The 72089-nt window shown below is 35.6% G+C and overlaps 1 protein-coding gene across 1 annotated transcript; it reads right to left on the bottom strand.

Moving 5' to 3' along the window:
• Nucleotides 1-18396: 18396 nt before the first annotated feature.
• PARP11 (poly(ADP-ribose) polymerase family member 11) lies at nucleotides 18397-49369 on the bottom strand. The gene is given in 12 exon segments (XM_027856475.1): nucleotides 18397-21225; nucleotides 25034-25185; nucleotides 29741-29871; nucleotides 29963-30035; nucleotides 34704-34779; nucleotides 37429-37549; nucleotides 38154-38285; nucleotides 48851-48903; nucleotides 48906-49005; nucleotides 49007-49071; nucleotides 49074-49353; nucleotides 49355-49369. Coding segments are annotated over 12 exon segments (1515 nt in total). The 3' UTR covers nucleotides 18397-20908.
• Between the last annotated feature and the right edge of the window lie 22720 nt (nucleotides 49370-72089).

The following is a 72089-nucleotide window of genomic DNA, read 5'->3' as shown; positions in this document are numbered from 1 at the left end:
GTATCAGCACTATATTTGTATCATAAAAAGAATTTGGTAAGACTCCTTCTTTTCCTATTTTCCCAAATAGTCTATATAGCATTGGAATTAATTGTTCTTTAAATGTTTGATAGAATTTGCTTGTAAATCCATTTGGCCCTGGAGATTTTTTCCTAAGGAGTTCATCAATGGCTTGTTCAATTTCTTTTTCTGAGATGGGGTTATTTAAGTAATTTACTTCCTCTTCTGTTAATCTGGGCAATTTATATTTTTGTAAATATTTATCCATTTCACTCAGATTGTCAAATTTATTGGCATACAGTTAGGCAAAATGGTTCCTAATTATTGTTTTAATTTCCTCTTCCTTGGTGGTGGGTTCACCCTTTTCATTTTTGATACTGGTAATTTGGTTTTCTTCTTCCTTTTTTAAAATTATATTAACCAAAGGTTTATTTATTTTATTGGGGTTTTTTTTTTCATAAAACCAGCTCTTACTTTTATTTATTCAATAGTTTTCTTAATTTCAATTTTATTAATTTCTTCTTTGGTTTTCAGTATTTCTAATTTGGTGTTTAATTGAGGATTTTTAATTTGTTCTTTTTCTAGTTTTTTTTTAGTTGTATGCCCAATTCATTGATCTTCTCTTCTTCTATTTTATTCATGTAAGTATTTAGAGATATAAAACTTCCCCTAAGAACTGCTTTTGCTGCATCCCATAAGTTTTGGTATGTTGTCTCATTATTATAATTCTCTTGAATGAAGTTATTGTTTCTATGATTTATTATTTGACCCAATCATTTTTTAGGATTAGATTATTTAGCTTCCAATTATTTTTTAGTCTATCTTTTCATGGCCTTTTATTACAAATAATTTTTATTGCATCATGATCTGAAAAGGATGCATTTAATATTTCTGCCTTTCTGCATTGGATTGTGAGGTTTTTATGCTCTAGTACATGGTCAATTTTTATGTATGTGCCATGTACTGCTGAGAAAAAAGTATAATCCTTTTTATCCCCATTCAATTTTCTCCAGAGGTCTATCATACCTAACTTTTCTAATATTCTATTCGCCTCCTTAACTTCTTTCTTGTTTATTTTGTGGTTAGATTTATCTAGTTCAGAGAGGAGGAGGTTGAGGTCCCCAACTAGCATAGTTTTGCTGTCTATTTTTTCCTGTAACTCCCTGAACTTCTCCTCTAAGAATGTGGATGCTATACCACTTGACGCATATATGTTTAGTAATGATATTACTTCATTGTCTATAGTGCCTTTTAGCAAGATGTAGTTTCTGGTTTCCTTCCTTATCTTTTTTGATAAGATCTATTTTTGCTATTTTATATTTTATCCATATATTTATATATTTTATCTATTTTATAGTATTCAGTCAGCACATATTTAAGGAGAAGCTGAGGCAGTACTAATCCCACCCCCTCGTGATTGCATGATCCAGTCAAAATACCTTTGCCTTTATATGGAAGATGCTTATTCCTGTCTATAAATCAGTGCTTGGTTTGAATCTTAAATTGGCCCAGAGGCTTTCTTGGTGTATGAATAAACTCTTTTTTAACTTTCAAAAAAAATCATGCCTTGAAGACAAAGGACTGGCTAATGGTAGTAGTAGGAGAAAAGGGGGTTGCTAATGCGGTTGGGCAGAATGAGAGAGTGAATGGAATGCTTAATATGAAGTCAGTATGACCTGGGTTCAAATTCCTCCTAAGACAATAGCTATATGACCCTGGGTCAATCACTGAAACTCTCAGCCACAGCTTTTCAATCTATAAAATGAGAAATTGACTTCTAAGTTTTCTTCCAACTCTAAATAAAGCATGATCTCTGACCTAAAGTTTTCTCTGGAGAACAAATTAAGTGTGTGTGTGTGTGTGTGTGTGTGTGTGTGTATACATACATATATATGGAAGAATATATATGTAGAGAAAAAAGAAATTTGCATGATAATTTTGTTGTATATTTGAAAGAAATAGCAAGTTGTGCATATTAGATTTGCAGTTTCATGTGCAATTATCTTTTCTTTATTGTACTATGTTATGGAAATGCTTGTTTTATTCCATAAATTAAAGATAATTTTTAAAAAATTGATAGTAATGTGTGTGTGTGTGTGTGTGTGTGTGTGTGTGTGTGTATGTGGAAGGAAAATAAGAGCAGGAGTGATGATGAATGGGAGCTAGAATAGGTGGTAAGAAATCCTCAGGTTATCCTATTACTACTCCCACCCCACCCCTTATATTATTTCCTGGGGAGTCACTTCATCTATGGGAAAGAAAGAGAATAGACTCACTTTTACCTTGAAGGGACTTGGGAAGTTTCATGAAAAAATCTAACCACAAGTTAAAGAATTCTTAGAATAATGGCTATTGAGGGCATTGTCTAATCATGGCAATTGAGAGCTTTTGTCAGTTTCATAGTTCCTTTGTTTGGGAGAGCTTACAGAGGATTTGTTCTAACAAAATCAAGTAAGAGTGGAAGAATGGAAGAATCAATGGGAAGCTCCACAAAGAAATTACCCTTTGTCCTTATTTCAAGTATAAAATGGTGAGTTCTGCATGTTTGGTCCCATAAAGATAAATTACCTCCATAGTCAGTCTCCTAAAGGAGGACAGCAAGGAATGAAGTGAAATTTATGAAATAGATGGATTGAGTAGACTCCCTACCATTAACTCCCATTATAACCAAAGAGATGTGGGTGCAATTAGATCTTGTCTTTAGGGGAGAATCCTACCTGATGATGTCAGGATTTAGCTATGGTCCTTTCCCACCACATCACCATAAAAGTCTAAGCAGATCAACTGGTGAAGTTTGGTGCAGGCCCAGCAGTTATTGAGGCAAATAGGGCTATCCACACTTACAGGCGTTCCTGGGATTATGGGAGAAGATATGTTGCTTATCAGTGTATTAGATAAACAGAGTGAGATGATGCTCTTTCCCATAAGGTTCTTTGGGTCTGACCTTTAAAATATGGGATGAACAAGATGTTTAATGATCAGTCTATGTGATGAAGTTGGAATGCAGGAGAACGGGTTCAGGTGTGAAAGAATTCACTTAGACATTCTCTTAGCCAGCAGGAGCTTTATTGACACTAAAGCAACGAACCTGTACTGTATCAACAGGGCTAAGTAAGGCAACAGGTATTTGGGGGAGCTGAGCTTATATAGCAAAATTCTGGCAGAAAGCCATACAGATGTTCTGGATGAGGATGTAATTTTATGGTGGTTCAAGATAAGGACAAATTTTATGGTATAGGAAAAGAAGGACAGGAGGAATTTTATGGTACAGGATAGGAAGGACTGGATAAGGAGGAATTTTATGGTGTTTCAAGATAAGGAGGAAAGGACTTTAGGATGCTCTCACGTTTCAGGATGAGCCCCTCTCAGGAGGGGCCTCACGAAGTACTGGAAAAGCAACCCTTAATATTCTCCTTAACCCATAGGGTACCATATGCTATAACTACATCATATGGAGGTGTTAATAAATTGTATAAGGACATCTAGGACTAGGGCAGTAAGGGCCCTTACATTAAGGCCAGAATTTAGGACATCACTGGAGGTCTCCATCATATCTGGTATTGTCCCAATAACCATCTGGTTATTCCTCCACCCTTCCTGGTCATGTGAGGCTTCCCAAGTCTTTGTATAAAGATTTAAGGGACAGTTGGAATTAATCCTCCCCCCCCCCCCCCCATAAGGGCTGTTTTCCCCAAGGTTTGAGCTATTGTAACTTGGAGGAGGAAGGGAAGGGCCTAAGTCATTGTGGGAATATCAACTCTATAAGGAAGTGCTACATACTGACAGCCACATTACTGTTAATACCAGGGGACACTAAATAACTCCAAAGGAATATTCTAATTTTTACTGGGAGTATTGGAAAGAAAACCACCAGGGGAAAGAGCACCCTTACTTAGGTGAAGGAAAGTGGGGTAGAAGACCCTTTTTTGAGCCTTATTTGTGGTGGCTAATCAGAGGAAGTATATTACGGACATGGATATTATGAGTTCTTGGGAGTCACCATATTTCACTGCATAATTATCTCAGATTTTCTGCAAAAAAGTGGAGTGTGACCATTATTTGAAGCTTTTAAAAAATTTTATGCTGGTATTACTTGTCTTTTAGTTTCTGCCAGTCTTGCACCAACTTTTCACTCACTGAAAATTCTTTCCACAGCTCTGTTTCCATGCTGTTCAACAAATACGATTACTTTCACCTTGAAACTCACAGAATAGTGTTTATATTTACTCACGATTAAAAAGAAATGTATCATACATTAATGTATCTCTGGCAGATGAATTGTACAGTTTAGCTAGTGCAGGGAGATGTAAGTCTTACCGTGTCACATGATTTACTCATGGCAGCTCCCCTTACACCTCCGGCTCTTCATTGGGTTGAGTGACAATACCATTAATACTGCAGCACTCTAAAAAAACCATGCAAGTCAGCTTTGAGAAATACATCGACAATGCTCATGCGTTGAAAATTCTAGGCTCACAATGCATGAGAGATAAATATATATATGCCACTGGTGAACGTTGATGCTCTGCTTACCTTTTAAGCAACGTGATGAACAGAATTATACCATGCGACAACTACACAATGAAAGGTTATAAACCAATTTTTTGACTGAAAAAACAGGGTGTGATGATTATGTGGTGACAATGATTATGTGGTGAAATACAGTACCCTGCAAGGATGCTTATAGCAGTTCTATTCGGGTTGTTGTTGCTGTTATTCAGTCATTTTCTAGTTGTATCAAACTCTTTGTGACCTTGTTTAGGTTTGTTGTTGTTGTTGTTTTGTTTGTTTGTTTTTGTTTTTGTCAAAGACACTGGAGAGGTTTGCCATTTTTCCACCTAGTTTTGCAGATGAGGAACTGAGGCAAACAGGTTTAAGTGACTTGCCCAGGGTTCCATAGCTAGTAAGTGTCTGAGACCAGATTTGAACTCAGGGAGATGAGTCTTCCTGATTTTAGGCCTGCCACTCTATCTATTGTGCCACCTAGCTGCTCATTCATGTTGCTGGGAGTAGGGCTAAATGGAAGCCCATGGAATTGCCTTAAACATCTGGTATAGTTAATAAAACAATATCCAGTTCCAGAAACTGTGAAGGAACCCTAGTAATGGAGATGAATGAGCCTGGAGTACTTCACTATATAAATTCCTCAGATTGCACCTAGTAATTTGCAGTAGATCATTAGGAACTAAACAAAATTGTTGCACCAATTGCTGTATTTGTTTTTTACTTTTTCAGAATAGTGGATCAGGCAATTCAGGATCTGAGCAAATGACATGTGAATATTAATTGTCGATCTGCATTCAGACTCCATAGTTCTTTCTGCAGATGTGGATAGCATTATTCATCATGAGTCTTTTAGAATTGTCTTGGATCAATGTATTACTGAGAAGAGCTAAGTCTATCATAGTTGATCATCTCACAATGTTGCTGTTACTGTGTACAATGTTCTCCTGGTTCTGCTCACTTCACTTAGCATCAGTTCACTTAAGTCTTTCCAGGTTTTTCTGAAATCTGCCTGCTCATTATTTCCTATAGTGCAATAGTATTCCATTACATTCACATCCCACAACTTATTCAGCTATTCCTTAATTGATGGACATCCCCTGAATGTCCAGTTCTTTGCTACCACAAAAAGAGCTGCTATAAATATTTTTGTACATGTGGACCCTTTTCCCTTTTTTATGATCTCTTTTGGATACAGATCTAGTAGTGGTATTGCCGGATCAAAGGGGATGTAGTTTGTTTGCTTTTGGGCACAGTTCCAAATTGCTCTCCAGAATGATTGGATCAGTTCACAACTCTATCAACAAAGCATCAGTGTCCCAATTTTCCCACATCTCCAATGTTTATCATTTTCCTTTTCTGTCATATTACCAACTTGATAGGTGTGAGATGGTACCTCAGAGTTCTTTTAATTTGCATTTTTCTAATCAGTAGTGATTTAGAGCATTTTTTTTCACATGACTATAGATAGTTTTAATTTATTCCTCTGAAAACTGCCTGTTCATAACCTTTGACTATTTCTCAATTGGGTAATGACTTATATTCTTATAGATTTGACTCAGTTCTTTATATATTTGAGAAATGAAGCCTTTATCAGAAACACTGGCTGTAAAAATTATTTCGCAGCTTTCTGCTTTCCTTCTGATCTTGGTTGCAATAGCTTTGTTGCAAAAACTTTTTAATTTAATGTAATCAAAATTATCCAATTTGCATTTCATAATGTTCTTTATCTCTTGTTTAATCATAAATTCTTCCCTTCTTCATAGATCTGAGAGGTAAACTATTCCTTGCTCTTCTAAGTTTGTTTATGGTATCACCCTTTATGTCTAAATCAAGTACCCATTTTGACCTTATCTTGGTATATGATGTGAGATGTAGGTCTATGCCTAGTTTCTGTCATACTGTGTTCCAGTTTTCCTAGCAGATTTTGTCAAATAGTGAGTTCTTATCCCAGAAGCTAAAGTCTTTGGTTTTATCAAATAGTAAATTACTATAGTCATTGACCACTGTGTCTTGTGTACCTAACCTATTCAACTGATCCACCACTATTTTTTAGCCAATACCAAATAGTTTTGATGATAACCACTTTATAATATAGTTTTAGACTTGGTATGGCTAGGCTACATTCCTTGCATTTTTTTTTTTACTAATTCCCTTGATACTCTTGAACTTTTGTTCTTCTAGATGAATTTTGTTATTATTTTTTCTAGCTCTATAAAATATTTTTGGTAGTTTGGTATGGCACTGAATAAGTAAATTAATTTAGAATTGTCATTTTTATTATATTAGCTCAGCCTACCCATGAGCAATTTATATTTTTCCAATTGTTTAGATCTGACTTGATTTTTGTGAAAATGGTTTTATAATTGTGTTCATATAGTTCCTGGGTTTGTTTTAGCAGGTAGACTCCCAAATATTTTATATTGCCTACAGTTATTTTAAATGGAAATTTCTCTTCCTATCTCTTGCTGTTTGCTTTTTTTTTTTTTTTTTGCTAATATGTAGAAATGCTAATGATTTGTCTAGGTTTATTTTATATTCTGCAATTTTGCTAAAGTTGTTAATTGTTTCAAGTAGCTTTTTAGTTCTCTAGGATTCTCTAAGTATACAAGCATATTATTGGCAAAGAGTTATAGTTTTGTTTCTTCATTGCCTGTTCTAATTCCTTCAATTCCTTTTTCTTCTCTTATTGCTAAAGCTAACTATTCTAGTACAATATTGTAGTTGTGATAATGGACATCCTTGTTTCACCCCTATTCTTATTGGGAAGGCTTCTAGCTTATCCCCATTACATACAATGCTTGCTGATTGTTTTAGATAGATACTGCTTATCATTTTAAAAGAAAATTCCATTTATTCCTATGCTTTCTAGTGTTTTTAATAGGCATGGGTGGGGCAGGTAGGTGGCACAGTGGATAGAGTGCTGGCCCTGGATTCAGGAGGACCTGAGTTCAAATACAACCTCAGACCCATAACACTTACTAGCTGTCTGACCCTGGGCAAGTCACTTAACCCCACTGTCTAGCTAAAAAAAAAAAATAGGAATGGGTGCTGTATGTTGTCAACAACCTTTTCTGCATCTATTGAGATAATCATATTATTTCTGTTAGTTTTGTTATTGAAATGGTTAAATGTGCTAATAGTTCTCCTAATATTGAACCAGTCCTGCATTCCTGGTATAAATTCCCCCGGTCATGGTGTATTATCCTGGTGATAAATTGCTATAATCTCTTTGCTAATATTTTATTTAAAATTTTTGTGTCAATATTTATTAGGGAAATTGGTCCATAAATTTCTTTCTCTGTTCTGACTCTGCCCAGTTTAGGTATCAGTATCATATTTGTGTCATAAAAGCAATTTGGTAGGACTCTTTCTTTGCCTATTTTTCCAAATAGTTTATCTAGTAGTGGAATTAATTGTTCTTTAGATGTTTGGTAGAATTCACTAGCAAATCCATCTGGTCCTGGAAATTTTTTCTTAGAGAGTATATTAATGGCTTGTTCAATTTCTTTTTCTAAAATGGGGTTATTTAAGTATTTTATTTCCTCTTCTGTTAATCTGGGTAATTAATATTTTTGTAAATTTGCAAATTTCATTTAGATTGTCAGATTTATTATCATACATTTGGGCAAAATAGCACCTAATTATTGCTTTAATTTCCTCTTGATTACTTGGGAATTCACCTTTTTCATTTTTGATCCTGGTAATTTGTTTTTCTTCTTTCTTTTTTTTAAGTCAAATTAATCAAAGTTTTATCTATTTTATTGGATTTTTCCCCCATAAAATCAGCTCTTAGTTTTATTTACTAGTTCAATAGTTTTCTTTTTTTTCTTTTTTGGTGAGGCAATTGGGGTTAAGTGACTTGCCCAGAATCACATAGCTAGTGAGTGTTATGTGTCTGAGGCCAAATTTGAACACAGATCCTCCTGACTACAGGGCCAGTAGTCTATCCACTGCACCACCTAGCTGCACTAATAGTTTTCTTACTTTCAATTTTTTAAATTACTCCTTTGATTTTCAGAATTTCTAATTTGTTATTTCATTGCAGATTTTTTAATTTGTTCTTTTTTTAGCTTTTTTAGTTAAGTGTCCAATTCATTGATCTCCTCTTTCTCTATTTTATTCAGGTAAGAATATAGAGATATAAAATGTCCTTTAATTACTGTTTTGGCTGCATTCTAGAAGTTGTGGTATATTGTCTCATTATTGTCATTCTCTTTAATGAAATTATTGTTCCTATGATTTGTTGTTTGATCCACTAGTTCTTTAGGATTAGATTATTTAGTTTCCAATTTATTTTTAGTCTATCTTTCCATGGGCCTTTATTACACATAATTTTTACTACATCGTGATCTGAAAAGGACACATTTAATATTTCTGCCTTTCTGAAATTGTTTGTGAGGTTTTTAAGCATGGTCAATTTTTGTGTACATGCCATGTACCACTGAGAAAACCCTAACTCTAACCCTAACTTTTCTATCCTCATTCAATTTTCTCCAGAGATTTATCATATCTAAATTTAATAAAATTCTATTCACCTCCTTAACTTCTTTTTTGTTATTTTTGTGGTTAGATTTGTCTAGTTCTGGGAGGGGAAGGTTGAGGTTTCCCGCTAGTATAGTTTTATTGTCTGTTTCTTCCTGAAACTCACTTAACTTCTCCAAGAATTTGGATGCTATAACCACTTGATGCATATATGTTTAGTGCTGATATTACTTCATTATCTATGGTACCTTTTAGCAAGATGTAGTTTCCTTTCTTGTCTCTTTTAATTAGATCTATTTTTGCTTTTGCTTTGTCTGAGATCAGAATTGCTACCCCTGCTTTTTGTTACTTCAGTTGAAGCACAATATATTCTGCTCCAGCCTTTCACCTTTACTCTGTGTGTATCTCTGAGCTTCAAATGTGTTTTTTGTAAACAACATATTGTAGAATTCTCATTTTTTGTTCCACTCTGCTAACTGCTTCCTTTTTATGGGAGAGTTCATTCCATTCACATTCACAGCTATTATTACTAACTTTGTATTTCCCTCCATCCTATTTTCCCCCTGTTTATACTTTTCTCTCTCCTTTCACTCTATCCCTCCTCACCAGTGTTTTGCTTCTGACTACAACCTCCCTCAATCTGCCCTCCCTTTTATCAACACCCTCTTTTCTTCCCCCTTTTCCCTTCCACTTCTGCCATCCATTCTATCAGCCCCCCCCCTTCCTTTTTCTTTCTTCCATAGGGTAAGATAGATTTCTGTATCCAACTGAATGTGTATGTTATTCTTTTCTTGAGCCAAATACAACGAGAATAAGGTTCAAGCAATGTTCACCCCCTCTTCTTTCCCTCTACTGTAATAGGTCTTTTGTACCTCTTCATGTGATATAATTTACCCTATTCTGTCTCCCCCTTTCTTCTTTCCTACTACAATCTTTTTTCATCCCTTAATTTTTTTATATCATTACATCAAAGTCAATTTATGCCCACACCCTCTGTATATGTATACCCCTTTTAACTGCCCTAATAGAGATACATTTCTCAAGAGTTACAAGCATCATCTTCCCATGTTGGGATGTAAACAGTTTAATCTTATTGAATAACATATTTTTTTCTTTCCTGTTTACCTTTTCATGCTTTTCTTGAGTTTTCTGTTTGAAGATTGAATTTTCTGTTCAGCTGTGGTCTTTTCATCAGGAAAGTTTGAAAGTCCCATATTTCATTGAACATCTATATTTTCCCTGAAACATTATGTTCAATTTTGCTGGGTAGTTGAGTCATGGTTGTAATCCAAGCTCCTTTGCCTTCCAGAATATCATATTCCAAACCCTCTGATCCTTTAATGTAGAAGCTGCTAAGTGCTGTGTAATCCTGACTATGGCTCCTTGATATTTGAATTGTTTCTTTCTGGTTGTTTGTAGTATTTTCTCCTTAACCTCACAATTCTGGAATTTGGCTATAATATTCCTTGGAGTTTTCATTTTGGGATCTCCTTCAGGACATGATTGGTAGATTCTTTCAATGACTATTTTACCTTCTAGTTCTAGGATATCAGGGCAGTTTTCCTTGATAATTTCTTGAAAGACACTATCCAGGCTTTTTTTTATCATGGTCTTCAGGTGGTACAATAATTCTTAAATTATCTCTCCTGGATCCATTTTCCAGGTCAGTTGTTTTTCCAATGAGGTATTTTACATTTTCTTCTATTTTTTCATTCTTTTGATTTTGTTTGACTGATTCTTGATGTCTCATAGAGTCATTAGCTTCCACTTGCCCAACTCTAATTTTTAACACATTATTTTCTTCAGTTAGCTTTTATACCTCATTTCCCATTTGGCCAATTCTACTTTTAAAGGAGTTATTTTCTTCAGTGGATTTTTTTTCCATTTGGCCAATTGTATTTTTTAAGGAATTGTTTTCCTTAAAAGCTATCGACTCTTGCATACCTCTCATTTTCCCCCAATTTTTCTTCTACTTCTCTTATTTGATTTTTAAAAGCCTTTTTGAGTTCTGTTTGGCCTTGAGACCAATTCATATTCCCTTTTGAGGTTTCCCAAGTAGGCATTTTGACATTGTTGTCCTCTTCTGAGTTTGTGTTTGGATCTTCCCTGTCACCAGTAGTTTCCTATGGTCAGTGCTCTTTTTGATTTTTTTTTGCTCATTTTAAAAAATTGAGCTCTGCTTCTCAGACATAGGGGACACTGTCCTAAGCTTCTTGCACTGGGTGTCAGAGGCCTGGTCACTGACTTTCTGCTCTGATGCCTGAAGTGTTGGCAGCTTGCCCACTGCAGTGGCTTTGTCCAGCCTGGTTGCTCCTGTTGTGCCCTGGGTTTGGGAGCCAGCAATTTGCCTTCTGCACTGGGGCTGGAGGCTTCAAAGCTGGCCTGCTGTGCCACTAGCCTTCTGAGCTAGTGAATCCCATAATATGAAATGCTTGGAGTAAATAGTCCTTGTGAAAATATAATACTAAATAATTGGAACCATAAATTGAGGTTCCACATGATAACTATTTGGAAAATAGATCCAGGTGTAAATTCAAACTGGTAAAGTTTTATACATATTTCTTGATATTATTGATGCTAAATTAAGTACACTTGGTAACACAAACATAGAAAAATAAAATCTCTTTTAATTTGGATATTGTTATGTTATTCTATTAGTATAAGTAGTATTTCATTTTATTTGGATTATGATAATGAAAAAAATTCTTCTGTTATTTTTATCTGATGAGATGTTTGGCATTGTTATAATTTGTTTCAACTCTTCTGATGACATGTTATGAATACTACGATGCTTAAACCTAAGAGTTACAGAAGTGAAAATACCTAGCACACCTAATTAAAATGAGGAAAGTTACAGATCAGTTTTATGTAAGTTCCACTTAAATTTGTTCAGAATGATTTTGAGTGTAAAGTAATTTAGAGATTTATACAACTGAATTCAGATACCTTGACTAGAAATGGATTTTGTTTTGTTTGACATCTGCAATATTATGATATTATACAAAACTATTGTTAGGATCACTTCTTTCTAATCTAGATACTGCTACATTATGAGCTTAACTGTTAAACAAAAAAAAAAAAAGGAAAAGAAAAGATTTGCAAACTATTTACATCCTGAAGTATTTGCTCATAGTAAAGAGAAAGTTTCATCTAAAATTATTTTGTTATCATTTATGGAAAAATATAAGATTATTGGTTAAGTTATTAGGGTTTATTTTGACAAGGTTAATCTGTTTGGATATATTTTTGGCATTGCTTCACTTAAAAAACTAATTCTCCTCCCCCACTGCAAACACTTTTTGATGGGATTAGGAATTTATTTCTGGTAATTAGGAATTTACAGTAGAAGACTATTGTAAATTGCAAAGTTATATCTTGAATGGTATATACTGTAGTTACATTTTACACCAACCCTAGTCTTAACATTAAAGGTTGTAGAGGAGAAAGGTATCTGGCAGTTTAAAGGTTTCCAACTAATTTACTTCATGAAAGTCTAATAACTACCTTTTTTATATCAGGATAAAGTTTAAACTGTTTTTTGAGAAAGAGAAATTGGCCTGATACCGAGCCATATTCTGATTAGTGAGACTGCTGTTTGAGGTGAAACCTTTTTGAGACCCTGAATATTCTTTTTGAGTTTTGTTCTTAGGTTTGTTAAGTCTTTGGACCAACATTAAATGAAGCTTCAAGAAAAATGCCAGCAGCTCCATTGGAGTGATATCTGAAATCTAAGGCCAGTGGATCTTTCTGTTGGTAAAGTGACTTTAAAAGGGCTAAGGTTGGACTCTCTTAATTCATTTTCCCATACAAGACATCTGCCCACAGTATACTTAACTGCTTACAGTCATTCTGAGCCTTTGGCATAGGCCTTTAGGAACAGAACTGATGTATGAAATTAATATCCCTGTTTCTTCCTCTCATAACAAATCCCTCCAAGGCAAGATAAGTTGTGATTTTTTTCTATGATGAATCTCACTGTTACCAATGTGAGATTATAGTAAATATTCATTATCAAGGATATGTCATCCCTAAAAACTAAATCCACCCAAAGCTATGATTATAGGAACTTGCTATTTAAGATATAATGGGACTGTAACTGATACTGTTCTGAGTATGATTCCAGGTATGATCATCAAGGGATGTTATTAGGCCAATGATGCCAGCAACCCTATGGGGATGACATCCATGAATTACAGGTGGAGTTCTCATGGGGAAGGCTAGGAGAATGGCTCTTGGCATGGGCTGAGATAGGATTCTCCTGACTCAATTTCCCCAGTATGAAAATGTCCCATCATTTAAGCCTGACTCAATGCAATTGGCTAGCTATATGCTATGCTATATAACCTGGAACTGACATCAAGATAAGAGAACATTTTCCCCTTACTGTATAGCTATGTCCCTCTTCTTCTTTTAGAACAAATTTCTATAATCATGTCAGATTCAGTATGAACACAGTATTAGATCTTTATCTTATAAGCTAATACTGGAGCACATCTGAGCTACTAAAGTAAGATGCAGTATAAGATTTGACCTTTTTAGGCTAGAATTTTAGTCCTTTCTATATTCTAATTAACTAAGTAGATGAGTATTTAGCCTTGTCATCTATCTGTTACTAGTTATATATTTATGTATAAGATAAGGTCTTTAAATGTTTCAAAACATGTAAGAATGATTGGGTATTGATGCAACAGTTTATGGGACCAAGCTGTATTCTATTAAATCTTAAGACTAGATCAGGAACATCTTCAGTTTTGTTTGAAGGAAATTATGGAATATCTCATATTACCTAAATGGGAAAAGTTAATTTTATTTGGGTTTACTATTTAATTTAGAATTGCCACCTGAATATTGAGTATATGTTGAAATGCAAACGTGTTTTATTATAAACAACTTACTTGAAATTCAATATTTTGAAACTGATTGCTCAATGCATTTATACATCCTATCCCAGAACCTTTTATTACAATTTAAGCTAATCTGGCAAGTTTTAAATGAATTCATTTTTGTGTTAGAGGTCATCTTCTTATAAAAATGTCCTGTTATTAGCTCTTTAGCAAAATCTCATCCTCCTGAGAAAAGAATGCGTAGATTTTGTTCTGGATGAAAATTTAATAATGACAAGATTTTTATTTTTGGTGAAGATTTTATAATTTTTAAATCTAATAATGATGAGATCGGATAATTATGTATATCAAATATAAGAATTGGGTTCAGAATTTTCTGATTTTTCAGTTCGTATTTGAATTTTCTAAATATATCAACATGCCAATTTGCTAACCCACATCACAAGGCATATACAGGTGATAAACTGAAGTTCCTTCCTTTTCTGGAACTTGAATCTGAGGTGAAGAATGAAATAGATGAACACCAGAAGTTAAATGATAGTAGAATCTATGCCAATTTAAAAGACACCTTATAGCCTTAGTCTACATAATTATGTTGGCAAATATCAGATTCATGACTAAGATATGCATTCTACAAATCAGATCCTCATAGATTATTTTTATTTTTTTTTTATTTTTGCTTTGCAACTTCTTCTGACTGAAGCCAGAGAATGGAAATTGAGTAGCTGACACATCATAGATCCTTTTTAGATTCTCCTTTTGGCCTGTTGTTGGCAATGTCCAAATATCTGGTTAGAAAAGGATAGGAACAGCAAAGAATATAGGAAAACAGTTTCTAATCTGATATTCCTATTAGGTTTGAGCTCTCACTACCTGACTTGGTTATTAACACAGCAAACTTGAATTGTATTAAGATCTATTTTGTAAGAGATTTTAACAGAAAAAAAGATCTGCAGATCACCTGAACCAAAGAAGCCACTAGAAGCTACTCTAAGACCATCCCCATACCGGACAACTGCATTAGGAGATGGGTCCCCTTTTTGCTTCCAATGAAATGGACTCTTTGTTTTTTACTTCTTTCTTGTGCTCCTCTGTTCTGGGTAATGCCTGCTTGCTTGCTGAGGACTGCCCCTGACAAGCTCCTGCCAATGCATCAATCAATATCTTTCCCCTTCCCACACTACTAAATGTCATACTGGTTGGTGATCCATTGAGAAGACTCTACATTCTCAGAATCAGAAGGGGGAATGACAAAATTGTTCCGAAAAATATTAATACCAACTGAAATATGGAATTCCACAACCTCTGACATCCTGGCAATGTCAAAATTCCAATAATGTCCTTACATTGCCACCTTTAAGAAAATGAGATTAGGTTGAGTTGAGTCAGACATAAGTCACATCTTGAGATCTTGCCTTATGGAGGAACCTGGCTCAAGCTGGATCTAGGCCTCTGATGTCCTTACCCCCTTCCATTGGAATTCATGGCCCGAAGGGCAAAATGGCCAGAGTAAAGTAGTTTTCCTTGCTCAGATTGCCAGGGGTGGCTAAGATCTCATGACCAGACCTTGCTACCTCATGCTGCCTCCTCCCCCTTCCCTCCTAAGAGTATGAAAGATTTTTCCATGGGCCTCTAGTTTGGGAAATCCACTGGAAATCCCCCAGGGTGGCAAGTTTGCTACCCTGTTATTTCAATTAAAGATGCTTTATTCCTCAACTCATGGCTTTGATTTATTTCAGGACTAGATACATGCAACCTCTGTGGTTTCTTCCAGTCTTAGATCTATGATATGACCTAGAGTGAAGGAAACAGGGGTCAGAGAGAGGGAGGTAAAATAAGAAAAGACAAGAATGAGCTAAGTAGTGCAGCAGGAACTTGCCAGGATGCTGACATAATGAGACAGCTTTGTCTGCTGGTGTGCATTCTGAAATGTAATGTGCTTTAAGAGACAGAAAAAAAAAGGGTTGTGACATGGAGGTGGGAAAGTATAGGGATTTTTGAAAATGAATAGAAAGGAAGAGAGACAAAAAGAACCATCTGGAATGAAGCCAGCAGACTATGGATCTTTTGCTAAGATTTTAGACAGATTCAATTTTAAGAGGTGAATACAGTAGAACCAAGAAAGAAGGAAGGATGTCTATGTGCTGAGATCAGAAAGATTAGGAAGGAAGGAAAGAAAGAAGGAAGGAAGGAAAGAAAGAAGGAAGGAAGGAAAGAAGGAAGGGAGGGAGGGAGGGAGGGAGGAAGGAAGAGACTGCTTTGAGCTGAGTTTCTCTAAGAAGTTAATGTGACAACAGATGTGATGTGTATTCCAGGGTGTGGAGGCAAGTAGGTCTCCAAAAATCCATATGTGTGTATGTATGTATGGATGGATGGATGTGTGTGTGTGTAAAACAGTCATGTCCATGCTTGTGGGGTTGAGAGGAGGAGATGTTAGTGGAGATATCCCATGCTTTGTGGCCCCTTTCCCTATCTCCACTTCCCACCCCTGCTGACATACCATTTTTTTGGTTGATACATTATTTTTGGCTCTCAAAACAACTGGCCTATCAACTAATGGGATTTTGTATTGAGTGCCCTGGTATTAAACCAGAGGCATCTTAGATCATGAGGAAGATCTGAGGTCTACTTCATTACAGGGAGCTATGAACACTTTAATAAAGTGCTATTGGCTTAGAGCTCTGCCTCAATGGTTTTCCTTGCAGACTGGACAATTTGGACCCCACATATATAGTTTCCCTGCTTATCTCATAATTACATCAATTTTTGTGTTTGTTTTATTTGAGATCACGATTGCTATCCTTCCCTTTTTTATTTCATTTGAAGCATAATAGATTCTACTCCACTCCTTATTTTAATTATCTGTCTATCTCTCCATTTCAAGTGTGTTTCTTGTAAATGACATCTAGTTGGATTCTGGTTTCTATTATGTTTTGCAATCTGTTTCTGTGTTATGGACAAATATATACCATTCACATTCACAGTTATGATTACCAACTATACATTTCTCTCCATTCTATTTTCTTCCATTTATCATTCCCTCTCACTTTTTATTTTGTCCCTCCTCCAAAGTCTGTTTTGCTTCTGACCACTGCCTTCCTTTATCCACCCACCCTTTTTTTTTTAACATCCTCCTTTTCTTTTATTTCCTTCTCCTTATATTTCCGTTTGGTAAGAGATTTCTCTACTCAATTGAATGTGTGTATTTATTTTCCCCTCTTTGGACCAATTCTGATGAGAGTGAGAATCAACCATTCCCCCCCCCCCCATTGTAAAAGCTCTTCCTTGCATACTTCTTGTATGTAAGATAATTTTCTTCTTTCTTCCTCTTCCTTCTCCCTTCTCCTAAGACATCCTTCTTTCTTGCCCATCCATTAAAAAAAATCATCCCAACATAATCAACTCATTCCTGTGCCCTTTGTCTATGGCAAATCCTTCTAACTGCCCTAACAATGATAAAATTAGATGTTCCATGTATCATCTTCTCATATGTAAAGGTAAAGTTTAACTTTATTGAGTCCCTTGCAATTTCTCTTTCATGTTTACCTTTTCACACTTCTCTTGAGTCTTGTATTTGAAATTCAAATTTTTTATTTAGTTGTCTCTTCATCAGGAATGCTAGAAAGTCCTCTATTTCATTTAATATCTTTTTTTTTTCTTGAAGGATTATACTCAGTTTTGCTGGGTAGGTTATTCTTGGTTGTAATCCTAGCTCCTTTGCCTTCCAGAATATCATATTCCAAACCCTCTGCTCTTTTAATGTGGAAGTTGCTAAATCTTGTGTGACCCTGCATGTGGCTCCATGATATTTGAATGATTTCTTTCTGGCTGCTGCTAAGTACTATTTGGTAAGCATCCTTAGTTCAACCAACTGGGCAGATTTGAAAAGACTCCATATCTAGTTAAGCTCAGGGGGAATATTATCCCTTAACAGCTAGTTAAATGTGTAAAAGGGCTTAGACATGATTTCAATGATTTTTTTTTAAAAGTCCTACACGCCTGGATACGCCACATCTCTTTGTGCCTCATTTTTCTCAGCTATGAAAGACAGATCCTCCACTACTATCTACTTTTGATTCCTCATCGTGATATAGAGGTGATAACTATCAAACAGTCCTGCAAAGATCTAATAAGTACCATATACATAGTAGCTGTGTCAGAGAGTTCTTTGAATGTTCCTACTATCTGATGCTACGTTATAACCTCCTGCAAGAGGTAGACTATGTAAACATGAAAGCACATCTGCAAGGTTGCTTCTCTGAGACGGTCAAAGGTGGCTGTAACTAACAGGTTTGGATCTGTTTGGGGATTTTCAATAAAGAGAAAGGTTCTCTGCACAAGTTGTTTGAGATTATTGCTCAGAAGGGGTCAAAGTAAAGATAAGGTACCTCCTTCATCTTTAAGGGTGAACGTGAGAGCTAAAAGCTGAAAATTCCTTTGAAGCATATTTGAACTCAATGGATGAGACTACATATTGCATGGTGAGGAAAGGGACAACATATTCATAGTCACACATTCAGCACACATACAAAACTCAAGAATAACTAAAGAATGCTTCAACAAATGTGTGTAAAACCACTTTATTTAGTCTAGCAAAAACATCTCCAAATTCCTTACTAGCAACATCTACATTCTGAACATGAAATGTGCTCATCTTTTTAGAATATGCTCATTTCATCACCAAAAGCTTCATCAAATGATGTTTTCCTACACACTCTTTTGCTTTCTATCTCATCACATTCCAAGAAGGAAAAATTACAAAAAACAAGAATTCACACCATTTAACTAAGTACATTTAAAATATTCTGTTAACTTAGGACAATCTTTTCTTCACTAAAAGGACAGTAAATGGATGAGTCCAGGCATCATATTATTTATCAATTGTGGGTAACAATTCCCAATTCAAGTTTTTGAAAAAAAACCAAAAAAACAAAAAAGGAAACCAAGAACTAACATTTGTAAAAATCTCTGATTCTGTACTCAGGTTTAACTGGGTCTGTTCACAACTACAAACATGAAAACTATCATGTGCTATGATCTTGCAGGCTTATCCTGTCCGGATAGCATGCTTTGAGGAATGTAGTTTGTTTGTAGTGATGATTGAGTATTTATTGGGAAGTATCTGTCATGTGAAAACAGAATGTATCAATCAAAAAATTAATAGCAGTGCATTCTCAGCAAATTTAGGCAAGATACAACATATCTTTTCTTACCTTCTTTTAAAAAGGTTACTATATGTAAGTCAACTGGTTAAGCTCAGAGTTACTATGCACTGCTTTGTTGGGACCCCACTTTGGACTCACAGATAGCCTGGATTTAAACACAATTTTGGAAAAGGAGACCTCAACCTTCCACCTTATTTACTCCATTTTGATGGTCATGGAATCAATGAGAAAAGCATTCATCCTGAGGTTGAAAGATATACCTTGCTGGAGAGAGGAAAATGAGAAAAATTTTCAGGGTGCAAATAACTGCTCATTTTGCAAAACAATCTTACCCTGAATTCCTAATGTCAGTAATATTGTTTCTCCCTTCATTCAACTAGCCACCACTTTGTCAAAGCAGAATGACTGCCCAATGATCTCTGGATTCATTCATAGTTTGTTCCCTCAACATTTCCCCCTATCACAATTACCTTTACAATTCTTGGCTCACTTCATCTAAACAGGCTGATTGGTCTAAAAGTTTGAGGCCAGAAGGCTTTGCTGCACTGAGCAAGTGCTTCAAAGTAGGTACTACATACATTATTTCTTTTGGGTGATGCTTACACATGCAGTCAGATATTAGAAAAACTTAGGAAAAATATGATTCCTGAAGATCAGTCAACACTAATCTTGTTCTTCACACATTTCATTTCTAGTTACCTTACCAGCCCACACTATGACAGTCCATAGGATATTAGACCAGATCTTACTGGGAAGTTAGTTTTAACCTCAGGCTGAAAATGTCTAATGATGCTAATGTAGAAACAACAACCCCTCAAAGCATTCATATGAGCTGAGAAAAGTTTTCAAGGAAAAGTTTGGCACCAGCTCTTCCTTATAATGAAATATCAAAATAGATGGAATGTAGAAAAGGCCTCCATAAAGTGGATTTGTGAATTGTACCTAAGTTTTCAAAAGATTGTCCACTGCTACTTACAAGTACATAGCAAACCTTCAAAGTGCTACAAACTTTGTATTAATACAACAAGAAGACACACAGAATCCAAATGTAACTAAGTTACGTAAATCACAAGGGAATAGTAGGAAAGAGATATAAATCTCAGAAGTTCACAGAAGACACTCCAAGAAACAAACAGGGAAAAGGGGATTCAGAGCAATAAATTAAAAAGTCACACTTTTCAGAACAGGATATACACCTTGTGCAGCAGGATTTGGTGCAGACAGCTCCAAAGGAGCTGTTAATGGACTATAGGCTCAATGGCCTACAGCTTTTGTCAATTCAGCTGGAGGAGAGAACACTGAATGATGTAAGCAAGTCTGGGCCTTGCAGCATGCTTTTTCAAGGAAATCTGAAACAGTAGTGCACTGCACCTTGGCAGTCCTATCAGCTCCTGTGATAGCACTGTGGCTATTTCTCATCTGTTTAATCTACAGTTTGCAACTTCACTCTCTAGAAAGCACACAAAGCAGCACAACATGAGAGTTACATTAAAAAGGGTAAATTCTTACAAAAGTTTGGAAATCACAGCACAGTACATATATGCCAAGATCTGTATTTCTCCCAAAGACTTAATATAGGAATTCTTTAGCCTTTAAATTGAAAAATCACATTCTGTTAACAGACAAGTAAACTTTCAAAACTTTTGAATGCTTAAGTGAGGCTGTTATTTCAGCTCTGAAAAAGCTTCTTTGCTACCTTATTTCTTAAAAGGCAACAGAATCATTTATTTCCTAATTAGTCCTTTGAAAGAAATACATAAGGCCCAGTGCGTCTTTAAGGTAAAAGCCACGCTTCACATCTGTTTCAAAAGCTGATCAGATTACTAAACATTTAGGGACTGTATAACAGATATATCAATTTCTTTCACAAAGAGGCAACAACCATCCATAATCACCACTTAGACAAACAGCTCAGTGGAACTCTATTAAATACTCAGGATAGATCTGATTGGCATCAAAAACGACAAAGATCTTTGGATTCCAGGTATTATCAACACAGCTGTCATATAAATTCACAAAGCTCCCATCTTTGGAAGGAGGACGCATGTATTTGGAGTCTCCATTTATGTAATCTCCAATGAGCACTCGCGCAAGGAACATGGACTTGTATGTTCTGAACAAGTGTCGCTGCTGCAAGTTGACGCCATGAATCTGGAAAGTAGATCCATGCTTCATGTCATCTTTGCAGAAGCGACTGGAGTACGCGGCATCTCTGGCAAAGTAGGTTCCTTGAGGGAAAAGGACAAAAAAGTCATCATTATTCCAGAGACTGACTGAAGTAAGAAAAAATATTCTGATTTTCAAGGGAGTAAATATACAGTAAAACAGACTGAGGTTAGATATTGAATCTCATTATTTGCAGATCTTTCTAAAAAGGACATGTGGCCATGTGCCAGGGATGAAAATACTAACTCGTATTTATCCAAGCACCTTAAAGTTTGCAAAGCTTTACACCAGCATTACCTCATGGATCCCCACAGCAGCCACATTAGGTAGGTTGTACAATTGTTATTACCATTTCACAAATGAGGCAACTAAGGCTTGAGGGGTGGGTCTTAACATTGGCTTAGTTAAAGTCATTTAACTTCCCAGAGTCTTTTGTTCTCATCTGTAAAATGAGGCAGATGGATTACATACCTTGAAAATCTCTTTAGCACTCAATCTAAGATCTTATGAACTCAACAGTATGTCTATCAATAACAAGATTTTGTACTTGGCCAAAAAAAAAAATCTTAGTATTTACACAGCCCATTAAGGCTTGCAAAATGCTTTATAAATACTATCTCCTTTATATCCTCACAACCACTCTGGGATGTAGATGCTATTATTATCCTCATTTTATACATGAGGAAACAGAGGCAAACAGAGGTAAAATGACTTGCCCAGGGTCAAATCAGCTACCTCATTTGAACTCAGGGCTTCCTGACTCCAGGACCAGTGTTCTGTCTATTACACCACCTACCTGCTAAAATAATTTCAAAAGCCAATACTGCTGAAGAAATAATAACTCACATTTATAGGGCAATTATGGCACTTCCCTGCCTTCTCCACTTGATGACTGGTCCATTATATCTATCTTCTCCCCCATGGAATCTTGGTTTTCACCCATGGTTCTTATTTTGCTGGGCTCAGGTCTTTGCGGCCATCTCCATGCTAGCCTCTCCTCCCTTCCCAGCCTCTTTAGTTCCTCTGAATGGACTGTCTTCCTGCATTAGAATGTAAGCTCCTTAAGGGCAGGGACTAGTTTGCTTATGCTTGGCAGTATTTGGCACATAGGAAACAGTACATTCTCTTCCTTCCTTCCTTTCTTTTCTTTCTTTCTTTCTTACTTCCTTTTTTCTTTTTTTTTCTTTATCTCTCACTTTAAGGTTTTGCAGTGTTTTCCTCACAATAATTGAGAATTAGTGCAAGAATTAGTATCCCCATTTTATAATGATGAAACTGAGCCTCTGAAAGGTTAAATAACTTAATCATAATCACACTATTAAGTGTCTAAGATGGAATTCAAACTCTCATCTAATGACTCTAAGTCCAGTGCTCCATCTGCTATGCCTCTCAAATTCAAAAAGAGAAAAAATTTCCCTGGTTTGATGCTAAAATACAAAGACTAAAGCAGCAGGATCCTGTAATAGAGTGGGTATAAAAACAATATTGCTAAGCTAATATCTACTTCAAACATATTTTGGGATTTTTGAAGCCCTACAGCATTGGTATTATCTTTTGACCCTTATTGTTCAGTGAATGGAATGAAGTCTCTGAACTGTTTTTCTCCTTTCTTCCCCAGGCTTCACACATTTATGCATTCTAAAAATCTTCCTGATTTTAACTGGAATGCCTTGCAACTAATTATCTTCACATAATCTCAGAGATGGAAATTACCTAAGAGGCCATACCACATATGAACGAGAATCATAGAAACAAAAAAAAATTAAGAGCTGAAAAGGAGCTTTTGAGATTATCTAATTCAATATTTTCATTTTATAAATAAGGAAACTGAGAACACAAGAGGTACTGTAGTGACTTATCCAAGTTCATGTAGGCAATCCTCATCTATAACTACATTGACAAGTGGTTATCCATCCACTGTTTAAAGAGGAAGAATTTATTCCCAATTCTACTTCTGGACATACTTAATTATTAGGATGTTTTTCCTTACATTCCTTATATTCTTTACATTTCCTTACATTCAATTTAGATCAATATGCCTACCACATACAAGGCACTGTCCTAGACACTGGGGATAAAAAAACAGAAACAACAAAAGGTCTTTTGCCCCCAAGAACCTTACATTCCACTGAAGTAACACATAAAGAGACACAAAGAAAAAGATAACCGAGAAGAGAGAAAGCACTACAAATGAGGGGCCTCAAAAAAGGCTTCTCATAGGAGGTGGCACTTGAGCTGATCCATAAAGAAAGCTTGCTGCTGTTGTTCAGTCATGCTCAATTCTTTATGACCCCATTTGGGGTTTTCTTGGCATTCTTCTGGGGTGGTTTGCCATTTCCTTCTCCAGCTCATTTTACATGAGGAAACTGAAGCAAACAGAGTTAAATGACTTGCCCAGGGTAACACAGCTAGTAAGTGTTGTCCAGTCATGGAGAACAACCTTTGCAAAAGCATGGAAGCAATAGGTGGAATACAAGTTCTAGAATAGCAGGTAGGCTAGTTGGACTAGAACCCAGGAGTAGGAAAGTCTAAAATAAGCCTGAACAGGTAGCCTGACTGTGCAGGACTTTAAAGACAAGTCAGATGACATTTGGTCCTAGAAGCATTCTGGAGAAGGAGAGTGACGTGGTCAGTATACCTCCTTCAACATTTCATCCTGGCTCTATCCTCTCTGTTCTCTCTTCTTCATGATAACCCTTTAAATACATGAAGACAACAACATTCACCTTTCTTCTTTCCTTAAATCTTATTCAAACTAAATATTCTCCAGTGTTTCAACTAAGTGTCCAGCTCTCTAATCCTCTTTTCACTCTGGTCATGCTCTTCTGGGAACATACCAACTTGTTCAAAAATGTAATGCCCAGAACTGAAAACCGTACTCCAAATGTGGTCTGAACATGGAAGAAGACAGTGAAAGACAAAATCCTTTGCTCTGGACAGAATGGCTTTCAATGTAGCCTACAAATTGCATGAGATTTTTTGGGATACTTTTGTCTGTTATGTCATGCTGTTGACTCATACTGAGCATGCAGACCACTAAAACTCAGTCTTTTTCACACACACACACACACACACACACACAAAGATGTATCACATACTTAGAATTAAGAAATAAAAGACCATAAATGCTATTGTAAAGTTCTTAGTTTTCTCTCCTCATCTCTTGCTGATTTACTTACATACCTGGGAGAAGTTAGACTTTCAAAACCAAATGAAAGAGAGAAAATGATTCTTTCCTGACATTTATCCTTGTTCTTCACCACCATGCAAATAACTTGCTTTGTTCCATACTCTCTTTCTATAACATTTACATTTATGCTTATGCAGAATGCAAATTCTTTGTTTGCCTCTACAATTGTGTAGTTTTGTTATATACTTCACATGAAATGTTGCCTGTTTTAGCAGATAAGCTAAGAAACAGGGACTGTGTCTATTTGCACTGTGCTGAGTATGATACAAGATCATGTAATACTTGATCAATAAATACTTTTTGATGACTATTTTTAACAAGACAACCGGGATCAGAATCACTTCTACATCAGTTAAAGGAGTACAAGTTTTACTTCTAATTCATACATGGAGCAAGTAAAATCTCTGTATACCTCAGTGATGTTTCTAAGGATATACCACAGGCTTCTGGGCAGAACCAGGGGCTCAAGACAATTACTTTGAGCTCAATGATAACCAAAACCTTAAATAAAAATAGCAACAGTTGATATTTATATACTATTTTAAGGTATGAGAAGCGCTTATGTACATTATTTTGTTTGATCTTAAAACAAAACACTTGTTTACAATGTAAAATAGAAAAAGACTGTCTCCCTTGTGGGATTCAAAATGTAACTGAAATCTTGAGAATTAGATAATTACCTTTTCCGAAAACAGCAGCATGGATGCCATTTATCCTCCAATCAAAGTTATGGATGCAGATTGCCTCCACAAATTCACTGCTGGTGCCATGGAACAACATTTGCTCGTTGATCTTAGGCACACCCCTCTTCTTCTTCAGCTGAGCCTTTTTCCTAAAAATATGAAACAAACAAAAAAGAGCCCACCAAATAGAAGCATAATATAGATAATATTTCAGCAATTTTTCTTAACAAGTAAAATTTAGGAGAAAAATGTGAAAGAAATGAAATTGAAGACCCTGTTTTTAATATAACTCATAAACGGACAGATAGCATTTAAGTAAATGGATATGCTCCTCTTAAACACATAAGAAATCACATAAAAATTGCACACCCTTGCATGCTCCTAAGATTGAATATTTCATACAAAAAAAACTGGTTACTGCTCAATCATAGCAAAGGCAACTGTTTGCCTTTATGTTTCTGTTTGCTACATCCATCATCTATGACAGGAATATATATAAATACGATAACTTTAAATGAAATTATACTTTAAATGTCAATCCTCATTAGGTCAGAGTTAAGTTTAGCTGTGCTTTTTTTTTATAAAAAAGAGCTATATATTATGATTCTATGAACTAAGAATCACAGAATTTTGTGGGAAGACTTCTAGAGCAGAGGTGTCAAACATGCAGCCTACAACATTCCTGAGTACAGCCTGAATCAGATGAAAACATAATTGGGAAATATTTGACAGAGTAAACAAAAATACAAGAGATATAGATATTACATTATTTAAAACTAAGTCAATATGTGGCCCACAGGGATGCTTATATATGGATTATATAGCACCTACTAGATGCCAGGCACTATGCTAAGAGCTTTTACATATATTAATCTCATTTGATTCTCACAACAACCCTAGGAGATAGGTGCTATTATTATCCCCATTTTACAGTTAAGGAAACTAAGGCAGAAAGAGACGAAATGATTTGCCCATGGTTATATAGCTAGCAAGTGTCTGAGGCCAAATTTAGAATCAAGACTTCCTGAGGTCCAATGCTCTGTCCATTGCACAATCATTTGACTTTATTGTCCAGTAGTTTCCAGAATCTACCTTTTCCCTTTCTTTGAGAGTTAGGGAGAGAATCTCCTATCTTCTGGCATTTCTTAGTTTGAGGAATAACTTTAAGCAGTTGCAATGCCATGGAATAGATTCCTAGATAGTCAAAGACAGGCTCCTCTTACTCCTATCTCTAAGCTGTCCACTTACCTGACTCTCATTTATAAGATTATTATTTCTCTATATTAGATTATGAAGTGCTTAAGGGCTCTTTCATCTTTGTCTTCCCAGTATCTGGCATAGTGCTCTGACAGCAAGGTGAATTGGAAAGATTGCTGGATTTGTCAGCAGAGGACCTGACTCTGAATCTCCACTCTGCCACTCACTACGCTGGACAAGTTACTTAATTCTCTGGACCTCAGTTTCCTCTACTATCAAATAGGGAAAGAGACCTAAATGACTTGAAGATTCCCTTCTAGCTCTACATGTATGATCCTAGTTTCACGGGGACACATGCACCAAATGTCAATGATGCAATTTCCAATGTGGAAGAGGTGCTTACAGGAGATCTGGGATACCTCATAATGGAAGTGCCTTGGAGAGACTTTGGATCACACATAGACTTTTTGTAACCGGTTCCAGTGTGGACTAGGAGTCTCTTGACTATCTGTGACTGTAGAGCTAAAATGGGGAGTGGGACTGGGAGGATTCAAAAAGTCTTAGTCTTGGCCCTTTTCATTTTGTTTGATCTCTTTTCTTCATTTGACTTCTTCCTGCTAACTGGGAGCCTTGGAGAGAACAAATTCAATCTAGTGGTGAAGTCCACGTTCAAAATACAAGGGGTTGAAAAGTAAGTAGGATGTGAGAAATTATATAGCTTTTTTCTAGCTCTTTGTCTATGAAGAGAGCTATGAGATGATAGCTTGATAGGATGGCAAGGTCAAGTGAAGGTTTTGGGGGCATTGCTTTTTTTTTAAACAATGGGGAAAGACCTGGGTATACGTGTTGACAGTAGGATGAGCCACTTAGCAGATAAGCCCCTTGAGGGTGCTGTTACTTTTCATATTTGTACACCCAGTACGTAACATGATGCCTTGTACATAGCAGATGCTTAGTAAATGTGTGCTGAATTGCTGAATCATCTTCAAAAGTCTCCTTCTGATGCCTACTTGTATAAAAGTGACCCTGAGCATATCAGAGGATATGCCAGTGAAATATAAGCTATGGCAGGTTCTACCAAATTGAAGATTGTGATTAAGGGCTCTGAGGTGAAAACACATTTGCTATCTGAAAATCTGCCTATGTATGGAAAAGCTTTTTATCATATGGTTGATGATAGGATTTTTTTGTTTGTTTGTTTTTGGTTTTGTTTTGGGTTTTTTGTTTGTTTGTTTGTTTTTAGCCATAGTGACTATAAAAATATAAAATGGTTCTGTAAGAGTAGGCATTTAGTAAGTGTTTGTTAAATTTGAATTAAGGATTTATTAGCTCATCTTACACAAGTCTTTGACTTATCCACAGAAGATACAAAAAGGGGAAAGAAAGGGGAAGAGGCTTTGAAATCTATTGTATAGGTAAGAGAATCACATAATCAAAAGTTGAATAAATCTCTAAAACTCAAAGTTGCTGGTATGGTAAGCTATTGTCACAGGAAAAAATGAAAACACATATGGAAAACTAACTGAAAAATGGCTTATTTCACATAAACTGTTGTGACAATAAAGGGCATAGATAAATTCAGGTCACCTTAGACATATGGAAATTTGCTTGTACACTTACCAAACAGAAGCAAACCCATACCCAAGTTTTTACAAGTCAAGTTCTATTGCAAAAATACTAGTACTAAGAAAGCTTTGTAATTAACAATCCCAAAATCCCATTTTAAAAATATTTTAGACAACATTAGTATGAAAATAATAAAATTAACCAGAATATATGGATGTCAAGCTGCAAGGGACATGATGGCCTTGTTCATGTATTTGAAAGATAACACTTGTTCTATTTGGTGTCAGAACCAAAAGCAGTGAGTGGAAGCTGCAGAGAAACAAATTTAGGTTAGATAAAGCTTCTTAACAATTAGAGCTGTCCAAAAGCGGACAGGCTGCTTTGAGAAGTGGTAGGTTCCCTTCTCTGGGGAATCTTCAAGTACAGGTTAGATGACCATTTATCAGGTAGGTATTTATCGGTATTCCTTACATGCACAAGTTGGATGAGATGGCTACTGAAATTCCCTCTGATTCTCAAATGTTATGACTACATGATCTAGTGCCGACTCCTCTTTCACAAATGAGGAAAGCGAAGCCTAGAAATTCATCGGTTAGGTTACTGTCACTCAATTTCCAGTCCTATGTTCTTTACAAGATGAATGTATCACAAGAGTGATTTTCAATATCTGACTTCTAGTTTCACCTGAAAAAGATCACTAAGAAAACTACAGAATCCTTCCAACACACTTAAGGTAACTGAGATCTAATATCTTCAAATCTCTAAGTCTCAAAACATTTCTGCCCTTCAGCAACTAGGAATCAGTCCATTTCCTTTCCCCAAATCCAAATCTTAAACAACTAATAGGAAATTATTTAGAGCATTCTCCAAAAGAAAACAAAAATTTTCAAAAAAAAAATTCTGCTCTCCAATTTTTAGAATTTACCCAGAAAACTGAGTCAAACACTCAGTTGACTGTTTTTAACAATTTAGAATTACATAAGAAAAATTACGTTGATTACTGTTAGGTTTATAGCCCAAGGTTACTGATAGCAAGAAAATATCACCTGAATAACAATATTGATAGTATCACTATTTTTAGTAGCCCCAAACTGAAACAAATTAATCACCCAATGATTAGGTAATAGTTGAACAAATTGTTGCATGAATAGTACTGTGCCATAAGAAATGATTATAAATTCAAAGGAATATGGAAAGATTTATATGAAGTGATGCATAATGAAGAAAACAAAGCCAAATAAACAATATATTCACTGATTACTATTATTAAATGAATTCACTAAATAAAGATCAGGGTAAATATAGCAGATAACATTGGAATCAACTTATTAAAGTTGAAACATACACCTTTCTCTGCTTTTAAAAGAGTTAACTATAAAAGTGTAAGAATGCAGGCATTATCTATCAATTGCAGTCATTCTTTTATGTCCCTTTGCTTAACTTAATTGGAGGACTGCACACTACAGAAGGTTTATGAGTTTGCTTGATCAGTTTGTCTTCTACATCAAAACAAAATTTATTGATAAAAATAATTAGAGCCAAAATCATATCCTTTTTCAATACCAAATTTCAGACAGGATAGATTTGTTTTCAATTGTATTAACTCCATCTGCAAAGCTGGAAGTGCTTATTAGAGTTTTAACTATCACATCAGGCAATATTGATGCATGATGCTGCAAGCAGTTTGCTACATTTCACTTAATTAAAGAAAAACAACTTTTATCCACTGTTAGGAAAATACAAACCTGAGGATCAAGCAATAAGGACAAAACAAGAAGATGGCAAGGTTACACAATCACATAACAAGATTTCCTTTGTCTTTTTTTTTTTTCGGCTGTTCTTAAAAATGAAATGCATTTAAAACATTTGTGTTTGCATATCCTTAAAACATGTAGTCTATTATTATGTTCAGAAGAAGATTTAGCTAAGATATCATCTCACCTGCAAAAAAACTCCCACAAGTCCAGGTTCTGAATCCTCTGAATCCTCTTAATTCGGTTGCTGTCCACCGTTTTCCCAAAGAGATTAGCAACTTCGTTGTATTCATTTGTTTGCTTGTGCAAAGGAATGAGCTGGAAAACAGGTTTGCATAATTTCAGTGATGTACTTTTATTCTTTTACAGGTTCTATTGTGCATATGAAGCACTGAAATTCTGCTCTTACCTGATACGGTTCTTCAGTATTCACATTCTCCCAATGGGATGGCACAGGAATAGCCTCATTTTCACAGATATAACTTCAAACACAATGACAGAACAAAACAAAACAAAACACCACACATTAGAAACTGATTGTAACTATCTGCCAGCTTTCTTCTGATACTAAGTTCTCATGTTCTGAGTTTTGGAGAAATGGGAGGCCTCAGAGTAGTAATTTAGGGGAAAGTTTCAAAATCCAACTTGCAAGTTACAATTCAATTCAACAAATACTTATTAAACACCCACTATGTGCAAAGCATTGTGGTTGGCATTAGGCAAACAGAGAAAAAAGCAAAATGATCTCTGCCTTCAAGGAGTTTACAACCTGTTTTAAACCAATATATTATAACTGCCCAGATGTTAGCAAATTTCCAGGTTTTTCTGCTATGCAAATGAGATTACAAGGAGAAGGACAAATGTAACTAAGAGTCTTCTCTGTTTAAAAAGCCTCCAGGGTTCCCCATTGTCTGGTTAATAAAATCTGAAGGCTTTGGTTAGTATTCAAGGCTTATCATATACCAACCTCATCCTATTATCCCAGCTTTATCTGCCACTACTGATTGCTCCATTACACATTTCTCTTACTCTATCCAAACCAGACTATTGGCCATTCTCCAAATACACTTTGTGTTTTCGACTTCTACACTACTCGACTCTCCACCTGGAATGGCTTCTTCTCTTACCCACCTCCACCTACTAAAATCCTATTCATCCTTCAAAGCTCAACTTATATTCCAACTCGTCCATGAATTCCTGGCTGATCATCTCAACTGGAAGGAATCTCTTCCTATTTTGAATCTCCAAAGCACTCTGTGTATCATCTTTGGCTTTAATAACTATAACAATTTAAAAAACCCAACATGTTATATACATTTCTTATCTTTTCTGATTAGATAATAAGGTCTACTAGATAATAAGGGACAGTGATTTTCTCTTATTTAGCACTGTATCCTCTACAGCAACTGGCAAGAATGACTTCCATATAGTATACCATTCAAATATTTGTTGAAAGATGAAAAAGATGAAAAATCTACAAAGTCCTCCATTTAACTCTAAGAATAATCAGCTTCTAATTTTAAGCTTTCATGCTCTATAGAGCACAAATTCTTAATCTTTTTTGTATCATGGATCTCTTTGGCAAGTCTGATTAAGACTATGGCCCCCTTTCTGAGAATAATGTTTTTAAATGCATAAAATATGCAGGATTGCAAAGGAAACCAATTATGTTGAAATACATACATACATATACATATACATATATACATGCATACAGATATATAGATAAGATAGACACACACATATGTATATTTTGTAAAAGCTAAGTTCACAGTCCCCAGGTTAAGAATTCCTCCTCTACAGCATTCTAAACTCATCACATATCCCCCTTTGTGTTACTACTACCTATCCCACTCCATTCCAATCCTACTTTTGTATTTTTCTCAAATTGACCTTAATGAAACGGAAAAAAAGCACCTGACTCCATTTACAAGCTTTTCCATACCCAAAATGTGCTATTTACATACATATTATATTGATTTTCTATTCTTAGTTCACATTTTACTTCCAGATTATAAGCTTTTTGAAGAAAAAGTATTAGCACTCTATATTCTGTACAATCTCCATAATTATCAATATATTGTCATGTATTTGGGGGGATCCTCAATAACATTTAATAAGCAATTATAGTATAATATAAACAAAAGTCATAGAACGTTGCATAGAAAAAACTTAGTCCTTCCAAAATTTCTCCTTAGAAATAGCATTTAGCCATATACCAAGATAAGCTCTAAATGTATACATGACTTATTTAAAAAGGATCTCACCCTAAACAAATCAGAAAAGTAAGAAAGCATTTACCTTTTGGATCCAAGGATCAAATAAGGGACAGAAAGGATCCCAGAAGATAAGTTGGATAATTTTGACTAAGTGAAATTAAAAAAGTTTTGCCCAAACAAAGCCAATGCAACTAAGGTTAGAAGGAAAGTAGTTAGTTATAAAAAAAAAAAATCTTTGTAGCAAGTTTCTGACAATAGTTTCATTTCCAAGATATACAAGGAATTTATTCAAATTTATAAGGGCCATTGCTGTTTTCAAGGGAAGAAATCTCAGCTATCAATAGCCATATGAAAAAATGTCCAAAATTACTAATAATTAGAGATATGAAAATTATAGCAACTCTATAATCCTCCCTCACACTCATCAATCAGCAAAGCTGATAAAAATATAAATGAAAAATGTTGGAGTGGCTACAGGAGAGAAGGCACATGAATTCACTATTGGGGAAGAAGTAAATCAGTCCAACCATTCTGGGAAACAATTTGGAACTATGCTCAAAAAGTTACTAACCTGAACATACCAGGAGATACACTTACACCATAATGACTAGGCCTATATTAGTCCCCAAAGAGATAAAAGAAAAAAGAAAAGATCCAATATGTACTAAAATACTTATAGCAGCCCTTTTTGTGGTAGCAAAGAACTGTAAACTAAAAGGTTGTCTATCAACTGGAGAATGGCTGAGCAAATTATTATACATAAATGTAATGGAATACTATTGTGCTGTAAGAAATGATTAATGCAATGGCTTTGGGAAAGCCTTATAAGAATTGTCAATGGGTAAAGTAAGCAGAACCAGGAGAACAATTTATCCTTTAATAACAGTATTGTGAAAATGAACAACTTGAAAGACTGAAGAAACTCTGATCAACACAAAGACCAACTAGAATTCCAGAGAACTGATGATAGTACCAGCCTCCTGACAGGTGGGGGGGGGGGGATGGACTAAATATGCAAAATGTGACATATTTTTGAGCATGGCCAATGTGAGAAATTGTTTTATTTGACTATGCACATTTATTACATAGGTTTTCTTTTTCTTTTTCTCTTTTAAAATTTTTTCCAGTGGAGAAGTGTGAGGGAGAGGATATAAATGTTTATCAGTTGAAAAAAATGAGAGAAGAAATAGCATATAGCTATTTTTCTACAGATCATTCTCTAACATGTCATTCAGCTTAATTTCAAATGCCTCAGGAAAGAAGAGGGGTTTCAACACTTGCTTGCCGAGTCATTTTAGAACAGAAGAAAAATATAAGATTTTCTTCTCAATCTCATTTAATGTAAATAACCAAAAATATTTATCTTCGTTCTCTAGGATTTAGTATCCTATTTTTGGAGTCCAGAAAAAGTCTTCTAAGAATAATTAGGCAAAAAGGAAAATGTTTGTGAAATACAACACCTGAAAACAGGAATCTGTGCTTCTGCTATACCACAAGGAAAATTTGTTGACTAAATTGTCATATTTCCTGGAAATATTTCAGTATTTTAATTTTTGTTCTTAAGTAAATGGAGTTAGAAGTAACATAGGCAATTCATGTAAGGGTAGATGACCCATTACATGGCTGAGAGGTAGGAAGGATTTGGAATCTGAATACTTCAGTTCAAGTCCCAGGTTCAAGCTGTGTGACCTTTGAAAGTCCTATTGTTTTTCCTTATCTTTGAAATCATGATAATAATATTTGCTTTACCTAATACAGTGCTATTGTTGTTAAGAGCAAATGAAATAATTAAAGACATTTTGGAACTACAAAGTACTATGTAAGTGTGAGTTGTCATTATGGGTTTCAAAAGGTCCTTTCTAGCCCCATTCCTGAAACTCACCTCACAGGCTTTAACATGATTATCAAGCAGCTTTTAACTACTATATTATTTGTTCTAGAATTTCTATAATACAGAAAAGATAAGAGTAACAGGAAAAAAGAACACAGCTAGGGCATATTATGATCTTATTGCATATATAATAGATACATAGCTGTTTTCCTTCTGTGGTATTCAAGTCTTTGTGACCCTATTTGGGGCTTCCTTGGCAAAGATACTGGAGCGGTTTGTCATTTCCTTCTTCAGTTCATTTTGCAGATGAGGAAACTGAGGCAAACAGGGTTAAGTGATTTGCCCAGGGTCACATAGCTACTGTCTGAGACCTGATTTGAACTCAAGTCCTCGTGACTTCTGGTGGTGCACTCCTAACGGGTACACAATCACTATTTAACAATTTTTATCATTAAACAGAGTGCTATAATGTGTTTTGTTGAGTTTAATTAAAAAGAGAAGAGGGAGAAAAAGTATTTTTACATTCAAGAAAACCTACAAACTACAGAGTGGTTCCCCCACCCATCCGTTGTCTAGCTTTCCGTGAGTAATCGCTCGTAGTCAGCGGCAGACCGCGCCTGAGAACCCCACGGCACCCACGAGAGGGCGCCCGCACACTGCTGGAAGACAGTCGGGCCGGGGCCAGACATGCTTAACCAAGCAAAGACACATGAAAGACAGACACACAGGGGAGGCGCTGGCGGACCGGGTCGGAGCAGAGCTCTCTCCGCTGCAGCAGTTCCTGCGGCTGCGGCGGCGGCGGCTGAAGCAGAGGTCCTAGACAGGGGTCCGCTGGGGCGGCCGCGGTAGACCGCGGCAGACCGCTCGTCAGTTCTGGTTTTACTTGGAGGAGGGTGCTTTTTGTAGTTTTAGTTTTAGTTAGGGGTTTTTTTGGGGGGGGAAGGGGAGGAGGAGTGGAGGAAAGCAGCCTAGCTGCCGCCAGGGCTAGGAGTGGAGATGGATACTGCACAGCAAGGTTAGCATAGTGTGAAGTTAGAGAACTGTCAGCCTGAGGGTCGGGGCGGGGGTGGACTACCGCATTCGATTCTCTTTACTCTTACCTGAATGCAGTGATGGAAAAGGGGGCTCTTTTTATTGAGCGCTGTTTTCCAGTCGTCAGATTCATTTGCTTCATCACTGAACACAGAGACGGGAAAAAACAAAACAAAACATCAAACAAATGAAAAACTCTAAAAATATTACCACAAAGACATTTAAGCATTATATCTCAACCATGAATTATGGTGCTTTGAGAACCGCTGGAGTACTTAGCGCGGGGTGGTAGGGGGGTGGGGAGAGGCATAACGTCATCTCATGCCTATTAATTATCTAATAAAATGATTCCTCAAAGGACTGTATCTTCACTGTTTAAATTAGGCGTGTATAATACAGGTTAATTTCACGGGATACCCATGATGCTAAGTCCTTCATTTCTGTATCACACTTAAGACACAAAAAGCTCTTAACTTTGGGAAAATTTAGAGCAATAAAATGATAAATAAATTACAGTGCCAAATCTTGTGGTCTGTATGGGGGGGGGGGGAGTTCTTTCAATGCCCGAAAAAGTTTTGCTAAAGAATAAAAGATGTAAGACCACAGTTCACTTGTAAAAACTCAGTGAATTTTTTAGGAATAACCATATGCTCCCTCTTCCATATATTTTAAGTTAAAACCAAAGAAATAACAGAATACAGCTATTACCATAAAAGTTACACAAAGATTTCCTAAAATTAAAAATAAATAAAAGAGCCTATATTTCTTCCTCTGCCGTTCCCCACCTCCGCAAGGTGCGTTCTCTAAGTCTTTCTCTACATATCCACCAAAGCTGAGAAGTGAATCTAAGGCATTGAAAGATCTTAGCCAACATGCATTCTGAATGGAATCACTCAGTCGTTCCAAGATAAAGTAGTCCACATATCTGGACAAATACAGGGCAACGCAAAAGGGAAAGAGCCCTGAATGTGAAGTTAGGAGACTCGGGTTTGAATCCTAGCTGGACTCTTTCCGACCCTGAGCCCTTGAGCAAATTACCTAACCTCTCTGGACCACCAGTAAAATAGGGAGGGGTATTGAGCTCGATTAACTCTAAAGTCATTTCCAAGTCTAGATCTTAAAGCAGCTGTGAAGTATTGATTTTAAAAGGCACCTTCTTTCTTCCTGAATGCTCCTTGTGCCAATCATATTGGCAACATTATTGTACAGGTACCAAGCAAGTTCATACTCATATGTGGCTCTAATTCTGTATGCTTTTTTCTCGAATTACAATTATTTTTTAATCTGCTTCCTATAATCCTTAGTCAGGCTTATGCAAGAGAAACTCAGTAAGCTAGTAGCAGGAGGTAAAGAGGAGATGACTGTGGAATGGGGTTGAACTCATGAGGTTTATATGCCTCAAAAAATACAGAGTTGATGGTACTTTTATCATTATATAGGATTCCTACTTTTTGATAAAGAGATATTCTACTGAACTGGAATTGATGGGATGAGTGGTAATATATGGCTCACTATTATTTTCTGAGGAATGGTATCTATATAAGACATACTGTGTCAGTACTGATTCAAAAAAATAATTTATACAGAAGATTGATTCTACTTGACATCTTCCTTCTGAATACTCAGCAGAAAAACAACCCACAGACAATTTTGGCAACCAACTACTTGTTTGTTTTTCCTAAAGTATCAATAATTTATGGAGAGCTCTGAGTGGAGAATGTGGTTACAACTCTTGGTAAAATGAGCTGTTAGAAAAGGCAATAGTAAAAAATACTTTGATGTAATGGCAATTTTTAAGGTATTTATCTGTTTCAACCTTCTCAGTTTTTACTATCCCTATACCAAGTTTCACCACTCTGACACCACCATGAAACATTGCTAACTCTGCCATATAAGTCACTACTTACAATAACAGGGAAAGAATAGGTATAAAACTGAGCTGCATAACAATCAAAATGTACTTGTTTTAAAAAAGTCTCCTAATTATTACATTGCTGTGCTCTAGGCAGCAAACAGCTGACTGAAACCAGAAACTTATAATAATAGGATCAACAGTAATTGAATTTTCACATTATACCTGATAATGTATATGTGTCAAGAATGAAAATACAAATGATTTCTAGATTAGCTAGTAAATGTATGAAAGAGCCAAAGGAAAGACATAAAGGTAAAAAACTAAAATTAATTATAGTACAGTCTTGCAGCAAAGTCCAGGGACCTATATTTGATTTGGTCTGATACTATGTTATTGACAAGTCACTGAAAGCCTCTCATTTCTTCTTTACAAGGATAAAGATAAATTTGCTCCTGATTTTGCTCTCGCTCCTGAAGGATGCTGGGAGGATGAGCAAAAGTGTGGCACTACATGAATTCAAAGTATATTACAATCTATACATATCAATATCTATTAATATGTGAAAATGTTTACATACTGTGCTTTAAGAGGCAGATTTTAGATCAATAAGGAGACAGATTTCAGCTTAAAAGAAGGAAGAATGGCCTAGCAATTAGAGCTGTCCAAAATAGAATAAACTGCCTTGGGAGATACTATGTTCCACAGAGGCTGGAAACTCTGAAGTCCCTTCGAACTCTTAGATTCTATCCATCAAGAAATTAAGTCACTATTAATTAGATATTATTAAACACTGCAGTTTTTCTTCATATTTTGCATATTACCATAAACATTTCACTATTTTGCAATTAGACTAGTTTATTATGAAATTCTTACTCTTGTGGACTTTACCTCATCAATATGAATGCTATATGAACACAATCATTAGGGAAGAAATATACCTGAGAAGTCCAACTTGTAGCTGTATTTGGAAGTAGTAAAAGAAATGGAACCAATTGGGTTTTCCTTGAAGCTTTTTTCAATATCCTCACTGCTAACGGAACACTGAATGTTGGTGTCCGGCTTCAAAACAAACCAGAAAGTTTTATTTTACTAGATGAACAAGTCAATAGTTTGGCCAAAGAGACACTACTACAATCTTAGAGATAAAGCAAATAATAAAGGCCTCAGGTCATCTGTGCTAACATCCCATATTTCAGGGGTATGCCACATTAACAAAAAAGAAAATTGTATTTTAATTTCAAGAAAAGCCTTTATAAGCACCCTTTGTCCCCATCTTATATTTTTTAAAATCATCTTACTGAATGCTAAAAATTTTCTTGATGTGTAACTGTTGAAAAAAATAAATTATTAAACTTTTCAAAATCACCTTACTGAGTGGTTCAAACTAGTCATATTCAGATATGCAAAAAATTTCACTCACTCACAAAATCTAAACCTGTTGAGCCCCCAATTTATCAACATTATGATTCCCAAAACAAAAATTCCAATAAAAAACAGTGTTAGCATTTATTAGATTTATTTTAGGTAAATTACTCTATTCCATTAATTTCTTAATTTCTATTAGCTACTGCACGCACACTAATTTTCCCGGAAGTCTTTCAATCAGAAACTCTTTTGATATCTAATCTAAAACCCTTCTGCTAAACAAGAGGAGTGGAGATACCTGAAACATGTGCCACTTCCCACATTCGGCCAAATAAAACCAGCCCCACTGAGTATCTGATGTGTCCATCTCATTCATTCCATTGTTGCTTGGTTTCGAACAGAACTCTTCTGCAGCTCTGTGAAACATTGCCTGAAATGTCAGAGAGAAAGGTATTTCTTTAGTGACCAGCAATTTGAAAAATGTCATGTCAAGATAATTTTTTTCTTTGCAATGAATTTCATTTCAAGGGTCTTTTCCACTCAAGCTTTTGTATCTACCTATTTAGTCTATCTAATTAAAACAAAAATTTTTAAATGTTAAATTTCATTGTTATAGTAGGTAGTAATCAGGTAAATGAATTTATCATATATTATATCAATAAGTGGTATACTTTCCAGAAAATTTCCACTATAACGTGTTTTTATACTTTGCCAAAAGAATCCACAGTTGTAAATTAAGACCAAATGCATCTGAACAATGAAAAAAAAAATAGTGCCCATCATTATTTTTTAAATGAATTTTTTTCTATAAAAATCAAAGTGCTAATAATTCAGGAAATGAATAGGAGAGGAAGGGAAGCAGAAGTTTGGGAGGGGTTTTGTCCTATTTTAAAATTATAGAAAATTAAGATATTACATGACAAAAATCAACACAACTATCAAGGATTTAAGATTTGGATCCATTTAGCTCAGTGTTTAAACAGACACTATTTATCACAGTCAGCACTTTAAATTCCGTCACTGATTGTTCAGGATAGTAAACTTTTAGGACTTTCCCATATCTTTTCTTCTCTACTAGAGTTCATTGTTTCAGTGATCTTACAATTCATAAAGACGAAGAAAGGAACAGAACAGAATGGAATGAAAAAGAATGGAAAAAAGTACAGGAAAAGGAAGAAAATTGAATTTGTAATTTGTTCTCCACGCAAAACAACCATAGTATTCTTCCTGGATTAGCGTCAACTTTCTGTTAATACGCTGTTAGTGGAACTCTGATTGGTTCGCTCTTTTTAGAAAATTATATGGAATCATAAAATAAGAGTTACAAAAATACTCACTCTTTGAACTAGTTAGGTGGTTCAATGGATAGAGTGCTAGGGCCTGGAGTCAGGAAGACATGAGTTAGATTCCAGCCTCAGACACTTACTAGCAGTGGGACTCTGGGCAAGTCACTTAACCTTTGCCTAAATTTCCTTAACTGTAAAATGGGGATAATTATAACATCGACCTCGAAGAGTTGTTGTAGGATGAGATATTTGTAAAGTATTTAGCACATTGTCTGCTACATATAATAAATGTTTATTCTGTCCTCTCCCTCCAATGATTCTAATACTATACCCTATTATATTTGTAATATGCTATAACATAAATATATTACATATAGCATTATTTAATATGTAATGTTATAAATATAACATAACATTTATATAAATTTATTTATAATACTAATATTTATACCCTACAGATAGGACAAAAGACAAAGGAAAATATTACTAGTAGCATTAATTGTAATACCAAAATGGTGAAAATAATGTATATATCCAACTATTAGAGAATGAGTCAATAAATTAAAGAAGTGATGAATATAAATACTCAAAATGTTCAAACAGTATTTGTGATCCCATCACTGTGGCTGTTCTTTCCAACAATGCAGATCATAAGACATCAATGCCTACCCATTCTATGGGACTTTTGCCTGTGTCTTACCTAAAATTCACCACATCCGATATACTGGAGACAGGAGGGGGGTTTTAAGTTCTCTTGTGTTAGTAAGTATTCAAAGGCTGTCCGTGAATTATTACTCTCTTACATCTATGACCAGCTCATTTTATTTTTCACTTATCATTTTACATAACATCTTTTACATTTCTTCTTCACAATCTTCTGTTCTTAACGTGTTGCAGTTTGTTCACGTCCACCATACACCTCTCTTGCATTCTTCTGATTTTCATTCAGAAAGTATTTTTCTTCATTCAAAACACTAACCAACTTTCTTGAACTAATTCCTATTATATTACTTTTTAAATTTTATTTTATTTTTAATTTCTGGAAGCAAGTATTTTCATAACAAAGTATAATAAAAAGGATGATTGCACATGAAACTGCAAATCTACTATGTACAACTTGTTATTCCTTTTAAATATACAACAAAGTTATAATGTAAATTTCTCTTCTTACCTCCCCTTGTCTCCACCCTAGAGATGGCCACCATTAGATACAAATAGGTTTATGTGTGTGTATGTATGTATGTATATGTGCACAAAATTATTCTATACATACTTCTATTTATCAGTTCTTTCTCTGGATGCAGATAGTATCTTTCCATTAATTATTAAAATATAAATTTAATTAATATTTCAAAGCCTTTAAACCCTGACTCCACTTAAAATTTTAAGTTTTTTATATAGTAATTTATAATTTACTAAAAAAAAGTTTTGATATAATCTCAATTCTCAGTACAGTCATACAAAGAGCTAATAAAATAATTAGCCTCTTTCCTATAAAGTTAACCTGCCCAATATTCTTTCTCCTACAAGTAATAGTGGGAATATGGTAAACAAAATGAAAGATTAGCCCGAAAAGTAGCTTGGAATAGGTGTCATGTTGTTGTAAATCTCTTATTAATTTATTTGGCAGAAATGTCTAAGGCAATTCTGAGACGCATGAAAAGGGATGAAGTGATGTTCACCACTAAATCATCTGTACATGTTGGCCCATTTATATTTGTAAGACTTATTTTTTTTAAGATGCACTGAGAAAAGACAGGTGTTTTAAAATGTTGCTAAATACTAGATTTTATGCATTTTTACAGTAGAAAAATGAGCACAGAAGGATCTTCATTTCCTAACATCTTGCAGTCAATTGTGTGATGATCAAAATGTGGTCTGATGTGGAATACTGTTCATAAAAGCCTGCCTATTCTCTTCTAAAACTCTCATGACAGTTGATCTTTGTATCTGGGGAGATAACTGTCACAAAAATTTTATAGAGATGGGATAGTTCAATAGGTATTGGTGTCCTCTTGGTTGCCTTAAAAAACAAAAAAGTTCCAAGATATTTGCGCAGCCTTTGATACTTTCCCCACTCTCAGAAACCTTGAGAATTAATTTCTCAATATCCTCAAATTTGTGTTGCCTATAGCGTAGACCTTCTCTGCACATGTTTTCTCATTTACCTGTTTTTCCCATTTTTGATTCTTCAGTGATGTTAAGAATCCAAATATAAGTTCCATTGTACTTGATAGTGAAATTTGTTATTTAAAAAATCCTTATAGATTTTTCTATCATTTATCTATTTATCATCTTTCCAATTTCATCCTTGAATGCCTTTGGTATAATTTTGCTTTCTTAGGACATAACAATAATAATAAACAACAACAATAACTACCATTTATTGAGGACTTTAAAGCTTGCAAAGCATTACATTTTATCTCATTTGATGTTGCAAAGCTTTCTTTAAATTAATTTTTCCTACTACTGCTTCTTGTTGAATTTTTTTTTGGGGGGGGGAGTTGCAGCACTAATCCTAATCTCCTACTATCTTTCTCTGTACAACTTCAAAAGTGAGTTTGTACTCTAAGATCATGCTTATTGCTCTTGGCTGCTGTGACTTTCCACTTAGCCAGGATGTTAAGCGTCTGTTTACTTTTTAGGCTCTTTTGGTCCTCTTGTGATGACAACTGATTTACATTGGTCAAACTTATAAAACTGTTATAATAAGTATCAATACTCTTTCCTCCAGGTTCCATAATTCAAAGTAAAAAAATTGTTTAAATAAGTCAGGTTTGATTTGCTTTAATTGCACATCGTTTTCTCTCCATGTCTATTCTTTCTTCTAGCTTTTATTAATTTTGACCTTTGCTCTAATAAATCTGTAGTCTCACTTTACATAGATAGCTTATTCAGGAATAATTCTCACAATAGGAAAGACTCATTTCCTATCTTTTGAAATATAATAATTTTTTTTGTGATGTTATTCAGTACTCACCATGTACCTTCAGAGTCTGTTTGTTTGTTTTTTTCTCAAAGTATTCATGATGAACACTTTGACCTAGAGATCTCACTTCTAGGTACATACTGCAAGAAGGTTAGAGACAGAAACGTCCTATAGACATCAAAATATTCATATCAGCACTTTTTGTGATAGCTGTTTATTGACTGAGGAATGGCTAAACAACTGTGGTACATTAATGTAATAGAATATTACTGTGTCATAAGAAATGATGAATATGAAGAATAAAAAAACCTTTGGAAGATATCTATGAATTAATAAAGAATGAAGAAAGGAGAACAGGAAAACAATAGAATGTAAATTCAAATGTAGGGACTGCTTTATTGTTTGTGTTTTTATCCATTTAACACATTGCTCAGTCAATGAAAAGCTATCACAAAAAGTACAATCTTGTTGAATGACTGAATCAATAAATGAAGTATGCAGATAAAATGTTTACATTTTTGTGTTTTCTGTGTTTTTACTTTCGTTCTTGTTCATGTAGTTGAATACTTACATGGTTGCTCAAAGTTAATGGAAAATTTAATTTACAAAAAGAGAGCAATGTTGGCTCCTTCTAGAGAAGGATGGCATCTTTCACTGGTGAAAATAGAGATTTTGTTATTCTCCCTTTTTAACCCCTGCAAGTAACGATTGCCAAGATGAAGAGAAGTCATTTCCTCCAGAGCAAAGGCAGAGATTGCAACTGCTTTTGCCTTTCCCTGAAGACTTAGCTATTTTTTTTTTTTTGAAGGGCAGGAACACTGGCCAGAATCAGCTAAGGACTGCTTCTCTTCTGCCCTTAAGCTTCCATACTAGGAGGAGCCAGAAGCCTACATAAAAATTGGTGATATTAGCTGCTATGGACAGCTTAGCAACACCTTCGTCCCTGGTCTTCTGCTTAAAGACTACCTACATGGAAAACATGAATGTAGAATCTCCACAGATTTCATGATACTGTCTTGAAAGAAAAAAATGTAAGAAGATAAAATTTAATTATTGCTCTTTGACTATTTTGTTCCCTTGCAAGGCAAATGTTTGTCAATAATGATTTTGCATATTAAAATCATTCCAAAGGGTTACTTTTTTTTTAAACATAGGCCAGGGACTATGAACAGGGTTAAAGTAACATTAGCACAAGTCATGTTAAATCAACACTGTATGTGCATGTTATTAGGACTAAGGGGGCAAAGGCAGAAACCAGGAGAGTTCTCAAATTATGCATACATGAGATCTGTTCCATGCACAAGTGAGATTTTGCAAATATTTAATTCTCAATGATCTGGATTAATAGAAGGGCTAAACAAATCAGAATTTCTACTTGGTTTTAGAATATATTAGTCATCTCTCAACATTTGTGAGTTTTACATTCCTGGTTTTGGTAATTTATGGGTTGGCCATCGATAATTAAATGGAAATTTTTAGAGATCTGCAGCGCACTGTGGAAAATTGTAGATGATAGGAGTATGTAATGAGAACAATAAAAAATTATTAAGTCATGAATGCATAGATATTGCGTATTATTCTATTATTTTTATAATTTACTACCATTATTATACATACATAAATTTATTATAAACAGTTAAATTTTGTTAAAAGTTTCAGTTTCTCTTTGGGAACACCTCCTTTTTGTCTCTCTACCATCCAGACGCAGTCAGGTAATTTTCTCCGAAGTGCCCTTTTGTAGAAGGAAATCCCTTAAGCAGACTGCGGCTTTACATAAGCAAAATACTAATCTCTCATAGAAACTGCAACTTTTTTTTATTGGTGCAGTATGTTGTTCTACTTGTTTTGTATGTTAAATTCATATGATCAGAATTATTAAAAATAAAGATTTGGGGTAGGGTCTAGAGTTATTTGTGGTTTTTCATATTAATGGGGTCTTGTGCCCCAAGCCCCACAAATGTTGAATATGTTCTGGAGTAGTGTTGGTTTGGGGTTTTTTTGTTCATTTTTTAAAAAATAGTAAACATTATCTTAAGCTTAGGCTAATACTAACATTGTTTCCTTCTTGAAGCACAAGAGTAGAAGCAGCCTGGAAGTATGTCACATGATAGTTAATGGCAGCATAAAGTTAAAGTTTTGCCATGGATAATACAAATGTGGATAACTGAAAGGTTAATATAAAATCTAATATTTGTTTAGAATATTTATATGACTTTAAGGAAGAAAAATCTAAGTCTGCCACAAATCATTAAGATTTTACAGTGAAGTTCAAATAGATAACATTAATTATATACCTGGAGATGGCGCTCCACCATTAACAGAGTACTTGTCCTGTAATCAACAGACGGCAAGAAAATAACATTCCAGTTTATTTAGAAAAAAATGAAGGCAGATTTCTCACACAGATCTTAGGTGATGAGACAGGTGTGGGGCAGGGTCATGGAGGGGGACGTAGATCCACAGCCGATCCGCAGCCGATCCGCAGACGCTCAACCGCCCTGATTGTGCTCTCTCAACTTTGTGGCTCCCCTTCCCCGGTGATGTATGGAAGCTATATTGCATTACGAGTGTCAATTTAAACGATGGCCATATTTACCAGTGCCAGCAGAGCCGTAAACAAAAAAGTGGGCTGATGAGCCAGGCCATAGAGGCTCTCCACCACATGTCAAGACCTGCCAACTTTGACTGTGATCCGTAGGATCCGCCGATCCCGCGGGGTCCGCTAGGGTCCACGGGGTCCATGAGCTCCAGGATCTGCTAACCTTCAGGACGTATCTGACAGCCAGGCAACAGACTTCGCAGGATCTGCTCACCCCCAGCGACACGTAAAGTCGGCTGCCAGCTTTGTGGAATTCACTCATTTCCCACCGCACATTTTACAAGTCCAACTAGAATGCCCACACGCCGAGTCAGGCGAGGAGCATCCACTTTCCTTCCAAAAGCTCAGAATGATCCACCCAGTATCAACAGCTAATCAATGGCTATGGACTCCCACCTCTAGGCTATACTCAGGGTACAGGAAGCAGCCGGGTACCCCAAAGCAAATATGCAGAACTTCCAGCTATCAATATGACAGAAAAGGATAACGATAAATGTTGGAGAGGATGTGGGAAAACTAGGACACTAAAGTACTTAGTGGAGTTGTGAACTGAGCCGACCATTCTGGAGAGTAGTTTGGAACTATGCCCAAAGGGCAATCAAACTGTGCATACCCTTTGATCCAGCAACACCACTACTGAGTCTGTATCCCAAAGGACCTATTTGAACAAAAATATTCCTGGCAGCTCTTTTTGTGATGGCAAGGAATTGGAAACTGAGGGGATGTCCATCAATTGGGGAATGGCTGGACAAGTTGTGGTATTTGATTGTAATGAAATATTATTGTGCTATAAGAAATGAGGAACAGGATAATTTCAGAAGAAAAAAAAAACTTGGAAAGACACGAACCGATGCAGAGTGAAGTGAGCAGAACTGGGAGAACATTGTACACAGTAACAGAAATACTGTATGATGAACAACTGTGAATGCTTAACTGTTCTCAGCAATACAATGATTCCAGACAATCCCGAAGGACTCCTGATGAAAAAAAAAGCTATCTACTTACAGAGAAAGAACTTATGAATTCTGAATATAGACAGAAGCACATTATTTTTTTCCACTTTCTTTTTGGTTTAAATTTTCTTTCACAAAATGACTAATATGGAAATGTTTTACATGATTGTATATGTATAACATGTCCAACTGCTTACAGTCTTAGGAGGGAGAAAATTTGGAACTCAAAACTTAAAAAATGAATATTAAATTTGTTTTTACATGTATTTGGGGGGAGGGGGAAGAATTTTTAGCTGTACCTGGAAGAGCTAGGGAAAGAGAACAGACCCACATATGTAGGGAGCAAAAGTGCCATGGAGAGGACCGTGGAGAGGCTAAAACAAGGCACCACCATTCATGCTAGAGGATTAGTTCAAAAATGCCTGGCAGAAACTAAATGGAATGTAAGATCTCACTAGCCTTCTATTTCACTTTCAAAGTTTTCTATTTCCTTATGAAGAAGAAAGAGTAACACTTATTCCTCTGGTGATTTTCAAAACATTCATATGAATTCCTTATTTTGAATGTTCTAAAAGTTTAGGTTCTTTCCTCTTTTCTTTCTCCCATCCCTACCATACTTTCTATAAGAATAGGAGAAAAGACAATTTTGCAGTAGTTAACTACTTATAATGCAAATATATAATAATATACTTATAACTAGTTAGGATCAACATAGGTTACTTTTTTTTTAAACCACTGAGACCAGAAACTACATGTAGAAAACTCTGTTTACATCACTTCAAAGTATAGTTTACTGCCTTGCTAACCTGCCCAAAATATTTTCTTCCTTTGAGTACACTTAAAACATCACCCAAACTGTAGTTCTTTGCACATTTTCCAGAATTTCCAATAACACTTAAGGATTTTTTTTTTCATGAGTTAATGCAAACTTCATGTTTCACTGGCAGTTTGGTATCTCCCAGTTAGTGCTACATGATAGAGACCCTACTTGGGTTTTGTTTTGTTTTGTTGGTATGTGAGCATTTGCATGATCATGCTTTGAAGTCAATTTAAAATTCATGAGTTTTAAATAGAAAGGACTGATCAGCCTATTAAAAGAATTAAGAACCCAGATAATTACTTTTCTACAGACTTGTAGCCTTTTCTGAAGATTGTTAGATGTCAGGTCTTGAGTTTGCCATAGAATGATTTTTTTTTTAAAATATGGATAAATGACTAAAACTGTCATGTGCATCTTTGTATATTATTTATTAGCTGACATAATAAAGCTCATTTTCATTAACAATTTGTATCTTAAAAAGGGTGACAGGACAGTGGGAAAATAACCAAAATATATATAATATATTCACTGATGGTTTTAATAAAAAAAATAAGAATGCCCGGTTCAGATATATTTTGATTACTGAAACAACTGAACAGAGCATCTACTGAGGTTTATCTAATAGGCAAAATAACTGATAAAAATGGCATACTCTTAGCCAAAGAAGGTTTGATATTACAGAATTATAAGTACACAGCTAAAAATATTTGAGAAAATAATTACTAGATAACATACTGGGATAAAATCATAATAACAAATCAACAAATCTTGTCCAACACACCAGATAATTCTCCTATTTGATAAAGCTAACAAGGAGGTGGAATTTCTTGATACAGTTGTCTCACTTTAGTAGAAACATCACATAAACCTGGGTGTGGGTGTGTGAGGAAGTATAATAGGTTCTATCAGAGAAGTTAATGATAGTGTGTAAACAGAGTATCAAAATAAATACATATTAGTTGGACTTTTTTTTTTTTTAAACTAGGGGCACCTTGTCATTTTGGTATAAACTCAGCAAGCAGTATTTCTCGACTTTGGTCATGTCATTAGATTTCTATGTCAATAACAAGATTACTGCATTTTGTTTTGTTTTTAGCCTATGGAAACCTTTTTTTAAAATATAGTATTTAAAATAAATGCAAAAAGAAAAGAAAATTATAGAAAAATGTAGAAGGTATATAGAAGACATATAAACAAAATCAAGAGGACCAGAGCAGAGTACTTGCAAATGGTACTTTACAGATCTTAAGTGACATAGGAAAAGAAAAAAACCCTAGAAATGTTTCATCTAAAAGCTGAAAGACAAACAGCTTCTCCCTTCTGTTGCAAAAAGAAATTTTTGCCCTAAAGCAAATTTATGGCCTCTTTTCACTACCAAATAAAAATCTTACTATGTCGCAGGGGTAATATCTTCTTTTCAGGTGACTGATTGTGGAGAAGACGAGACCTTAGCTTTTCGGGCCCAAGCTGGAGTGGACAGACCTGGGTTCTTCAGTCCTGATTTTTCTACTTAATGTATAACTTTCAGTAAAACGTCACTTAGCACAGTGCCTGGCACATAGTAGGCATTTAATGAACACTAGCTGACTTCACCTCAGGCATCCAGTTTCCCCCTTTATAACGTGAGAATGTTGAACCTCTAAAATCCCTTCTAGCTTTCCTTAAGGGCCTAACGTCTTATGGTCTAGTCTCTACTCGGCACGACTGAACGAATGAACCAAGAACAACGCAAGCCTTAGGTGAGCTGAGGGGTGGGGGATGGGGTTGGAGATAGAAAATTCAGCTGTGGAAGGAACAAGGGGGATTGAAAATCCAGCCGTGGGAGGGGGCAAGGGGGATTGCAAATCCAGCAGTGGGAGGGGTCCATTTTTCAGGGTGGAGAGAGACGAGAGGTAAAATCACCAATTTAGAGCCGGAAGGGGCCTTTAAAGGCCACCTAATGCAACACCTCACTTTACACACGAGAAAATGGAAGCCCGGGAAAATTACACGTTTCGCCCATAGTCGCCCGCTAAAAAATGGCAGATTCGGGATTTGATCCCGGTTCTCTTTTCAGGGTCCGAGCCCCAGAGGGGTTGGGGGAGCGGGGACAACAAAGGGAGCAAGAAGCCCCTCTGCGGCAGATCGCCAGCAGAGGAGAGGGAGGAGCCCGAGCCCGTCCGCCCCCCCTCCCCGCCCCCGGCACTGACCCCTACGCTGCGGGGCCGGAGGGACAAGGACAGCGACAGCGCTTGGCGGGGCGCGGCAGGCGAGGCTCCCGGGGCGCGGGCCCTTCGCACGCGGAACTCGAGGCCGGGCCCAGGGAGGAGGGGGGGGCGGGAATTCGAAGGCTCCCCCGCCCCTCTCGCACCCAGTCACAGTGCCGCGCCGCCCCGCCCCGCCCCGCCCTGCCCCGCCCTGCCACTCACCGGATTCGCCTCCCACATGATGGAGGACGGAACGGGAGAGCCGCCCCCCGGGGGAACGGGGTAGTGAAGCCGGCGGTGGCTTTCCGGAGGGCCCTCGCAGGGATCGATGGGCGGTTTGTCGGAGGCAACCCACCCCCGCGACTGCCGCCAACCCCGGCGGCAACTGCAGCCACTTTCGCCTACTGGCCACACTTCCGACTTCCGGCCACCCCGGAGCCACGCCCCCCTCCACCCACCCGCCCGCCCGCCGGGGGCGGCCGCGGGGCGGGGCGGGAGAGGGAGGTGACCCGGGGAGCCTCCTCACCCCAGCCGCCCCGCCCCGCCCGGCCCGGCCACCAGCCCGGCCTCTGCAGACACCTCCTACCCTCCTGAAGGGTAGCAACCCCTGCCCTCAGAAAGCTTAGGACAGGCCGGGGGAGGTGTAGGCCGATGATCTCCGAAGGCCGCCCGAGGCCGCCGCCTTCAATAATGAATGATTTCGGCCGGGGGGTGCGCAGGATGCCTCAATAAAGGTCCCATTATCTTCCCCCCTTTCGGAGGAATTCCAACCCGTCCAGTAAAAAACCCATCTCGAACACCACGGTCTCTGAGGATTCTTCCCGGGTCGGAGAAGACCTTCCTATCTGGGCCTCCCAGCCCTTGGGAATCGGGAATCTCCATCTCCGTCTTCGCCCCCCCCCCACGTCCCTTCTGCGGGATCCTCGGGTCAGATGCTCTCACGACCTAAGGGATCCGCTACCACGGATGGGATTTTAGGCTCGTAGGCTTAGGTTTTAGGATCGAGGGCTGCAATCGAGAGAAACCTCTCCGAGGCCATCAAGCCAATGCAACACCTCGTTTTCCAGAGAAGGAAATTTTGGGGGGCGTTTGAGCACCCCCTGCTACCTCCCCACTCCCATCCCCTATTCTGGGGAAATTTGCATTCAGAGAGACCCCTGATCTATCTGTCCAGGCAGGCTGACGGCTCCTTCACGACGTCCCTGAGGAAAGTTACGAGCAGGGAAACAAAAGCCTGGAAATTCTAGAATGACAACCCTTCCTTTCTAAGAAATATGTCCATCCCCAGGGTCACTTACTGTCCCACGTTGGAGGGCTCCTTGCTTTTCGGTGGAAGGCTCCTCTCGCAGCTCCGATCTAGGTCTCTTGCTACCTGCTGCCTGGAGCAGGAAAGTGTGGTGGCGCCTTTCTCTCGCTCGTTCCCTCCCTTTCCCTCTCCCCACCCCCCTCCTTCTTCCTGTCATTCCTCAGGTCCTTTTCGAATAGCTTGCGCGATCCGATCCCCCCCCCCCAGGTTCTCCAACCAGACGGGCAAATCTATAGGCTTCTTCGATCTCTCTATGCTGTTTCCAGGGTTTTCATTGGACCGTCTCTGCCCACCGACCTTCTTCACGTCTTTAATCTCAACAAGTCACCATCCCCACTCATCGCCATGACTATCCCTTTGGGGATGCTGACATTTTATTTTCCCAGTTATGGGGGAAAAAGGGGGGGAAAAGGAGATGTCATAGTGTGTATTGCGGTTATTTGTGTTTTTTTTTTCTTCCTTTTATGCTGCAATGTCCAAAAAGGCAGGGTTCATGTCTCCTCTGATTTTTAGGTGATTCCTAGCACCTAGCAAGTGCTCTCTATACAAAGCAAGCACTTAATATCTGTTGAATTAAATTGAGAGGTAATTCCCCCCCATACCTATCTGACACGTATTTCAGTACTAACAAAAAATTTATCCTGTCACCTGCTTAAATGACATTTAAGTGGTTTTTTTTAACGGATTATTTTTTCATCATACCCATGTAAAGGGATATTTGTGGACTACATGTTGCCACAGTACTGGAGGCCAAGAGAGAGGCTTATTTGGGGGAAAAATCTTTGAATTACATGTTCCAGGTGGTTGTGTGTTAGAACGGCAAAATCACCCAACACAGAGCCTGATTGGATTAAGGCTCACTTTAAAGCATACTAAATTAAAAAAAAAAAAATCTGAATCTCACAAAGAAGGCTCATATTATTTTATCTTCAGATTAGTGTTAAAAGATGAGTTTTTGGATCAGGGAGCAGTATGAGATTGTTGGAAATGCTGCAGAATTTGCCAGCTGTAATGCAGCCCACTCCAACTGAATTCTGCGTTCAGCTCATTGTCTCACTGTATTGCCTACCTAAGATATATGTGCTAATAGCCTAACTCAATGGGCTGCTCTTCTAAATGCATGTCACAGATTGGAAAATAGGCATTCTTCAACCGTTTGGTTTTCCAAATAAATGAAGAAAGCCTATCTCTTTTAAACAGTTGTAAATCTCATTTAAAAGATTCTATAATACCGGGACTTGATTCTATCTGTATGTCATTTACAAATAGGATAATCTGGGGGACTTCACCATGTACGGGGAATATCTATTCCATTTGAACCCTGCACAGGTCATAAGCACTTTTAGGAAACATTTCCCTATTTTATGTCTCATTTGATGCTGATATCAGAGGATCATTGAATAAAATTTTCTCTGTAGTTGCATCAAGGAAGCTTGTATAATAAGCTTATATGCATGGCAGGTACCTTGTTGAAATAGCACCTTTAAGGGTGTGTATTGGCTTATTAAGTTAGATGCTTTTTAAAAAAATGAATGAGATCATATGACCAGCAGAATGACAGAGTAGTTATGTTTACCAAACATAGCAACCTGAAAACTCAGAAAAAAAATAAGTATATACCAGATAAAGAATAATTTCAATTGAAGCCACAAGATCAGAAGGCATAACCCTGCATAGGTAAAATAAACATTAAATAAGTAAACAATGAAAATGTCAAATAATTTTAGAGAATTTTAATACTTAACAATTTGTTTTCATCATTCCCACTTTCAATTTGGTTTGCCCATGAACAAAATCAAAGAAGCTAGAAAGGTAGGTGAGCTGTGGATTAGGAGGAAAAAGATATCTTTGCATTGAACATCTCTCTCTGATAAGAGTCTGATATACAAGATGCAAAGGGAATTAACAGATATAAAAAATGAAAAACAATTTTCCAATGGATATGTTCAAAGGATATGAATAGTTAAGAGAATAGAAAAATATGAAAAAAAAACATATGAAAGGTTGCTTCAAATCATTAACAATAAGAAATTCAAATTAAAGCAAACTGAAGTTTTACTTCATACATAGCAAATTTAGGAAGATGACAAAAGATGAGAAGGATCAATGTTGGAAGGGCTACAGAAACAGGCACATTAATACTGTTGGTGGAGAAGAATCTAGCCATCTCCATCCACTGCCAACCAACTGCCACCTATGGGGCAGTTGGGCACACTAGGGGAAACACAGGAGGCAGCATGTACTGGGCAAGTCAGGCCACCACCACCACCTTCTCTTGGACCTCAGTGGAAATGGTCTGGGACTCTGAACCTAAGAGCCTTGGCAATAACAGTGCTCCCACACTACCAGCTGCACTCCCAGTCTGACCCCCACAACCATCACTGAGGGGAGCAATCATTGTGGAGAAGGATCACAACTTCCTCTCCACAACCAACAGTAACTACTAACTACCACAGACAGGCAAATGATCTCAAGAGCCCTGAAAAGAGCAGCATTCAAACTACCTGTCCTAGCCCAGCCCCTATAGCTATTATTGGTATGGCAATCCTTGTAGAGAAAGCCTGTCTTCCCCACCAATTACTTACCAACTGACACCAGCAAGGCAAGCAGATCTGTTTAACTAAAGCATCAGGGCACCCTGGGAAAAAGATGGGAGGGAACATAGATCAGGCAAGTTGGAGTGCCACCACTCCCTTAGCATGTTGTTCAATCATTCAGTCGTGTCTAACTCTCCATGACCCCATGGACCATAGCACACCAGGCCAGTAACTCGAAGTATATCCAAGTTCAAATTCATTTTCATTATTTCTTTTTTAAAATTTCTTTTATTTTTAATTTAAGAAATAAAACAAGCATTTCCATAACATAGTACAATGAAAAAGATGATTATATATGAAACTGCAAATCTATTATGTGCAACTTGCTATTCCTTTCAAATATACAACAAAATTATTATGAAAATTTCTTTTTTCTTTTTTCTTCCTCCCCATAGCTACCATTAGACACAAATATATATTTGTGTGTGCATGTGTGTATATGTATAGATACACACACACATATACATATATATACACACATATGCATATGTATGTGTAAACTTGTTCTATACACACTTCTATTAGTTCTTTCTTTGGATGCAGATGTCTTTCTTCATATGTCCTTTATAGTTAATTTGAGTATTTATAACAGTCAAAATAACATATTTGCTCAAAGTTGTTCTTACAACAATATTGTTATTGTATGCAATGTTCTCTTGGTTCTGCGCGTTTTGCTCATTATTTCCTACAAGTCTTTCTATGTTTTTCTAAAAATCATTGAGCTCATCATTTCTTCTAGTATGATAGTATTCCATCACAATCATATAAACTTGTTCAGCCATTCCCCAATTGATGGCTATCCCTGCAATTTCCAGTTCTTTACCACCAAAAAGAGCTACTATAAACATTTTAGAACATATAGGTTCTTTTCTTTTCTCCCTAATCATCTTTGGAAATAGACCTAGGATCAAAAGGTATAGGGTATTAACTCTTCAAGCATAATTCCAGATTGCTCTACAAAATGATTGGATCAGTTCACAATTCCACCAACAATGAATTAGTGTCCCAATTTTTCCACATCCCCTCCAACATTGGTCACTTTCCCCTTCCATCATTTTACCCAATCTGGTAGGTTCATTGTTTCAATAATACTATCTATCCATCTCATCCTCTACTATTCCCTTTTCCTTTTGCCTTCCATCTTTCCCAACATCAGGGGCTTTTCCAATGAGTCCCATCTTCTCAGGAAAAGTATTTAAGCTTCAGTATTTGACCTTCCAGTGAATAGCCTGAATTAATTTAAGCATTGACTGATTTGATCTACTTGCTATCCAAGAGATTCTCAAAATTCTTCTTCAGTACCACAATTCAAAAGCATTGACTCTGCAGCACTCAGCTTTCCTTATAGTCCAATTCTCACAGCCATACATTGGTATTGGAAAAACCATCTCAGTTACATCCTCCCTTCACATCCAGCTAGATGTGGGACCATGAATGCAAGAGCTTTGGGAATAGCAGAGCTTCCAGATTAGGTCCTACAATCATCATCTGGGCATGATCCCAAAGGGGATGAGACATGGCAAATATTTCTGTAGATTCTTTAGTTACTGCTACTAAAGAAGGGGTCTGCTAAGTGACCAAGTGGATCGAGCACTGGGCTTGGAATCAGGATGACTCATCTTTATGAGTTCAAATCCTGCCTCAGACACTAGCTATGTGACCCTGGGCAACTCAATCTTCTTATCTGTAAAACGAGTTGGAGAAGAAAATGGCAAACCTCTCCAGTATCTTAGCCAAGAAAACCCCAAATGGAGTCACAAGAATCAGATATGACTGAACAACAACACTAAAGAGAAAAAAAGAACATTCTTGTCACCAAAGTCCTTGATGCTGTCAAATGGTTCAACATCAGAATCTGATATGATTTTATAAGTGGAAATGGCATTAAAGAAAAGGCTGCTTTGCCCATGAACCCTATGGACAATTCCATCTTCCTCCTAGCTGAAACCTTCTATACATATTATCTCCTCCATTAGAATGTGAGCTACTTGAAAGCAGTGATTTCTTATATTTTTATTTGCATCCTCAGTGCTTTGAACATAGTAATCAATTTTATATTATACTTTTAAAATCCCCATATCCAAAGATCCCTCTGATACACACACATAGTGCATGTATGTGTATATATACATACATATATATGGTGTATGTATATCTATAAGTACATATATATATACACACATGTGTGCATATTTTACCAAAGTGGCCAACACAGAATATACACTCATAACCCATGTAAAAATTATTCATAGCATCACTTTTTGTGGTAGCAAAGAACTGGAAGCCAAGTAGATGTCCATTGATTATGAACAGTTAAGTAAATTGTGGTACATCAATGTAATGGGTATGAAGATGCTATAAAATAAGGGGAGTTGGACTAGTAATCTCAAGGATCACCTTAACTCTAAATCTATGATCTCAGACAAGGTAACAGAAAAGTATGTGCAGGTAAGAGGATAAAGCATTAAGCCTAAAAGTATAAAATAATATTAAATTAAACATGTATCCATCAAATGGCATCGAAGCTAAAAATACTTAAAAGAATCATTATTTTAATTATAAGAAGACCTAAATAGTAAGGTAATAATTGTTGAGGACTTCAATGTACAGCTTTCTGACTTAGACACAAAAAGAAAGGTAAATAAGAAAAATTAAGAATCTGAAAATCATATTAGGAAAGTGACATGATAGATCTTTATTGATTATTGAATGGGAATCTTTACAATTGACTTTTTAGCACCTTTAAAAAGTTGATCTAGGGAAGAAAGAATGCAAGGCAAGTTTTAAATACAAACTTTGTAGAACTTTATGCAATAAAATTGGAATCAATAAGGAAAATATAAAGGATACAGATTTAAATGTAAACTAGATAATGTTATACTGAAAAGTGAGTCACAGAACAAATCATGGAAATAATAGCCATATTAAAGAAAACAATAAAGAGCATACCAAGATTTTTGGTATACAGGTTAATTTGAATGCTCATATTAATGAATGAGAACAGACAAAGGAATTATTGACCATGTACCTTTAAAAGCCTGGAAAAAAACTAATAAGTCCAAACCATTGATCTACTTTTATATTTTTAACTGGTATCAAATGATCTTGATGACTGATGCTTTAAAATATAGTTTGAGGTCTGGAAGTGTTTTTTCCTTTTCATTCTGATATTTTTTTCATCATTTCTCTTGACTTTCTAAGTCTCATGCTCCTCCAAATGAATTGTGTCATTATTTTATCCAGCTCTGTAAAGTATCTCTTTGGTGGGTTGATTGGTATAGCATTAAATCTGTAAATTAACCTTGGTTGTTGTTGTTCATTCTTTTTGAAGAGGACCAATGACATCATGAGGCTATGTCTTGAGTCATGTATGAATTGGATTTAAGTGAAGCAGAGTTGCACAAAGTCATCAGCCTCACTCTATCTCAGTCATTGAAGTCCAGTAACAAGACAAAAGTCAGGATGACTGGCAATGGCCTGGGATGCAGTGGATGACTGGTGTCTTCAATATCTGACCAAGCTCTAAGCATTCCACAGCACCTGCTTTAGCTGCCTTTATGACCACTGGAACAAATTGTTCTTATCTGCCCATTCCACCAGGGGAAGTCTTCACACACTTAGATAGATATCCCCCAACCCACCAATGGGTTTGAGGTCTGTCTGTTACCCTCAACCTGATTTAACCCCTCTACTGAGATGGTTTTACTGGGGTTTGGCTGCTGCTCATGCTACAGTTTTTGGAGCCACAGGTGAGAGTTGGATAAGAGGTGAACACCAAAGGTGGATGAGCAGCCCTGAACAGGGCTTGGCAAGTCCTCACACCAGAGGTGCTAGTCCTCCCTGAATATTCCATGTTGGTATATGAACCTTGGTAGTATAGTTGTTGTCATTGTTATTGTTATTATGGTATGGTCTAGACATGAACAACATACTTCTAGCCATCCAAGTTATTTGTCATGTCCTTAAGGAGGATTTTGTTTTGAGTATGTTTTGAAGGACTGACTACAAAAACAAGTCCCTAGGATTTTCTAAGTAAGTCATTGTGTCAATAGAAAATAGGGAAAGATTCACCTCTTTTTTGCCTTTCTGCCATTTATCTTGCCATAGTGGTATGGCTAGTATTTCTACAACTACATCAAATCATGAGAGAAAAAAGTCATCTTTGCTTTATTTGTGATCTTTATTTGGGATCTGGTGCATCTCCATTGCACATAATGCTTATTTGGGGTTTTAGGTACTTTTATTGTATTGAGAAAAGGTTCCTCTATGCCCATAATTTGTAAGGACTTTTTTTAAAGTGTAAAGAAATGTTATACTTTGTGAAAATCTTTTCTTCTGCAAATACTGAGATAATCATGTAGTTTTGTATGACTTTTAAAATATATGATTAATTATAGTACTTATTTTCTAATGTTAAATTATTCTTGGCATATAGTTGGGCAAAATTGTTTCTACTAATTTTCTTAATTTCTTATTTTTATTGAGAATTTTCCTTTTTCACTTTTGATTGGTAATTTGATTTTCTTTCTTTTTTAAAAACTCAAATTAGCTAGTGAGTTTCTATTATGTTAGTTTTTATTCTCCCTATTTTATTTTTTAATCAAAATTTTTAAGTTTCAATTATTTTAACCTCTTATTTGGTTTTTGGAATTTCCACTTTGAAGCTTAGTGTGAGGTGCTTTAATTTGCTGGGTATTATTTGTTACTGAGTTTTATGTCCAATTCAGGGATCTGTTCTTTCTTTTGTTAATGAAAGTTTTTAGAGAGGAACATTTTCCCACTAATTTGTTGGAGGCTTTTGCTTTATCTCATAAATTTTGGTAGTTATTTTCATCATTGTCTTTGATGAAATTATCTATTGTTTCTTTTATTTATTTTTTGACCCACCAATTTCTTAGAATTAAGTTATTTAGATTCTAATTAATTTTTAATCTTTTCTTCAACAGGCCCTTACTGAATAGAATTTTTATTGCATTGTGCTCAGTTGTTTAATATTTTTGCTTTTCTGCATTCATTTATGAAGTTTTTAATGCCCTAAAATTTTTTTAATTTTTGTAAATGTGCCACTTAGTGAAAAAACATGTATATTCTTTATTTCCAAACAGTAGTTGCCACCAGAGAGCTGTCATCTCCAACTTTTCTAAAATTCTTTCAATTTCTTTTCTGACTTGCTTATTTTGTTAAGTTTGCCTATGTCTGGAAATAATACATTGAAGTACACTGTTATAGTTTTACTGTCTATTTCTCCTTGTAACTTGCTTAGCTTTTTTTCTCTGAGTTTTTAGATGCTGTGCCATTCATTGCATTTATGATAACTATTGATATTATTTAATTATCTATGGTATCTTTCCCTGTTTAACTCTTTTTAATTTTCTATTTAACTCTTTTAATCAAGTAAAACTTTGCTGTTGTCTTGTACAAGATCATAACTGCTATCCATATTTTGAATTCATCTATAGCATAACACATTTTGCTCCATGTCTTCTTTTTAACTCTTTGTAAATCTTTGTTGCAGGTATGGTTCTTGCAAACAAGAATCCCAAACATGGGATTCTAACATATTCTGCTATCATTTCCATTTTTATGGGTATGTTCATTCCATTCACATTCATAGTTATAATCATTAATTGTATATTTGTCTCTATCTTATTCTTGTGTATTTTCTCCTCTTTGTTCTCTGACTGCCTTGTTACAAAGAGGGAGATGAGAAAGTCATGTGTTCAGTACTTAAGTCATTATTAAACTTCTGCTCCCTTACCCCTATATTTTTCCCCTCACACAGAACCCAAACAAAAGTTCTTATCCTTTCTTTTTCCTTTTATAGCCTCTTTTTATGATCGGCCCTCTGACAGACTTTTTTTGGCTTATTATTAATCTCTCCAGAATATTCTTTTTTTCTTATTTTACCCTTTTCCCATTCACTCTTGTTTCTCTGTTGAGCCAAATGCATTTCTACACTAAACTCTCCTCTTTCTCTCTCTCTCTCTCTCTCTCTCTCTCTCTCTCTCTCTCTCTCCATCTCTTTCTGTGTGTGTGTGTGTGTGTGTGTGTGTGTTCTACCCTTCTTTGACCACCTAGCTGTCCTTAACTGATCTGAATTGGTGACCTGGAATTAGGAAGACTTGAATTAAAATCAAGCCTCGTACCTTACTAGCTATGTGAAACTAGGCAAGTCACAGCCTCTATTTGTCACAGTTTCCTCATCTGTAAAATGGAAGTAATAATAGCACCTACCTCTGAAAGTTGTTGTGAGGATCAAACAAGATAGTAGTTGTGAAGTACTTAGTATGGCACCTGGCACATAGTAAATGCTATATAAATTTAGCTATTGTTGTTTTTCAGATGAAAGTGTGGTACAAGTGATAACTATTCCCTACAACCTTTCTTCTTTGTTTGTATTGCCATTTGTATCATCATTTATTGCATATTGGGATAATGTGATATTGTAAATTTCTCTACCTTTCCTCCCATTTTCTTCCCTAGTATGTTCTTTTCTCCTTCCTTTTTATTTATTTTTTAAGGTCAACAAAAACAAAACAAAGTCTTCCATCTTTTAACTCCCTCTGTTTTACCTGATGGTGTAGTGTTCTGAGGGAACACTTGTTATCTCTCACTATTAAAATGTAAATAATTCATCCTTATATAGTTCCTTGTAATTGATTGCTCATTTTTTCCACTTATTTCTATTTCTCTTAATTCTAGTATTTGTAACTTGACATTAAAACACAAGCTTTTCATTATGAATGCTTGTAAATCCTTTATAAAAAACCCATTTTTTCCTTATAGGATTTTCTTAGTTTTTGTGGGTGAGTTATTTTTATTTATAAGTCTATGTGTCTTTTGCCTTCAAGCATTCCACTTCTTTCTAGTGACAGCTGTCAAATCTGGTGTGATCCCTTTGGTACCAGAATTCTTTGTTTGTGACTATTTGCAGTATTTTTTTCCATTGACCTGAAAGTTCTATATCTTGTATATGATGTTTCTGGGAGTTACTATTTTGGAGTTTCTTTCAGAAGGTAACCAGTAGATGTTTTTCTATATGCACTTTGCCCTCTGGTTCTCATATATATACATATATATATTTCATATATATATATATGTATATATGTATAGGTAATTTTCTTATACAATTTCTTGAAATATTTGTCCAGGCTCTTTTTTTGGTCCTAGATTTTATGGAGGCCAATGAACTTTTGATATATTTCCCAAGTCAGCTTTGAAAAAATGAAATACCTTACATTTTCTTCAACTGTTTCAATCTTTTGGCTTTATTTTAATATATCTTGTGTCATGGAGTCATTAACTTCTGTTTTGATTTGCTCAAACTTTCGAAGTCTGTCATGTTAAAGTTTTGTACCACTTGTACTAAGCTGTTAATTCTTCTGTGGTAGGAATAATATATTAACTCTCTCCTACCCTCCCACTCTTGCAGGTTAGGTTAGTTTTTCCTTGAAAAGCATTGAGAAATTCCTTGAGACTTGATTGGTTCAAAGGACTAATGATCATATTACTGATGTCACTTCCCGAAGTACAAAGCAGACTTGAAGAACAAGAAGAACCTTCACATGCTCAGCTAATGGATCACAATGAAAGCTTCACACAGCTGAATCAACTCAAGGGGTTCTCAATATCTATCTACTGCCCTAAATAATCACCTTTTTAAAAAAAAATGTTGAATGACCTGCTAGAGACTCATTTTGTTCCAATATCAAACCTAAATGACCAAAAGTAATTAGTTAGGCCGAGCACAGAACACCTTTCAAGTCTTTACTCCAAAGTTCTCATTTAATTTCCAGTTCTTGCTTTTAGTACACTAATACTATTTATAATATCATTTTAAACTCTTTTTTTTAATAAAAAAAGGCTTTCTTTATTTCATCTAGGAATTCTAGTTGACCTTATAACCAAACTTCTTTCAAGCTTTGTTTGCAGGTGTTTTGAAGTTATTCTTGTCTTCTGGGTTTATATTTTTGGTGCCTCTGTCTTCATGATAGCTCTTTACGGTGGGAGTCTTTTTTTTTCTTTTTTGTTTACTTATTCTTCTAGCCTTACTTCCTGAATTGGAATTTTGTGTTAGGGCCAGGATCTAAGTGCATGTTTGGAAGAAATGTTGGGACTTTATATGGTTCTGGCTTATAATATCTGGGATCTTGTCACTATGTTCTTCAGGAATTAAGTGATGTGTTCTCTAGGAATATTGAGTGCTGCACACTTCAAAGATCTCAAGGACAGCTTAAGTCAAGAATCTATAAGGAACCTCTAAGAGATCTGATCTGTATCACAGTGTGATAACTACTCTGCTAGTCTGCAATTTGTAGGCTCCAGAGCCTGGTTTGACTCTGAAAAACACAAATGGACTTGGATTTGGATGTAGATTTGTCCCCAGGTGGAGCTCCAGTAGGTAGTTGCTATCTCCAACCCCTGATAACTAGTGCTGGAAAGCTATGCAAATTCAGAGCAATAGAGCTGTAGTGCTCCACCATCCACAATTATTGCCATGGTCAGTCACTTGTGGCCTGAGGTTTAAGTCTATGATCTTGCTTTACATTCAGAGCAACAGTAGGCACACAACTAGTCTATACATACAGAATGAATCTGAAATCCTGAACAAGGGTCCAAGTGATAGAAATACAGGCCCACCTCTGATCTGGACCTGGATATTTACCTATGAGTTAAATTCTTAATCTTGAGCTATAAAAATGACCCACTGTTGTCTCTCCTTTGATTTCCCAATAACTACTCACTCTTCACTATTCCTAAATCTTTGTTGAAGTAGTTGTGGGAAAGTGGTGAGCTTTACTACTTCTTCCTACTTTCTATCTTTGCCAAATACCATGACCAGTGATTTCTTGGATAGATTGCTACAGTGTTTTGGTCAGGATTTTATCTAAATTTTTGAATTGATATTAATTAATGATATTAGTCTATAATTTTTGTCTCATAAAATGAGACTGAGAAAGTATTTTTTTGTGAACAATTTTTGTAGTATAGGTATTACTTGTTCTCTAAAAGTTTGATAAAACTCTCCTGTAAGTCCATCAGAAGCAAGGTTTTTTCCTTTGGTAATTTCTTTACAGCTAGTTCTGTTTCCTTTTTTTCTTATTGGATTGTCCAAAATTTCTATTTGGTGTTATGTTAGTTTGGGGATCTTCTATTTTTGAAGGTAATCTTCTATCTCTTTTTTGTTACCCAAACATTTCTAGTAAACAATTTTACCTCAACCATAAAAGGAGGAGGTGATAACTATAGTTGTAAGTATAACTATATGTAACTACGTATAACTATATATGTATATGTAACACTATATATACAATTTAAAATCTGTAGCTATATAAATATATACATACATAAGCACATATATAACTGTATACATAATTATATACCTATATATGCATATATATATATATATGCAGTTAAATAGACAGATAGATAGTTTGACATAGAGCCAATATGCTCTTAAGAGGTGTTAAGAATTTTCCTAACTGAAGGCTCAGAATGATTATGACTGAACTCAGAACTTTTCATCTAAAATGAACTCCCTGAAGTTGAGGCAGAGGCTAATATGAAGGTACGTGTGTGTATGTGTGTATGCGTGCACACATGTGTGTGTTGCCCATGTATGTGATATGTGTCTATGTGTGTCTGTTTAGATGTGTCTAGAAGGCAGACAATAGATATCTTTAGGATTTTGCTAGAGTCTCCTCTGCCCACCTCTCTCCAAAGGCACCTTAGAGTTCAGGCAAGAAGAGAAGTAGGAGATTGGTGCCAAAAGCCTAGTTTCTCTTCTCTCCTTAGAGAAAGGGCATTATAATTACATCTGTCCCTTAAATATTATTAGTCTAGGATAAATGATTTTTAGATTCAAGCTGTACTCCTAATTGTTATCCCATTATAGAGGAGTGTTCCAAGTTATACATCCAAGGCTTGACTCCTTTCCCACCAAACTAGCTAAACAAAGATCACAGATAGCTAATAGCAAATAAATCCATTTATCTAAGCAGATAGTAAATAAAAATCAAAGAAATTGTACCTCAATTCAAATCTAGCCTCAGACAATTACCAGCTGTGTGCCCCTCAAGAGTCACTTAACCACTGTTGCCCTCAGTTTCCTCATCTGTAAAATGTAGATAGTAATAGTACTTACTTCCCAAGCCTGTTGTTAGGATCAAATGAGATAATAATTGTAGAGTGCTTAGCACAGTGTCTAGAACATTGTAAGTGCTATATAAATGTTAGCTATTTTATTATTATTATTATTATATAAAAGGTCTCATCATGAACAAATTAGAGCATAAAAGAAGGAAAGAAACAAGGATTTATTAATCACTTACTATGTGTCAGGCACTCTGCTAAGTGCTTTACAAATATTATTTCATTTGATTCTCACAAAAGCCCTGGGAGGTGCTAGTATCCCTACTTTACAGTTGAGGAAACTGAGGCAAAGATTAAGTGACTTGCTTTGGGTCACACAGCTAGTAAATATCTACTGCCAGATTTGAACTAAAGTTTTTCTGACTCTAGGTCCAGTGCTCTATCTACTACGTGCCTTAACTGCCTTTCTCAATTACAAGAGAAGAGTACATAACCAAAAAAAAAAAATGACCAAGAGAATAATAGAATTTAAAATGGATAATTTTGTTCACATAAAATTTAAAAGCTTTTGCACAAACAAAACTAATGCAGCTAAGATTAAAAAAAGCAGGATGAGACTCTCCCAGGAGTTAGTTTGGGAGGTGGAATCAGAGAAGAAATCTCTCTCTGAGTAAAAATGCCAAGTTTTACTTTGGTGGAGTTTTAAAACTGCAGCTCCAAGCTGATAACATCCCATACCAAGCAGCCCATAGCTTGGCTGTAGCGTGCAACAGCTAATTCTTAGGAGCAAGCCCATCATTTCAAGTGAGGTTAATTAATGAGCCACTTATAGCCGCTTGGATTATATTTAAATTAAATCGAAAGAACTGTCTTTGCCCTTCCCCTTAATATATCTGACATCAGTGCAATGTGTTTAAAATGGCAAAAATAAGGTTTTTGCCTTTTAAGGCACTTTGATCAGGGCTTTTATATCATAGCTTCCAATGCAATCGCTTTAGGATTTCAGTAGTTTGTTTAAAATGTATATTAGCATTGTAAAGGTTGTTTTTTATAAATAATGTTGGTAAAGATTGTGAGAAATACAGCTTTCTCCATTTGTGAATTATTAAGTGTTAACTCTCTCCAGCTTCTGAAAAGTGAGGAGCAGCAGGAAAGAAAAGAGAGTGAGTGCGATTTGGAATTTAGAAAATTGTGTAAAGTAAGCAATCAAGCCTTTTGTAAGACAGTTTCTGTTAAAGGGGTTAAGAGGAATCAAAATGAAGGACACTACATGTTTCAAACCCCTCTCATTATAGACTGTCACTTTAAAATCTGTGGCAGTAGATTAGCTGGAAATAATGAATCCAATCATATGAAATGCTTAGAATAAGTAGCCCTTATGTAAAATATAATACTAAATCACTGAAATTATAAATCAAGGTCCTTTATGTTATTGTTTGGAAAATGGATGCAGATGTGCATTATTATTATCATTATAATAATAATAATTATTATTATTATCATCCTATATCAGGAAACTTGTTAGCTGTATGGTTTTAAGCCAAGTTAAAACCCAGTTATATGGTTTTTAATGTGTATAAAGATAATGCCTAACATTAATTTGATAATTTGTTGTATTAGAAATGTTGTTAGAAATGTGAACTCATCTTTAATTCTTTTGGGCTATGGATTTAGTTGTTAAAAGGCTAGTGTAAAAAAATAATAATCAGTAGCAGATTAGTAACTGGGTTAAGGTGTCAGTAATTTAAGATTTCAGGATCTAGTCTCATGCTTAGGTGGTTGAAGTGCAGTGATTTGACTTCAGATAAGAATTAGAAATTGCAAAGGAAAACATTTTTACAAAGTAGTCTGTGATCACCTTTAGTCCATGAACAAAGTTAGATCATCTGGTTAAGCATGTTCACCTAACTTTCAGGATGAACATGTAGAAAGTTCTTTGATTATTACATAAAAATCTTAATGTTTCCTTGTACTGCTCAATTGTTTTTTAATTCAACTATTTAAGTAACTGTGAAAGCTCTTGAAGGTTTCTGCCTGGGGAAACTGGCCATGCCCTGCCAGCAATAAATTAAATTCCTTAGGTCTCTTCTTTGCCTGGGCCAAAAGCAGCCTTTCAACTTAGAATCTAATAATATTTTAACCCAGCACACTTTAAGCCAACTTAATGATAACAGAGGTGAATTTAAACTGTTTGTAAAACTTTATATGGATTTCCAAGTATATGCAGCTTGAAATTCCCAGGAGGTTGGGAATTGGAAGCTGGAATGTTTGGGAAAGCTCTTTATGTGGTAAATCTCAAAAGTAAAGGAGGCAGGGGATTCTAGGTCTGTATGGAAGTAAAGGAAAAAGCTATACAGAGCTGGGAATTGTCACCACATGTGCTTAAAAAAGGAAATATATGAATTTATGGATAATAATCTTTTTTCTTTTAAAATGCTAAGAGTATTGAGCCTTAGAAATTCAAAATGTTATGATTAGTGATTATAAATCTGGATTTTATTTGATTTAAGCCAAAAATCTGTCCTGAAGGAAATAAGAATGGGGTCTGAATGTGCTTTCATATCAGGATCACTATGGTAAATTACAACCTAACACAAAAAGACATTTGCTATTTGGCATTAAGAAATTTATTAGCTATATGCCCCCAAGAAAATTCTATTTACCTCAATTTACTGTTCTGGAAGGGAATAATAATAGCACCCATCTCCTGGGGTGTTCTGAGGATCACATGATTGTAAAGTGCGGCACAGTGCTTGGTATAGGACAAATGCTGTATGAATGTAACTGTTTTTATTATCTCTTAAATGAGATGTAATTGCTTCACATTTCATAACTTTATATGGGTTTTTATTTTTTTCTTGAAATGGAAATTTATTGCTGTATATTTGAATCCTGTCTTAAGTTTTGCTGTGCACATGGCAATGCTTTTTTTAAATTTCTTATTTTGTATTTAATATTTAGGTTTATAATATATTTATTTTTTTTCTTTTTTTTCCCTTTATTCTCATTTTTATTAATTAATTAATTTATTTTTAGTTTTCAACATTCACTTCCACAAGATTTTGAGTTCCAAATTTTCTCCCCATCTCTCACCTCCCTTCACCCCAACAGCATACATTGAGAATACCCCTTCCCCCAATCTGTTCTCCTTTCTATCATACACATCCCCCCTTATTTATTTCTCCTATTTTTCTTTAGGGCAGGACTGATTTCTATACCTCATTACCTGTATATCTTATTTCCCAGTTGCATGTAAAAACAATTTTTAACATTTGTTTTTAAAACCTTGAGTTCCAAATTCTCTCCCTCTCTCCCTCCCCACCTCCCCTCACTGAGAAGGCAAGCAATTCAATATAGGTTATACATGTGTAATCATGCAAAATACTTCGATAATAGTCATATTGTGAAGGACTAACTACATTTCCCTCCATCCTATCTTGCCCCTCCATTAATTCTATTCTCTCCTTTGACCCTTACCTCATCAAAAGTGTTTGCTTCTGATTACTCCCTCCCCCAATCTGCCCGCCCTTCTTTCCTCACCCCCTCTTATCCCTTTCTCCCCTATTTTCCTGTAGGGTAAAATACATTTCCATACCCAATTGAGTGTATATGTTATTCCCTCCTTAGGCCAAATCTGATGAGAATAAGATTCACTCATTCCCTCTCACCTCCCTCCTCTTTCCCTCCACTGTAAAACCTATTTCTTACCTCTTTTATGTGAGATAATTTACCCCATTCTACCTCTCCCTTTCTCGTTCTCCCAGTACAATTCTCTCTCACCCCTTAATTTATATGGGTTTTTAAATGTGAACAATATACAACACCAATGGTGATGAGATGAATGACTTTCTGTGTAAGGTAATTTGGAAGTACATTCACCTGAATTGAGGCCACCTGATTGGTAATGGGTTTTGTTTCAAGTTTTAAATACATAATATTGTTATGTTCCTAAATTTTTTTATATTTTGTAATCCATCAGCAGTTTCTGTTGTTGGATTAAGAATTGTACTATAAAAAAAAAGAATGAATGGGTTAGGAAGCTATTAAGGCCTTTTATCAGCCCTGTTGAACATGTACTGTAATATTCTGAAGTACTGTAATTTAAGAACTTAAACTTCCAGTTTCGCCTGTATTTAAGAGAAAGTTTCACCTAAAATTATTTGGCTATCACTTATGAAAAGTATGAGGTTGTTAACTAGGTCATTTGGAGCTTTGTTACAATGTTAAAACTTATAAAGTATTTACATAAATATTTTTAAAAGAGAAAAATTGGTAAGGATATGAAGAAAAGACCTTGTAAAATCTCCTTTGTAACCTATAAGGATTCTTAGAACCATCTAGTCATAAATTATTATCAACATTGTGCAAGAATTTTCTGTGTTGTGGAATTCCTACTGACTAAATGGAAATCTTGCACAGCACAGGAATGTAATTTTCAAGCCTGCTTCCTCTAAGGATAGATTTATGTATATGTTCATTTGGATACTTACAGCAATTGGCCAATGTTGTTTTTCTAAGAGTTTAAGTGAACAATCACATATTCACTATCTATGTGGGATTCCAGAATATAATTATTTTTCTTGATTTCTAGTGATATATTTAAAAACAAAGGGAAGAAAAAGATATTGAGCAAAATGTTAAAGGTCTGGTAAACTTTGTTGTGGTGATAAGTCTAATTTAATTGGGTATTTTTTTTTTGGCTTAGAAAAACTGAATTTCCTCCCCATTGCAAATGCCGTTTAACTAAAGGGGGGTGGTACTTAGGAGTTTGTGATGATTAGAAGTTAACTTTTTGTTTCAAAGACTTTTGGATTTACTTATGATTCTTAGAGACATTTTCTATCAACTCAGTCTTGATAAATTCCCATTTTAAAGATTTATTTTTGCTTTAAAATTGAATAAGAGAGATATCTGTCATTTTGGAGGTTTCCAACAAATTTACTTCATGAAAGCTTAGTGATTATTTTTTTAATATCAGGATAAATTTTAAGCTGTTTTTAAAGAAGGGAAAGACTTTTAGGAAGGAATGTTTAAGTTAAAAAATTTTTTTGAAAAAGACTTTTGTGTGATTTTTAGAAGGCCTGATAATTTTTTATTTGTAAGCTAATTTATTGCAATAATTTTAGAGTATTAATAACAATTTTGTCCAGACCTACTTTGATTAGTGAAACTTTATTGTTTGAAAAGACAACACATGGCCTAAGGATATTTTTTAAACATTTTTAAATGGTTGAAAAAAAGAATATTTCATAACATGTGAAAATTATATTAAATTAAAATTTCAGTGTCCATAAACAAAGTCTTATTGGAACATAGCCGTACTCATTTGTTTATGTTTTGTTTGTGGCTGCTTTCATGCTACGGTGAAAGATGAGTAGTTTCAAAAACCTTATATGGTGCTCCCATTACTTCACACTACTGTTAGACACACTACAAATTGTAATGATGCATTTATAACTTATCAGAGTTTTGAGTGCCATGATATCACCATTCCACAACATTTTACTTAATTTTTATTACCACTGCATATCCATCATATCAAAACAAGAAAAGTAAAGAACAAAAAGAAGTTTAATTACAATTTTTGACCTCAGAACTGACCTCAACCATTATTGTTGAACACTGAATGGCTTTAGCCTTTGCTGCAGATGTGATAATGTTTCTTAACAAATTTGATCTAAACAAGGTAAAATAGCACTTATATGTGAAGCATACTGTGATGAAGTCAATTTGATGACAGCTAACATTGTCTGAGTCACAATTAATGTCAAGCTACTTTATTCTTTCCCTATATTGTCAAAAATGAAAACAAGAAGTGAGATCATCATCCTCACACAAATTTGCAGCATACAGTTTCTTAGCTCAAACCACAGTTCCAGCAGCACATGACAGTCAAATATCAAGAAAAGAATGTACTAAGTTTCTATAAAGTCTTCAAAATGACAAATATATTCTCAATTATAGTCATATGTTCCAGGATTGATATCAATATTTGGCCAGTACCTTTTTGTGTGAAAAGACATTTTCAAAGGCAAAAATATGTAAAATCTCATTGCAGATTAGCATTAACAGATGAATGTTTTATATTAATTCTGAGGATAGGGGACACTAACTTTAAATTTCAATTAAAGTTAATTGTTATCACGCAAAAATATTTCATTTTTCTCATTAGTAGATCTGTTTTACCAAAAAATTGTAATCAATTATTATTACTTTGAATTTCATCAATAAAATTTATGGAAATCTGCTTCATACATTATATCCCTGATTTTGCTTTGTCACCTGCAAAGCCTAAGATATTTACTATATGGTAATTTACAGAAATAGTTTGCCAACCACTGCAATAGATGCAGAAAAAAAGTTTTTTTAGCAAAATATGGCACTCATTTCTGTTCATAACATTGAAAGATATAGTAACCAAAGGACCTATTCTTAATGTGATCAAAATTATCTATTTAAGATCAGGATCTGGCATTATCTATGAGAACTTTGGAAATTTTCCTATTCATCTTGCAAGTAAGTAAAGATGGCAATTTTATCCACTCCTGTATGACAATGGTAAAAATATGAGTTAAGAAAAAGAACCTGAGAATAATCCTAAGGGGGGAAAAGGAAAAAAAATAAATACTGTTTGCAGATGATATAATTACTTAGAGAACCTCAGCAAGTCACTGAAAATATTGAGATAATAGCTTTAGTAAAGTAAGAGGATAAAAAATAAACCGATAATAGCATTAGATTTTCTGTACATTTCTGGGGAAGGGGTGGAGACCTAGGATGGAAAGCTATCATAAGAAATCCTATTTTCTTTTTTTGCAGAAGGATGCATTATATTTGTTTTCCTCCCTTAATAGTATTTTTTTTTCTAATTACATGTAAAGGTAGTTATCAACATTCACTTTTATGAGATTTTGAGTTCCAAATTTTTCTCACTTCCATCCCTTCACTTCCCCAAGACAGCAAACAATCTGATATAGGTTAGACATGTTATATATATATAATTTTATTAATCATTTTCCATATTAGTCATTTTGTGAAAGAAGAATCAAAACAAAAGGGGAAAAATATGAGAAAGAAGTAAATGAATAAAAAAGTGAAAAGAGTATGCATCAATCTGCATTCAGACTCCATAGTTCTTTCTCTGGATGTAGATAGCATTTTCCATTATGAATCTTTTGGATTTGTCTTGGATCACTATATTGCTGAGAAGAGCAAAGTCTATTAGAGTTGATCATTGCACAATGTTGCTGTTACTGTGTACAATGTTTTGGTTCTACTCGCTTCACTCAGCATCAGTTCATGTCTTTCCAGGTTTTTCTGAAATCTGCCCACACATGGTTTCTTATAGCACAATAGTATTACATTACATTCAAATATCACAACTTGTTCAGCCATTCCCCAATTGATGAGCATCCCCTCAATTTCCAATTCTTTGCCACCACAAAAAGAGCTGTTTTAAATATTTTTGTACTTGTGGGTCCTTTCCCCCTTTTTATGATCTTTTTGGGATACAGATCTAGTGGTGGTATTGCTAAATCAAAGAGTATGCACAGTTTGATTGCCCTTTGGGCATAGTTCCAAAGTGCTCTCCAGAACATATGGATCACTTCACAACTCCACCAACAATGCATTAGTGTTCCAATTTTCCCATATCTTCTCCAACATTTATCATTTTCCTTTTCTATCATATTAGTCAATCTGATATGTGTGAAGTGATACCTCAGAGTTGTTTTAATCTGCAGAGAAATTCCATTTTCAGTAACAAAATTCATTAAATATCTGGTAACCTACCAAGCCACATATAAGACTTACATGAAAGAACTACAAAACAATTTTTACCAAAAGAAAAGTGAAATAATCAGTATAACATTCAATATTTATGCCTGGGCCTGTGACAATGTTACCCAAATTATTCCACAGATTTAGGACTGTACCAATCAAATTATCAGAGAGATACTTTTATAATTAGACAAAATAATAACAAAATTCACTTGAAGGAATAAAAACTCAAGAAAAGATTTGGGAGGAAAAAAGTAGAAAGGAGGTTCAGTGCAACTAAGATTGCAAAATACTACAAAGTTTCAATTATCAAAACTATTTGATATTATAGAAGGGAAATGTAAGAGTTGATTAGTGGAACAAAGTGGATAAATATAATTTAGAAATAAATAGGCAAGAATCTAGGGAAGTAACTCCTTATTAAACACCTTACAAACAAAGCTCAAAAAAACTTCTAGGATCACATTATGTAGAAAATCTCCCCTCTTTTAATTAGAAAGAAGAGGTTCAAGAACAATATTGTCTGTCCATAAACCCACCTCTTGGGCCATATGATAAGCACGTCTATCTCTGCCATTTGTCTCTCCAAAGCCAACGTTAATAGCTCCTGGGGAAAATAACGTTGCCTCCTCCACATTCATACACATATACTGCTGTGTTCTCAAGACCTCTGCAGAAGAAATAGGGAAGGAAAAGGTGAAGGAAAAAAGCTCCAAGTTCTTACTAAAGATTTCCTATTATAAATTCAGCAGAAAATGTGTCCTCCCAATAGAATTTTTCACTTCTGACTTTTCAGGCCTTCTGAGAGACAAAATTACACAGATAAAAATTTGAGCTTTCCAAAAATGCAATAGACTGCTTTAAGAGACAATGGGTTCCTCTTGTTTGGAGGGCTTTAAGAAGAGACTGAATGACAATTTATTTTATATATCATAGTGGGAATTCCTTTCATTTATATGTTGGACTAGATGGAAAGTATCTTCCAGTTCTCATGTTCTGTGATTCTGTGATTGGTGACTGCCTTTCCCTTAAATAAGAAAAAGAAAAAGAAAAAGAAAAAGAAAAAGAAAAAGAAAAAGAAAAAAAGCCCTAGCAGAGCTTCATGTCACATAGTAAACATTTAATAAATACTTTTTCATTCATTAATTCTTCCTAAAAGATAGAACCAATCAATTCATTTTCAGGACAGCCTGAAACACTGAGATAATCAGCAAATTTCTTTATTCTTCTCAACCAGGTTCCAAGAAGTATGTCAATACCCCATAGGGAGACATAGTAAAAAGTCCTAAACAAAGGCTCATGGCCCTTTAAGTTCCTTTAAATAAAAAAGGGGTTCACCCCACAGTAATTTCACCCAGTGGATAGAGAGCAGCTTTGATCGATCCCCTACATTAGTAACAATTTTTATAACCTATTATTTTATAAAAAGCTACATTTATGGTCAGATAGGATAAGGGTAGGAAAGGATATCAGAAAGAAGGAGAAATTATGTGAAAAAATGAGAGCTAAGAAATGAAAGAAAAGGATATAAGGGTCAAGAGAGAGTGATGAAATTATGAAAAAAATTTCCATTTTTTTAAGATTTCTAATAATAAGGAAGCAGGCTCAGCTTGAATAACAATGAAGGATATCAATGGATAATAATGAAGTATACCTGGGGTCAGCCCTAAGACTGAGGTCTTACATG

Source organism: Vombatus ursinus, unplaced genomic scaffold (genome assembly GCF_900497805.2).
Source record: "Vombatus ursinus unplaced genomic scaffold, bare-nosed wombat genome assembly UNPS02011431.1, whole genome shotgun sequence".
Classification (NCBI taxonomy): domain Eukaryota; kingdom Metazoa; phylum Chordata; class Mammalia; order Diprotodontia; family Vombatidae; genus Vombatus; species Vombatus ursinus.
The sequence above is the reverse complement of the archived record's forward strand: the minus strand, read 5'-3'. Positions and strand labels throughout refer to the sequence as shown.